Genomic DNA, 63,324 nt, shown 5'->3' on the forward strand with positions numbered 1-63,324 from the left:
ATAGAAAATTCTAGATTGGGTCCTAAAATTTTAAAAATGACAGAAAGGGTCAATAACTCAATCTGTATTCTCTACACAAATTTAGGTAACATCTAAATCCTTACAGTGATTCCTTAAATCACTGTAGTTAATACAAATGAGGGCAAAGTTGTCAATTCCTCTTGATTTTGCAAATGACAGATTAGGTCACTAATCCTTTTTGTCATTTTCAAAATTCCAAGACCCAATCTGAAATTTTCTATATTCCAAAGGCTTTTTTTTGGGATTTTCCCTAAAATCTAAGCATGAACGATCATATCAAAATAAAATATATTACTTCTCCAGTCCTTGATATAGGACATAATTATTAAGTTGATTTTGATCCTAAATATAAGACATATTCATCTTATTTATCAGTTTTTCATAAATTACCCCTATTGATACTCCCTCAAGCATAATCAATTAAAAGAGAGAGGGAAAATAGGGCTAAGGTGCGCCCAGCACCCTGAACTATTTACCCAGGTGCGTCCAGTGGCCTAAAGTAATTTTGGATGCATCAAGTGTCCTAAACTAATTAAAATGGTGTATCCATATCCCAGGCTAGCAGAAATGTTATGTTTAACTGTTACTTTCCTGACTCAGCTTAAAGTTGACCCCAGAAATTCTAAATGGTAGACATGTGGACATTTGATATGTATTATTCTTACTCAAAATTGAATTTATTTCCTTCCTCTTCTTCTAAATAAATTGACTTTTGAGTAAGAATAATACACATCGGGTGCCCATGTGTTTACCACGTAGAATATCTGGGGTCAACTTTAAGCTGAGTCAAGAAAGTAACAGTTAAACATAACATTTCTGTTAGCCTGTAATATTGACACACCATTTTAATTAGTTTAGGACACTGGATGCACCCAAAATTACTTTAGGCCACTGAACGCACCTGGGTAAATAGTTCGGGGTGCTGGGCGCACCTTAACCCAGAGAAGATATTAAGAAAGGTTATTATGGTGTTTTAGAAAAAACATGTCATATCTCTTATAATTAATTAACTTACCTAACTTTTTTAATCTAACTAAATTAGTTAAATAGATCTTATATTAAGAATATGAATAACAAAAATGAAATAAAATAAAAATTTAGTTTGCTTAATGTTAGCCTTCAGTTCGTCGCGGATCATACCCAGACCCTAGGAACCGCGAAATTTCTCTTTGAGCATTGGATTCTCTTTTCAGTTTTCGTCATGAGTGTCAATACGCGGTGCTCGTGTTTAAGATGAAATTCACATGATTGAAATGTGACATCGATTGTCAAAGTTATAATATTTTATTTATTTATTTATAGCTCAAAAGCATTAATTTAAACATAATAATATTTTTTATAGTCAATCTTATTTAAAGCACTGTTTGATATAAAATGTGAGCACTTCTCCTAATACTACTACAACTTAGTCCAGTTGACTGACAGACTTCACACATAATAATATAAAAAATTTATTTATTTATAGATGATAAATATTGTGACTGAGTCAATACTAGGCCCTTTTTTTTTTGTGTCCTTTGCCTATTACGGCCCAGTTCAACTTTAGTTATTTTAAAATATAAAATATAATAATTGTAAAATACTATTCCCTTGTTCCTTATTACAAAAACATTTGATGCTTATGACATATTTTTATATATAAAGACACTTAAAAGTTGTCTCTACTTTTTTGTGTTGGTTTCCTATTTTACCCATATTTATTGTCTCCAACTCACACTCTCTCTCTCTCTCACTTCTATTTCTTTTAATAATTTAATTGTTCTCTCTCATGCTCTCTCTTTATTAACAAGGGCATTTGTGGAAAAAAATTATATTTTTTACATATTAATTGTTCTTAATTAATTTTAACTATTTTTTTATCAACATAATTTGATTATTCGTCTCTTATAATAAGAAACTGAGGGAGTAATACGGTAGTGCCGGCAAAAAAATAAAAAATGCTAATACGGTACTATCCAAATTGAAGATGACGATTTACACCCTCCGGTGCTTATCATTCACTCTAAGGTCGGAAAAGTCTCCATGTTTTCCTTGCGCAAGAAACACGTGCAGGAAATAAAAACTCATTTGATAAAAGCTAACAGTACACTACCGGGAAGAAAGTTACTATTTTTAGCAATTATTATTGTTTTAATAATACTATATTCTGAATTTTTTATTTCAAAGATAAGACCACATGGGGCTAGTTCCTCCTTAGAGCAATTAGATTCAAAGAACAGGCTCAGGGAATTGCGTGGCTCCCATATATTCTTCCCTCTCTCTCCTGCCTGCAATCGGTGCTTCTTCTTTCCTCGTAGTACCCCCTGTGAAATGAAAAGGGTTCTCAACAATCACAGAGATTACTGTTGTTAATCAGCTTCCACCGATTTTTCTCTCGAAAATCTTGTGGGTTTTCTGAAAAGGATGTCGAAATTCCCCGACCTTGCGGTGGATGGCCGGAGGCTCGGCAAGGCGCCGGAGAGGTCCAATTTCACTCAGTATTGTAACGTCTTGAGCCAGCTTTTGAAAGAGAAGCGAGGGTCTGGATCTTTAAGCATAGGGATGGCTGGAAAAATGGAATCTAGAGGTACTTCTACTGATCTCCCTTCGTTCAGTCCTCGTTTGGCTTCTGGGTTTTTGGTTTTGTTTTATTTAGCTTGTATTTGTGCCTTACCCAAGTGTCGGTGTTTTTATACTGAATTAGGGATGTGGGAAGTTCTGTTTTGGTTACAGTGATTTATGTGTGTGATAGATCATTTGACGCTAGAAAAGGAAAATTTTTTTTATGACTTGCTTGATCACTGGGAGAAGCCTCTGAAAGTGCCTTGGAAAATTTTTTTTTGAATGAGCTCCTGTTTGGTTTTTGGTTCTGAATACTCAGCAATTACGAAGGACTCCAAGAGAAACCTGGAAAATCCTGATGATACATTGGGATTAAATGCTTCAGCTATGGAATGTCTTCCGCAGTTCGTGGAAAACGCCTGCATCAAGAAGTCTGATTCGAGGTGTGTGAATTTCATCTCCTTACATGCTTTATTATAAGCAAGATAGATTGGGAAATGAAAGTTTTTCTTCCTGGGGAATAATTCACAATTCCATGATGACTCCTAAAAGCTTGAAGTCCCATGAACTTATTGAGATAATTCATGGTTTTTTACCATTTATGTAAAACGGGAATAAAGGCAATTTCTTGTATCCTTTTGCTTCGAAGGATAGTCAGATCTGGTGGCTCTGAACCTCCTTCAATTTTTCACTTCTCATTCTTGAAATGTTTTTATCTTCTTGAGTGTAGGTCAGACCCTGAACCGCAATTGACGATATTTTATGCCGGAAAAGTGCTAGTGTTTGATGCTTTTGCTCCTGAGAAGGCCACAGAGATCATGGAACTAGCCACCAAATTAAGCTCTCATAGTACTGTTTCAGACATTAACAAGAACCTCCCAAGTGCTTCCACTGCTAAAGAAAATAAGGATGGGGCCAACGGGCCTCAAAACAACACTGCTCAGGAACAGGCAGTCCCTAAACCTGGACCCGCACCTATTAAATCAGGTATGTTATCATATTTTTCCTTTTTTCATCTATTTGATATGTGATTGAAAGATCTGGATAATAAAATGAGAAGCCTATGAAGTTCATAAGCTGATTTATGGGTTAAAATTTTTCTCTGACAGATATGAGATACCCAAGAAGAGCATCGCTTCTGAAATTCCTTGAGAAGAGAAAAGAAAGGTAAGAGTGTGGTTATAAGAGATTCTTTGATTTGATCTGAAAAGATAAATTGAGTTACTTAAATATGAATGAACACGGGGCTTTCCTCTGAAGGATGTTGCTACGGAGAGCTTTTAACGAGCCCACTCTCTTAAAGAGTCAGAGCTCTCCATAGCAGCACCCTGCGAAGAAAGGCTTGGCCGTTTGAGAGATTAAGCTTTTTCACCATAAGATTTTTTTTTTGTTGGGAAAATAAGTTGTTCCAGTACCTTTGCTCATAGGGTTCTAATTGAAATATGATAGGTATATGATTTATGCAGACTAATCATATGATTTTCACTTCTCAACATCGCATGATAGAGCTATTTAAAGAATTTTTGTGCATCTCTTATAACTTTTAATACAGTTACCTGATAACTGATATTCCCTAGTTAAATTAAGGGCGATTCTCTTAGCGTGATTTTTTCTTTTTTTCCAGGTTTAAATTGTCAACCTTGTTTAAGGGAAACCCAGTCTCTATTACTGTTAGTATATTTATTTTTACCTTGCTAATGAATATCTCCAAACAAAGATAGAAATTTAGCGCTGGAAAAGTCTGTGTTTCACCTTGGAAGTTAAACTTTTCTTAACAGCAAGCGCTGGAAAAGTCTCAGCGTCTCACCTCCTTGGAAGTTAAACTTTTCTTAACAGCTTTTTTAAACACCAACTTAAGATTCTTTACTGTGCGGTACCATGCTATTCGCCCAAAAAAGTTCAAAACCCGGGGAATGAGAAGAAATATAGGTTAACTTAACTCTAGTTTTGAGTGCCCTGCACGGGAAGCGTGTCAAGTTTTTGTTTCACGATAAAGTATACTAAATATATTTACAACTCCGATTATCTGTTTATCTTTTGGAGTTTGAGTTTCCCCAAGAATTTGCTTGCTTGCTTGCTTAAGAGGTCTATCCCAAACTTATCTGTAATTGCTGGCACTACAGGGTGATTGCTAAAGGACCTTACCAGCTGAACAGTCCAAATAATCCAAAGCCGGATGGAAGCAGTTCGGGAGGAGACGCTGATCAGGGCCAGTCTTCCAAATCATTTGACCTTAACATGTAGAGTGCTTTAGCAGTTTAGTTCATCAAATTAGGTTATACAGGGCCTTCTCAGTTCTGACTATCAAAAGCTCCTATTTAACTATATCATCATCGTCGCTGTACCAAAAAATATATCGTCGTCGTCGTCATTTTGTGGTAGGGCCTTTCTGCAGATGTTTTTTGGGCCTTCATACATATTAAATACATACAGTATTTCTATCTGTATTTATCAATTGTATTATTTAGAATTTGGGTCCATTTATTGGGACCAAACCATCAGAAAAACGAGGTCCATCAATGAGATTTATTATTTTCAGATGTTCAACAGCATGATTAATTGATGATATCTGCTTTTGCGACTGCTTGACTGTTCTTTTTCTTATGATTGTTATCGATTCATTTATTTTCTCTGTTTGATGATGGTATAGCAAGAGCTTGCTTTTGTTTCTCCTTGCACAAAATGATTTGATGGGGAAGACACTCTGAAGTTCACGATTGCCCCCTGTAAAGGGCCTTCTATTTCCCAGATTTCAAGCATTTAGGACTAATAAGTCAGGCATCATACTTGTTGGCGAACTAATTTGTTCAATATTTTACCACCAACATTCTCCAAAAAAAATAAAAGAAAATATTGAAAAAAGAAATTATTCCATATTTTCAAGTGCTGGGATATCTAGATGGCACATGCTTGACTTTTACTTGGATAAGAGCATGGGTTTGAATTCTAATGCAAGTGTGAGAATTTCATGAATGGGCAAGGCTTGTTTAACTCATCAAAATATTTTTTTTATTTTTCCATTGCCATTCTAGAGTATGATTCTAAAATTATTTGTAGGTTTTATACCAGAAAATATTATCTGATGCTAAAAATATATTTTTTTGGGGCTAGGTTATGTAAAGTTTAGGGGAGTTGGATTCATCAATATTCATACACATCTCATTACTCAAAAAGTATTTATAGAAGTACTTGTAAATTATTCCTAAATAAAATTGTTAAATTAACAGTGATATTCAAACATACATTTTTTTGAGATATGAACTGACTCGTTGACAATTGCGTTAATTTTTGTTTTGAATAAATTAATGACTTACCCTTTACTTTCGTATCTTCTTATCTTAATATGTCTCACGTGCTTATGTTGGAAAGCACAGATTGGAATGTTGGTCAACTAATCCTTAATTATTATGAATATTTATTTTTCTATCTTTAACTTCACCACATAACTTCTACCACTTTTACTATGCATTACTCCTCTGATACTCCATTACCTCATCGCTATCCATTTAATTTTGTAACTCACCTCTACTTATATTCATGAGATTGATTATCCACCATTTGTCATTCAAGAACAAGTATAACTTATGTATAAGACTATGTCTATAAATAAGACGTATTATTTGTTTAGTGAGGGAAGTAAAAGGAATACAATAGTCCTATTATTTTCTTGTCTTCATTTTTCTCTACTCTATTTTTGTGTTCCATTTCATAAGATTAATTCTTTTATAGTATTTAAAAGACAAAGACGTGCCACCAGATTGGCCATCATTTTCCACTTGGAAAAAAAATTGAGGAATAAATTTAGACAACACCGCCGGGGTCCTGTGTTCACACCTCACATTAAACTTGTGGGGATTTTCTTTGATTGGATTTCACACATTCTTCCAACGAGCAAACGCAATTTATGACAACGAAATACCAAGCCCAACGGAGGAAAAAAGAAAATACATTTGTCCTTATACAAAAGAAACGGAAAAAAAAATACAACGATTAATATATTACCTCAAGTCCTTAATATAAAAGTTAGATAACTAATTTAAAGATATTAAAAAAATTAATCAAAGGATATTTTTGAAAACACATTATAAATTTGAGAGATAAAGTTGATTAAAATTTTATATTTAATTAGTAGCCCTTGCTATCATAAATTAATTTGTGGTACAATTTCTGTTTTAAAGTATCTTTTAAAGAGCAATTTTAAATTGTTATGAATTGTGGTGTAATGCCAAGCGGGAAAAACGCAGAGATATTATAAATTGCTCCGTATACATTATCTGAGATTACCGAATCTGCAAATTCCGCAAATTATATCTCAGCCTCTCTAATTCTACAGATTACATATAATACAATAATTATATTAAAAGGTATATTAAAATATTTAAATTTTTAAAAAATTATATATGAAAAATTTCTCTAGTTTTAAAATATACTCAATTTTTCTTTAGAATAAAATAGAAATAATAGAAGTTATCAAATTACTCCTAATGTTATTTTTCAAATTCATTCTAACTATTTCGAAAGCCTACATAAAAATATTTCAAAAATAAAGAATAAATTAAATAGTAAACAATAATGGTTTAAAATTTTGAAATTCAAAGGAATTTTTTTTTAAAGATTCCCTCATTTTTTTTGTGGAAACTAGGCGGATCTATTTGGTGTTTTTCATGGATGGTTTTAGAAATTTATATTCGCTCGGAAATAAGATGTACTTAGTTGGACTTTAGAAAGGATCGTGTCCATGTCTTATTCATGTATGGGTTCTGTTGTTCATTTTTCTTTCGGCCTATGGATTCTTTTGGACGTTGGTCCATGTGTCCGAGTACCGAGCCCATAACATTATTGGGCCGAGTCCCAAGAACAATTGATACTCCTCAGCGATTTTGTTGGGAAAAAAAAAGGCTCAATAATTTGTCTTGTCTAGAGCCCGTATGTTTTTGTTTTTTGTTTTCTTATTCTCAAGATAATTTTATAAAATTGTTTTTAAGAATAAGTTTTAGAAACAAAAAGCCAACAAAGTTTTTTAGAAAATAATTTTTAAAAAATCACATTTTAAAAAATATAAAAAAATTATACTTTGATAAGTGATAGTTATTATCGGTAGTAATAAGTAGTAGGTAGTAGAGGAAAAGAGAAGAAGATTTCTCTAATTTTTCAAAGCAAAAAAATAAAAAACACAAAAACATTAAAAAAATGTAAAAGTTGTTTTGATTTTTCAATTTTTAAAAATATATTATTGTTTTTTTGTTTTTTAAAATAATCAACTAAAAACAAATTGCCAAACAATTTTTTTATTTTTCTGTTTTTAAAAATAAATAATTTTTTTCAAAACAAGAAACTTATTTTTAAAAACAGAAAAAAACTTATTTAGTAATTTATTTTTATTTAATTATTTTAAAAATAAAAAATAATAACATGTTTTTAAAAACGGAAAAAAAAACAATTTTAACATGTTTTCTTATTTTTGTTTTTGTGTTTTTTATTTTTTGTTTTAAAAAATTAGAAAAGTTTTCTTCTCTACTCATCTATTATCTGCTATCTATTATTACCGGTGACAACTACCACTTGTCAAAATGTGATTTTTTTGAAATTATTTTCCAAACAAATTGTTTTATTTTTTGTTTCCAAAACTTCTTCGTAAAAATAAAATTATTTGGAGAACAGAAAAATAAAAAACGAAAACAAACACATCCTTATAAATTCTCAAAAATTCATGTTTCTTTCCGTTTTTGTCAAAAAATTTATATTTGTATCTAGAATTTAGGGTGAATATGAAGCAAAAAAGAAAATGAAATGAAATGCATAAAATAAAGTCGTGATTGGTTGTTGGAAAGCGAATCGCATTGTTGCGGTGATAATATCACTGCTCTGCGGAGCGAAAGCTCTTTATATATAGTCCTGGACATTGCCGCAGGTGATTCCTCTGGTTTTCGGAGGCCTCACCCTCATCTTTCATTTCATTATTTTCTCGAGGGTCAGACTCGGGACCCCCAAACCCTAATCATCTCACCCGACCTCGAACGCAAAACATCACCCAGAAAAAATGCAGAATCACAGGCTGAAGCAGCAGCAACAAGCTTTGATGCAGCAAGCTCTTCTTCAGCAACAGTCTCTGTACCACCCTGGCCTCCTAGCTCCTCCCCAGGTTTGAGCTCTTGCCTCTCTTGTTTTCTCCATTTCCTAATTTGCTTTGATCTCTGCTGCTTTTGTGTGGATTGTTTCTTTTCTTAATTTGCTATTCGAACTTTGCAGTCCTCTACGGGATTGGTTTTAGCACCTAGGGTTAAATGTGCTTGCTTGGGTTTGCTGTGCGAATGGTCTTTTGTAGTTGGATATGTTAATCAATGCTGCTTTTAGGAAATTAGATTTTGATAGGGTCACTTCTCTCTTCTTCTGTTTCCCCTTTTCTCTGTGAGTTTTTCATTTCGTGGCCGTTCTTGCTCTTGGCTGCTTCCGTCCTGATTGTAGTCGAATGCCCAATTTTGAAGTAACATCTTAGTGTTACGGACACGTCTCTGTAATGGTTGTGCGTGATTAAACACTGACTTGGCTGGGAGTATGTCACGGATTTTTTTTCTGTGAAAACGTTTCACCCTGATTTTTTTTCCAAGTTTTTGGGAACCTGCTTTATTCAAGCATACTAAAATATGTTAAAGGTCTGGAGACTTTAGTTCATTTTCAGTTTTTCACTGCTTATCTCTAGACATTCACCTGATTTTTTTTTTCCGAATTGTGTATTTTCTTGTTTTCCCTGCGGTGGTGGTTTGCAGCTTTCTAGTTTTAAATAAGTCAGCTGTTCTTATCTTGTTTAAGCTCCTGCTTCATCCTCCTCTCATCTATGTGAATGCTTCTAGATAACGTGCTCCGGATGGCAGGGCGTATGCTGCGCCGTTATTTGGTCTTGGAATTCTAAGTAGTGATACAGATTTAGAGAATCAAACTCATGCTTATGCCTTCTGGAAGTTCGTGATTTTATAGTTTGAAAGTGGCTTTTACCTAAGCTAAAGCCGAAAAAGAAATTGTAGATCATTACGCCTCTGTGTGTGTGTGTGTGTGTGTCTCTGTTTTTTTTCCATGAGAAAATGTTTTAAGAAAATTGAGGTGTGGAAGTTGTTTGTTATGACATGTTTCTGCAAGAGGACTCGCTGTCTTGGGTATGAAAAAAGGTTTAATTCTTCATTCAAGCTGTTAAAGATGAGTGCTTTGATGCTGGAAATGGGTTAAACGCCCAATTTCTTTCTTAACATGCTCAATCCTTCATGCTTGTAATAGATATTTATGATTTCTTTGTCGTCTGAGTTTCTTATTTTTGACTATTTGAGTATTGTTGTGAGGTAATTAGGTTTTGGTCCTCAGTTTAGCTCTTCCCAAAAATCTTGAGCATAAAAGTGTTTTATCCTGCTTAAATGGAAAAAGTGATCAAGATGAATAAATTTTTGGAAGAATTTCAAGCATGATTTGACCCTAGCATGCCTTTGTAGTTTGTCAAGAATTCTGGTTTGTTTGTAAGGTTTAAGTAAATCAATGCACGTGCAATTGTGACTGGTGAGCCGTGGTGTTCTTTTCTGCTGCCCAGGGAACTGTTTATACTTTGCGTAATTGGGATGGAACCTGTGTAGCAAAATTAGATGATTCTTTTTGACTTATTTTGAATAATTTAGTTGTTATTGGTTGGTGTGTTATGATTTGGCAATTATCCTAAGTCTCGAGATTTTTTTTTCCGTTCTTTCGTAGTGCTTTTAAATCAATTTTCTTTTCTATATTTAGGAAGCTCTGCATCTTTGCAAAAGCTTACTAGGAATTCAAGAAGAATTAAAGTTCAGTGCACTGGTCTTGTTTTCCTGTATTAGTTAGTTAATTAGCAATAAGATTTATTTATTTGTTAGGTTATATGATTTATCCCTACCCATTCATCCAATTTGATGTTGTACTACTGTACTTCTAGGTAGGCGACCAACTTTTTACTTTGAGGTTTCCCCTTTTTCCTTTTCTTTTCTTTTTCACATTTTCGTTTTGCAGATTGAACCAATTCCAAGTGGAAATCTGCCTCCTGGTTTTGATCCAAGTACTTGCCGCAGTGTGTGAGTGTTTGTCTTGACATTTTTCCCTTTTTCTTTTCTTTTATTTTGCCTGACTGCTTTATGCCTGAGGTGCAAACAAGCTTAGGTACCTGTTACTAGATTTTTATCTTTTATTTAATTTGATATCATGATTTGTATTAGAAGCATGTATTACTAATATTGATAAACTTGATATTTGCTAGTTTTCTTACCAAAATAGTAGTACATTGTACTGAAATGTGACTCTGTTATTTCTTGCTCTCCTGCCAAAGTTATCTACTTGTGCTCTGATTTCTTGTCTCTTTGTATATGTTTTCTTAATATTTTAGTTTCTTGATCTTTGAGAATATGCAGGTACGTTGGGAATATACATACACAGGTAACTGAACCACTTCTCCAAGAAGTTTTTGCAAGTACTGGCCCAGTTGAAGGTTGTAAACTTATCAGAAAGGAGAAGGTAGGTTTTGCATATGTATCTGGTTATGTTTTGTTTGGTTCATTTAGAGTATCGTCTGAGTTCAAGTTTTTCTTTGATGGCTTGGCATCTTTTATGCAGTCTTCCTATGGATTCATCCATTACTTTGATCGAAGATCAGCTGCTCTTGCCATATTAACTCTCAATGGAAGGCACTTGTGAGTATGACTCTTTACAGTTCTGTGTTAATTTGGTTTGGGTTTCTGATAAAATTTTAATGTTGCTTCGCAGATTTGGGCAGCCCATCAAAGTTAACTGGGCATATGCTAGCGGTCAGAGAGAGGATACATCAGGTTGACAAATAGTTCCATGTTGTTTATGCTTATATATATATCGTAATGGACTTTGATCCTCTAGAAACTTTAAACTCGGTTATTTATGATATTTTTGTTTTGATTTGCAGGTCATTACAACATATTTGTTGGTGATCTCAGCCCTGAGGTCACTGATGCTACATTGTTTGCTTGCTTTTCTGTTTACCCCAGTTGTTCGTAAGCTTCATTGCACTTTATAAATTCTTGTTTATTTTATATGCAAGAAATTGGAGCAGTGTCCGCTCAAAATTGTCGCATTTTCATTTTGTTCTGGATTAGGCAATACTCTTTCTGGTCTTATGTATGGGATGTTTTTCATGAATTACTTAGGATTAAGAAAATTAGTTAATTTAGTTATTTATATATAATGTGTCAAATATTTGTGCTACTCTTCCTTATTTGTACCCAACATTTAATGAGACGTGTTAACTAGGAATAGGTTTTACTGGAAAAATTTAGCACTTACTAAGAGTATTTTGGTTAAAGATACATTTAATGCAAGAGACAGAATGAATGGGTTCTTATATAAAGGGTCAAAGCAAAGTATTTACAACAATCCTACAATGAAATAATGTTGTGGTTGATCTCTTAGCATGGATTACCAAAGTTCATCTTTTGTATGATTCTAGAGATGCAAGGGTAATGTGGGATCAGAAGACTGGGCGTTCTAGGGGGTTTGGTTTTGTTTCATTTCGTAATCAACAGGTACACTTTCTATTGTAGAACCTTTTCCCAAAGTTTCTCTGTAGTTTAAAGGTTCTCTTAACTGTTATTCTGACACACACACTCTCTCTCTCTTCCTATAAAAAGGATGCTCAAAGCGCAATAAATGATTTGACTGGTAAGTTCCTTCACCTTCATGCTTCTTTGTCTTCGGAAATCTTTATTCCAATTCCAATTTTAACATAAGATGAAGTGTGAGTGGGCGTTAATATGTGATAATTTAATTCGAAGTTAAAATAAGATTGTAGCTTCAAGAAATGATGCATCGTGGATGTCATTTGTGGAATACTAGAAAGTGGGGTGGCTGTCTGTGTGTTGGTCTTTATTTGAACGGTTAAAAGATCAGTGCAGGATGGAAAAATTGTATTTCAGTTATTTTACAACTGCTTCATATTTTCAGTACTCTTGATTCTGTGAGAGAGTAGGGCTATTTGTTTCTTGTTTTTAAAGCAGTGCTACAAAGACACATTATATAGGGGATCCCGGGTCTTTTTTGTCTAATTGTTTCTGACTTCCATTGTTATTTGGTTTTACTTATAATGGCTATAAGATAATGTGAGTTTGATATATAAAATATTATATGTTATTTTATCACCGCTGTATATTCTAATGCGCCCCTGATTCTGTAAGGGCCTAGTATTTACTTGTTTCGTGCTTCTAAATGCAGCTTTTAAACATATTTCTGTTCACTTCTTTTAAATGTAAAGATTAAAACGAAATCAGATAGACCATTGTTGTCTCTACCGTCCTGTGCTTCCTGTCTTCTCAAATAGCAATGTTGTTTTGCTTTTGTCTTTTCAGGCAAGTGGCTTGGTAGTAGGCAAATTCGCTGCAACTGGGCAACAAAAGGTGCTGGTTCCAATGAAGACAAGCAAAACTCTGACACTAAAAGTGTAGTTGAACTAACAAATGGCTCATCAGGTGAGTAAATTTTACCTCGATGTTTCTGAAAGAGCAAGTGCATTAGTTAATCTTTAATCTCAATTTTCCCGTCTTTTCCAATTGCTATTGATGGTATAGGATGGGTAACATTTTACTTTGCTTGTGCAGAAGATGGTAAAGAGACAACTAACAGTGATGCTCCAGAGAACAATCCTCAATATACTACTGTTTATGTGGGCAATCTTGCTCCGGAGGCAAGGAACCCTCTGTATCACTTGTTGCATTCACCCCTACCGTCCCCTCCCCAAAAACAAAGGGGGAGAAGTTGTGTTTATTTTTCTTATTGTTTTTCTCTCTTTCTCCTTTTCAACATTTAGCTCAAGGGTATAGTGTATATTACTATTGTTCCCATTTTTTTTTAAAAAACAAGTAGATTCTGTTGACTTTTGATCTGCATCTTTGAATCCTTTAGAAGCTGCTCCTGCTGCTGCTGATTAGCACAATTTTGGTGTTTATGCAGGTTGCCCAGCTTGATCTCCATCGCCACTTCCATGCTCTTGGGGCAGGAGTGATAGAGGAGGTTCGTGTCCAAAGGGATAAAGGGTTTGGATTTGTGAGGTATAGTACTCATGCCGAAGCAGCTCTGGCTATTCAGCTGGGAAATACCCAGTCTATTCTCTGCGGCAAACTAATTAAGGTAGGATTGCCAGATTTTGTTGCAGTTTCTAGTCTTGACTCCGGTTAATCAGAGTGACTTTTGTCAAAATCAACGTTTACTTCGGTTTTCGTTTCCTTGGATGCTCATTACGTAAGCTACACATTTCATTTTGAACCAATCGCCAATTATGTTTCAATACAGTGCTCCTGGGGCAGCAAGCCCACTCCACCAGGAACCGCATCAAATCCTCTGCCCCCACCTGCAGCTGCCACTCTGCCAGGCCTCTCTGCAACTGATCTTCTGGCATATGAGAGACAGTTGGCGATGAGCAAGATGGGTGGTGTACATGCTCTTATGCATCCCCAAGGACAGCACCCTCTTAAACAGGCGGCAATTGGAGGAAGCCAGGCAATATATGATGGTGGGTTTCAGAATGTTGCTGCTGCCCAACAAATGATGTACTACCAGTAATATAAAGGCTTCTCATTCCACTATGGTTTAATGCTATCTCTATCCAACCATGTGCACTTCGATCCGTGTGTAATGCTATCTAGGGAGCACGCTCTTCTGTCCTTTTTTTCTCCTTTCTTCCTTTTCTCCGCGTCTTTCTGTGGTGGGGTGGTTACCCCCACCATATTAGATGTGTTCAACATTTGTACGGCTTGTATCATGTATGCGGTTTTCTCTATGTAGCAGTGATGAGTGGTATATGATTTTTAGAGGGTATGGCCGTTCAGTTATTTTTATTTGAGCCCATTATTTCTTCTCTATTCCTTTTGGTGTCTTCACGGACACAGCATGTATGTAACATTGTGCGATGGTTTTATCCTAATGCCATCACTTGTCAAGGGGCTCTTATATCTAGTGAAGTCTTTGGCTCAAGTTGTTCTCACTTGCCCTTTTCTTATTACCATGACTTGAAGTGGGCTTAGTGGCTGTCAATAAATAAAATTACGAGACGAAATGTCTTTGGGAGAAATTGCATGAAACATCCACTTGTCGCGTATGGGCCCGTGTTCTTCTTGCTGTTAGCGAATGATGTTATGCTTCAGAATTCGCGTCCCAAAAGCTACTGGTTTCTTTTCGTCGGAGGATCTTTGACTGAAATTGTTTCTCCTTTCGTTCTAAATTGAGAGCAGACTAATGTGGCGAATTGAGAGCTGTGCATGCTAGGCTTCATAGTGGTAGTTGACAAAAATGCTAAACAATTCTTGAGTTGTCAATAATACGTGCATTATTACACTTGCATATCCATTTTAGTTATGGCTGAGCATTTAAACTCCTATTAATCGAGCCAACCCATGGAGGTGCCCAAGAAATATCGTAATCTTATTCACCGACTAACACTTGCAGCTGTTGCAGCTCGCAAGACGTTACGAGTGCCGTTCAAAATTGCGCCCGTTGTCAGTATTAGAAATCTCTAGATGCCATTAACTCTTAAATTCTGCCTCCCCACGATGTATTTCAGAAGATATCATACAAACGCAGACAGCCCCTAGAGTTCTTATAGATTTTTCTCGGCCAATAAAGTTTTCACGAGTTTACAGTCATAATGATACAGAACTCTCAACTAAAATAAATGTAGAAAGAAAGAATTGAAAATTCCGCAGGCAACTGATGGTGGTGACATGCCAGCATTGGTAAACTATAACAATTCTACGGTCATCATTTCATTGAAGAAGAAATCTTAACCATGGCAGAATGATTAGTTAATCCTTTTCCAACCTTGAAATATACTTGTCATAGAACTGACCAGCTCGCTCAAGGTCTCCAAGCTCAGTATAACAATCAGCAATTGCGCCATATGCTTCAGTGTTTCCAGAGTCCTCTCCTTCTCTTTCAGAGATGTCTAACACCATGGAATGGTATTTAATTGCTTCTCGGTACTTGCCCTGCCTTTGCAGTGAGGCTCCTGTAAAAAGCAAGGGTCGTAGTTGTAAGCTCCAAGTAATAATACAAAAGTACCTATAGATTTTCATTTTAGTCTAAGCGCGCACGCACACACACATATAGGGCCAAAACCAAGTAATACGGTGTTCGATCCTTTTCACTCATTTTTTTAACCTAGAATTAAGCCCAGCTAAAGATATGGTAGACCAATCTTCTGTTAATATTCTACGGCCACAAAGCCTTCTGACTAAAAGAGTGTGTTTATATAACTGCTTGTGGGCTTTCACTTTAAAACTAAAGCTCTTCAATATAAATTGCACTCTTAAGAGTAAAGTGCGGCAGTTCCTATTCGTGATACATTCAAAGGAACATATTCTCACTCATCCGTGAATTGTTACTAATTTGATTGTGTGGTATACCAATATAAGTCGTCAAATTTTTCCACTTTTTATAGAACATTCTCTTAAGGCCCAAGCCTTTTCACCAGACAGACAATTAGCATCTCAAAGAAAACACAAATAAGGAAATAGTGAAGATAACAAACCTAAACCTCTAGCAGCTTTTTTCTCCTCGACAGGATCCTTCAAATTCTGGGACATCTCAAGAGCCATCTTAAATTCTAGAGATGCTCTGTCAGGCTCCTGATTCCTTAGAAAGTTCTTCCCAGTTTTCAATTTGGAAATCAGCTCCTCCTTTCTTGGGTCCACAATAACTTCATTTTCAAGTATCCTACCACCAACGGGAGCATAACTCAGGCTAGGAGCATAAGACTCAATTTTGGCTTGCTTTCTCAAAGCTGCATTGATCTGCCGTAGTTGATCATTCAGCCTCTTCAATTCCCCTCTCCGTTGCCTAGCAAGCAGCCCTGTTGTAAGATCAATAAACTCAGCGAAAGAACTGTATATTACATATCTTTAAATGTCTATATTGAACATATATACTGGCATTTGTCAGGAAGCAAGAATAGTTTTAACTTGTGAATTGGGACATACAAATCAGAATCAGATATATAAAGACATACTCCAACTTGGATTTAATTTCCTTTAAAATTTCTTCCAACTCAAATTTCTATCACAAGAGAAAATCCTTCTGCAGATATCCAGTGAATTTGATACATGATAAACAAAAATAAGCTTTCAAGAGGCATATCCCATCATCATGCTATGCGTGGCCGCATCTTGAGCTTTGATGACGGCTTCCCAGGGCTCAAAATTGGCAATTGTGGAGAAAATTACTGATACAGCAATCATTGCATTAGCTGATTCACCAAAGAGATAACTAATCAACCATCCTACTAAATTATAAAAAATAGCTAAGCCTTCTCAGTACGGGACATACCTGAAATAGTGATAATGAATTTTATATTATCTTACCTCCAACAGTGGCCCCAATGAGTGCTACTGACAGCAGTAAGGGCATATCGAAAGCTGAGTTATTAGCTTCACATGTTTCTGCCAGAGCTTTACATGGGGTGGAGAACATTAAAATATTGTCGGCAAGAAATACCATTGCTGGAAACATTAGGTTTTTGTCTTCCTATGGAAGAAATAACTTTGATCAGATGTCATAGGATGCCCAACGTAATGATTTACCAAGACGGGTCTAAATAAAATAGGAAGGGAAAATGCTGAAAATAAAACAAATTTGGAGAACTTGCACCTTCAATTGAACAGTGTGCATATTCCTAAATTTCCAGAAAACATTTAGAGTATATGGTAAATAAACACGATCATGAATTTATTTATCACAATAAATATGTACAAAACAGCATCCAAATTGGACCCCTTGAAATGGAAGTTGTTCGAAGAGGGTATATCAAACTCCGAATAAAAATGCTTACAAAAGAACTGCAGAACGCATTGGTAAGAATAATAGGTATATGAAAATTGACACCATAGGATAGGGCAAACAGAAGACGTGCTTTAACTCACCATCTTACCTGACACTTTGAGCAGGACAGCAATGGCTGAGTTTCAGAAGACTTAGCAACTGTAACTTTCATGAATGGCACAAACTTATCCACTTTCAGCCAAAGAGAAACAAATCTCCCTGATTCAAGGGAAGAAGTATAATTCTATAAGACAGTGACTTAATTTTTCACCTTTAGATTCGTTCTTTCGATAAACTTAGTGAGAATGTCAGTTTGAGGATAAAGAGTAGGCCTATGATAAAGAATGATATTGGAAACAACATGTAAGAGAACATGCACTCATAATGCGGAAGCTAATTATACCTAGCGATGCAGTGTAACCAAATTGACCAATAACAAAAGTCAGGAACTGATATCTAAAACCGGAACTCAACCAAATACAGTTTAATCCTCTTGAAATCATGAAACTAAACATTTTCCAGTAGGGAAGACTAAGAAACACGGCTAATCTGGGTTCACAACAAAATCTCAAATAGACAATTCCAATTTTAACAAGAAAAAAAAAAGAAGTCTTCTATATTTCACAAAATGAAGAAGTAAAAGGAGCAACACTAAGAATCGTCTCTCCCTTTTTCCTTTACAGTGTCGTCTCCTTAGACAAAAGTTAATCACCGCCATTCAAGAAATAATAAACAACATATCATGAAGGACGACTAGGGGGGAATATAGAACAAACCAAAGCAACTTGGAATGTATTCAAGTTCATAATCGAAACCATGGCTTAAAAACAGAATTGCCGCTGAACATGCGAAGAAACTAAACGCGAAGCAGAGACGTTGCAGGGAAGATAAGATAACCATCTCCGATCAGGAGCACTGACCAGGAACGAGGCCCATGTTGCCTGAAAACTGGTCGAGAAGCGGAGGTTGCCGGAAGTGAGGACGAGAAAGGAAGCAGGAACAACGGAGCACGACCGCCATTTGTGTGCTGGTACCGAGAACAAACGTTGGGAAATTGATTTCTATTGCTGTGTGCTGAGCTTGATGATTCAACGAGCATCAGCAGTACGCTGTATTTACAGATAACAATAAGGTCGCCCTTCCCTCACTGAATAAATAACATTTGATGCCATTTTTGGTTAGGAAATATTACATCCTAATTAATTAAGGCCAAAATCTTAAAACGGTTATATTAGTACAAATTTTACTCATAAATCCAACAAATTTTAAGACATTGTACTAAGACGAAATTAAATCTTAATTCATATTTTCACCAAAAAAAATCTTAATTAATATGATGGATTATCTGAAATTTAATATTGCTATAGTACTCTATAAAGTTTAAAAGAAAAAACTTAGGAGGGTAAAAAAAAAGAAGGAGAAAACTCAGAGTTCAGTATATTTTTTAAGAATAAATTTAAAAATAGCTTACAGTTAAATGAAATTTGATCATTAGAACTAGGAAGCTTGTATTTTATTTTTTTTGTTTTTGATGAAATTTGATCATTAGCCATTAGTACATGAAAATGGCAAAACGGCGCGCAGGTTTTTGACTGTACTAAGGTTTGGCACTTTGCACTTCGGAGTGTGTCTGCAGCGCGGCGGAATGACCGGCGTTTGAGCCGTTTTGACTAGCCTCCGAGTCGGAACCCACATCATCTGTCAACCACCACTTCCCGCGCTCTTTAGGGTTTATCGGCCACGGTTCCCATACGCTTCTCGACGACGCCTCCATGGACGTTGAAATGGAAACTTCGCCGAGCTACTTCGATCCTCAAGACCTCACCATCAGGGAGGATTTTCGCAGATACAGGCAAGATCTCATTGCTCATGTTTCTGCTTTCCTTATTTGCGCTCTTTGTTTCTGCTCTTCTGAGCTCCCATTTTCGTAGGGATTATTCCGCATTGTTGAGTGATTCCGTCATTGGTAATATTAGGTCTATATCTGACAGTTGAGCTCTGATATATTTTGATTGCTCAGCAGCATTGTGGGCGTGCTTGCTTGTTTTAGTTTTGGAAGGGAGAATCTTGAGTGTTGTACATTGATGGTTCTGGGCGTGACAAGATGATTATTAAATTACCACTGCCATATTGGCGTTTCACGCGGTATTTTTATAATTCTGCCGATAGTGGTGTTGGAAGAACTCAGCGGGATGATTGAGTTTGGGGGTGGAGGGATGACGAACTCATTTAATGACTTCTTTTGAAATGAAGCACTGAAATTCCCGTACATGTGATGTAGTGACTGTCTTCAATCTACTTGTGAACGTGATGGTGGAGTGTACTGTATATTACAAGGAGGTGGAATATGGGAGACGACCTAGTATTTAGTGCCGGGGGATAGAAACTTAGTAATATTCCTGATTAATTCAACTTGTATAATATTGACTCTAGAGAATTTTTTTGACAAGCGTTTTGTAAATTTATCTAAACTTTTCTCTAATGCAACTAATGCAGGAAAAGGCACTCACCTTCCAGCACTTCAACCCCACCAGTAAACTCAGCTTCGAAATCCTTTCAAGCTGGCCTTCTATATGATGGCCAAAACATCCATAGTCCCACTAATGCAGCACTTCTCCTTGAAAATATTAAACAAGAGGCTGAAAGTCTTGACGCTGGTTATCCAGAAGTTTCACCTGGAAAGACACCGTTTTCCACCAAAAGAAGTTTTCCTGCTGATACTTATGGAGGCCCTGATGTGGATTCTGGTTTGACTCTATACGCCACTCGCTGAAGGCTTGTAAGCAAGAGGGTGACTCATTGGGAGATGGTGCAGAAACAATATTTACATTATTTGCATCTCTGCTTGATTCATCTCTTCAAGGTGCCGTGAGTATATCTTCTAGTACAATTCTTATGTGTCTTTCTTCTATTTCTGTTTGGTCTGCTAAAATGAAATTCTTTGAAGCTCGAAATTTGACGTCACACAGGCATATATTACACTTTCCCGAAGCTTCTGGAGAATTATGTTAGAATCATTTAGGAACAAGAAACATTATTGTCCTTGCTTTAGGATAGGGTGATTTGCTTGCTTTCACTTTTGTGTTCATATCCCCTTAGTTTTAGAGTATTACCTTTTTAAATTCAGGAGTCTTTATTGTACTGATGTAATCATTGACCTCCTTTTGTTCTGCTTTCTGTTGTATTTGGCAAGATATTATATTCTTCCTCGTTGTGCTTTCCCTTTGTCTTTGGTAATAAAATATTTCATTGGAGGAAAGAGAAACATAGCCATTTCTGCAATTTTTTGATCATACAGGTTGTCCATACCATAATCATGGTGGAGTTCTAGACCTCTTGAGCTCTTGTTGTGAGATGCTATGCTTGTGTGCATATCTTTTCAGATTTACCAAAAGAAAGAAGATTGGTTTTATTTTAATTTCATGGTGTATAATTTTACTGGATTGATGTCCTAATCTGATACGTGTATGATCATGTGCTTTTGTGCATCTGTTTCTCATTTACCAAAAGAAAAATGATGTTTTACTCACGGTGAATATTTTTACAGGATTGATGTCTTTTCCTGATCTGATATTAAAGTTTGAGAAGGCATGTAGAAGTGTTTCTGAGTCTATCAGGTTTGTGCTCAACTATTCAGCATGTGTCAAAAAAACCTTTCTGATGCAAGCGTTTGCATGCATAAGTTTTAAGTGATGTTACATTTATCATATGATTGCCGTGTGGTTTGTCTTTTGAAATTTCTGTTGTTTGTCTTAAGAGTCCAGAGATATATAATAGTCCTTTGTTGAAGTACGAGATTGATTGAAGCTAAATACCTATACATACACGTCTGTGTTGGAGGGAGGGTATGATCCTGAGTAGCGGATTCCTTAGGGTTATTTGGAGCCTTTGCTGTATATTGATGGTTTTGTAAGGAGAAAATTGTTTGAGATTTTGGGAAGCAGTGTTTCTCTGGGCAATTCGTTTCTTTCCCCTGAGAAATTATTTTTGTTGTTTAAGAGAAAAGGCAACTAGACCTGGCCTTATATGTGTATATATTTCTTGGAACTACAATCAGAAGTGGAGGCATTGTTGTTTATCCATTAGATAACTACTCTGTTAGTGATATGATTGTGATTTCTGTAGGTATGGTTTGAATATAAGGCATCGAGTTGTTGAGGATAAATTGATGAGGCAGAAAGCTCAGCTCCTGCTTGATGAGGCTGCAACCTGGTCTCTTCTGTGGTACCTTTATGGGAAAGGAAATATATCTCTATCCTTAAATCTCTATACTTCTGAAAAGAAATAATGTATATGGCTTAGAATCTGCCATGATGTAATTTTTTTTATTGATGTTTTATTTGTTAGACTTCATATATTCAGTTGGGTAATTCTCTTTTTGGCTTTTGAGAAGGAAGATCCAAGGAGAGTAGGATCTTAAGTTTTTAAGCCGTGATCTTTCTCATTTCATACCTCCCAGTCTGAAGTTTCTTTTTTCTCTTCTTTTAAAGATGAATTTATAAAGTGAGAATCATAATTATTCCTTCCAGTTAACTGGTTCACAGTATGTGCTTTTCTTTAAGGAATTTCCTGATTTTATCCTAGAAATTTATCCAGGAAAAATGGTTATTCCTTTAACTACTCTGAAATCTTATGGAAGCCTCTATACCTTTTTTGATGTGATGAACTGTGTTTGATGCCACGTAATTTAACCTGGAAATTGCCATAAGTTAGGTTTATATTAGAGTTTCATCTGGAGTAAATCACTTTATCCATATTCTTGCTATAGATTCTACTTTAATATATCAAAAAAGATTTGAACTGAGCTAGGTCTGCTGCACAACTCCCTCTTTTCATGCTATCGTTCTGTGAAACACGGACACTTCAACAGAAGACCCATGCTTGTGTCTGATACATATTGAAGACTCATAAAATGCAATGCAATACCGGAAGAGTTATGTCACTGTAGATTAAAATTGGAGACTTTAAATTTTGTTGTGTTATTATGTTATTGTCAGTGTCTACTTTATAGCTGCCATGTTCTCTTTTGGTTTGCAACGCTTGCTGTCTTTATCTCTTGAGCAATTAATCTGATGGTTCTTTTTCTTTTGCAGTGACTGAAGAACTACCTAAAGAGCTAGTAATGGTAGTGCATTTGATCCTCTTTTAATTGGTCAAAGTAAAAGCCCTATTCTCATAGCTTACTTTCCAGCTTACTCAGGTTGATTGACTTATCCCAGGTGCCAGGAACGTCTCATTTAGTGGCTTGTGAGTTTGTTGCAGAGGACCATACTGCACAGTTATGCCTCCGGATAGTCCAGTGGCTCGAAGGTTTAGCTTCTAAAGCACTTGACTTGGAAGCCAAGGTAGTCTTACTATTTTATTGCATGGAATGATGGCAAATTGACCTGTTCTCAAGAAGTATGCTAAACACGTGAAGCAAACTTTGTTAGACGATGGCCTGGGGACCTACATATCTAAAAAGTGACTCCCTTAAAGACTATAGAATAATATATGATCAAGCTTTAACAGTTGTGCAAACAAAATTCTTGAGATCAGACAGGGTTTTGGGTGTTGAATTTTGAGTATCTTGGGGATGTATTGGGTTTGGTGATTTGGTCCTTTGCAGCGTTTCTTGTTACTCAACCCACAGTCCTACATGCTTTTTCCTGAGTAATTACATAACAAACTAAACTTTTAAGATGAGGTCAATTATTAATCATGCTTGAAAAAAGTAACACGTAGTCCATAAAAAATGTGAAGACCAAATAAGGCATCTCCCCTACATTATACAATACAAGAACCATGATTACCTTATTTAGTTTTAATATGTTGATCTGTTGCTTGTAAATTGTAATACTAGGGGAATGGCCATTGGACCCTCATATTTTAGGACCTACTGCTGCCTCAGTTTTGAAAGAATTGGGAAATGTATAAAAAGGAAGTTAAAGTGGGTATATGTTTTGCTTGAAGTATATTCCCCTGTTACACAGTCATTTTTTATTACGTCAGCTCACCTGTTTCCATATTCTTGCCCTGGGAAATTTAATTACTTTGCTTAATGTGCATAACAACACCACGTTAACTGCAGGTTTGTGGATCTCATGTTGGTACTTACCTCCCCAATTCTGGAATTTGGCATCACACTCAGCGTTACCTAAAGAAAGGAACATCTGACGTGAACATTGTTCATCACTTGGATTTTGATGCTCCAACTCGTGAAAATGCAAATCTTTTAATTGAGGACAAGGTATTTGCAGTTACTCGATTGACATTTCTTTTAGCCTATCCTTGAAATGTTATCTCTTGGTTATGTCAGTGATCTATAATAGTAAATTACTTTTTATTGTGCATTTATCTTTGAAATAATTGAAGTTTTGTTTTGCATAATCATAATCAGGATTGGGAACATTGCACTCCAATGTCACAAATTTGTATTATAAAATACGGTTGTGCAACTGTGCTGGCTTATTACTCTTCTCTATTTTTGTGATGTGCTATGAAGCTTGGTCTGATAGAAGTGTCTAACAATTGTAACATACATGAAAACTTCATTCTTTGTTATTTAGGTGGACATGATGTACTTTTAGTAGCTGGTTTGTATCAGCTCTGCTGATAACTCATAGGTAACTTGTGGAAGTTTGGGTTGTATCTATGGTTGTCGTATGTAAGGCTCTTTTTTAGTGGGTAAGGTTGTGCATTTAACATATTGGTCCAGATCAGCCTATATCTTTTCCTTATAAATCTTATTTCTAGTTTTTACACCATCCGAAATTGGATAAATTCCTCTGTTTTTGTTGTCAAATTAAGACTCCACTATGGTTATGTCCTTCATTTTGACTAAATTACTTGATGGTCTTGATTATATGGAGCTGCTATCTGGTTCAACAACCTCTTTGACCCTTGCAAAATCATTCCTGGGCATTTTGACTAAATTATTTAGTGAGTGGTTTTTTTGAATCTTAGAGATATTTATCAAAATCATTCCTAGGCGTTTCCCTTATATTTTAAGGGTTGGGAACAAAATAGTCAATGAATGATATTGAAAAAGGCAAGTGGGATGTGTATGCACATGGCTGTATATGCTCTACATTTTCTACAATTGTTTATTTCTGTGTAGAAACAAGATGAATCTCTTTTAGAAGATGTGTGGACTCTTTTAAGGGCTGGAAGACTTGAAGAGGCATGTGAGCTTTGCCGGTCTGCTGGACAGGTGAACATAACTCTGTAGATGATTAGTTGGTGGGCTACGAAGTCTATGCTTTCTACTAACTAGCAGTTTGTCTTAATATTGTTGCAGTCATGGAGGGCCGCTAGTTTATGCCCTTTTGGAGGTTTGCAGCAATTTCCTTCAGTTGATGCTCTAGTGAAGAATGGTAAAAATAGAACTCTGCAAGCCATTGAATTGGAAAGTGGGATTGGTCATCAATGGCAGCTTTGGAAATGGGCATCATATTGTGCATCAGAGGTAGGGTTGTATGTTCAACTCTGCCTTCAATCTTCTTCATGTTAGTTTGATTATGTTTCTCTTGTTACCATATTCATAGGCAAATTCCCGTGTTTTTTGAGTAAATGTCTTGTGAAAGAAAATTGAACGTGTTATAACTCAGAAGTTCCTCTGAATGGTTTATATATTTCTCTGACTCACTTCTTCCTCTGCGAGGTTCTTGGTTAAATTGCTTTTATGTGATAGGTTCATCCTGTAAAGCTGCACTGCTTCCCTTGACTATTTCTTTCCTATTTTTGATTTTTTCCTTCTCTTCTGAGATTCGTGGGTTTTTGACAAACGGATGAGGTTGTTTCAGTATATATTGGCGTTTCATAACCTTTTCTGAATTAAAAAACATAAATTTACGTTTCATATTTCTTCTAACAGAAAATAGCAGAGCTTGGTGGGAAATATGAAGCAGCAGTATATGCAATCCATTGTAGCAATCTAAAGCAGATGCTTCCCCTCTGCACAGATTGGGAGGTCTGTATTTTTTCCTTCATTTACATAAACTTTTCATTTGTTGATGCGAAACTCGACAGTTGCTTCTGGATGTGTACATATTCAAAGACGTACTTTGTGTTTACATTCAACTGCTTATGTTAAACAAAATCATATGGACACATACACTAGTCAAGGGTTTTTTGTATAGAGGATTGCAGTAATCTGTTGAAGACATTCTATGGCAACTACTTAACTAGGTGCCCTTCTGCATTTTGCAGTTTGGATATATAGCTATAACTGTTCACAGTAGAAAACCATTTTTTACCGTTACATTTCTATCAAAGTTTATCATAATAAATTAGAGTTAATACTTGTTCATATTAATGTTGATTGAAGATGAGCCTTGAATGAGTCCCGCATCCAATAGTTGCAAGAAAAATAAAGAATATATGAGTTGTGGCAAGCCTAGCCAAGTAGCTTTAGCAATTTTAATGAAATGGACAAGTCTAAGCACAAGCCCATCATGGATACCGAATTGATCGTGGTGATGGATGCGGCTTTACTTTGGGCCTATACAAAATTCACATGATATTGGCAGTTGAACTGATCCCGTAATGATCCTGCTTGGATGTGGGGTTAAACACCGACAGCTGGGGTCAACATCTGCAGCACCATCACAGCTGCTGTTGCAGAACATGACACAGCTTCTGATTTGATTACACTACACCACCTGGATCGTCACACATATTTCCATCATTCGTCGAGCGTTCTTCTGTATGTCTGAAGCAAAGGTGACTGGCGGCATGGTTCAACTCGATCCTAGCAACACCAAGCATGCAGTATGGGAGGCAGAGAGCAGTATGATCTAGTCATGGCTCATCAATTCAATGACTATCAGTAGTCCATCTTAGACTCTGACAACATTGCCAATAAACTACACGTTATCTTGTGTAAAATTTTCTTGAGGCTTTTCCGATACTATAGTTGCAGAGATGATTGTTAGCTAAGCTTTCAATGCAGTCATCATTGTTCTGAACATAGTTTTGAACTAACACAACAACTGCGATCCTGTAGAGAGAACCTTAAATTATGAGCATTGATTGGTTGAAGAACCTAATTTATGGTCTACCTTGTTAGGAAATTGCAAGATTTATTACGTGCATCCTGATAAATTCCTACTAATCATGATGCCTTTTTCATGGTACCTTGCCCTTTTCTTTCCTCTTAATGCTGGCCCTTAGCTACTAGTTTGTCAATGGGTGCATGTGCACTATGCAAGAATTGTACAGTTGGAACTACTTTTGTTAGTTTTGTTATACCTAATACATTTGAAGGACTTATTTTTTGTGATGCTAAGCTGTTAAACCACTATATATCTTATGTTTCTGTGAGGGTGTTTTTTTGGCTGATTTCTTTATTTAGGCTGCTATACATAACATTGCGGTTTGAGTGTTATGTGCTGCATACAGCTGTTAATCTTCTAGGATTTAAATGGTATTGTAAATTATCTTGGGAAATTTTTATGCATATAGTATCTTAAATAATAGCGAATTTGTATTATTAGAAGGTCTTACTAATAACAATCTGATGTATTTCTGCAAGTTGTATGTGTACTGCTTGTTTCTTCCCTTTTATTCTCTCCGACTGACATTTATGGAGTTGATCAATGGTTCTATTGTAGTTTTTCCACTCATTGAGTAAAAGGAAGGAGAGTCATTGATCATTTCTGTCCAATAATCTTAAGTTGTATGGTGTTAATTATTGATGCCCATCTAATTTGTTAAAGAGGTTTTGGCAGAGAATTATGGAGTCGGCTGCCGCAAATTTGGTTGGCTAATATGGATTTTGGTTCATACAAAATATCTAAGTGTTTGGTTGAGTGGCAGCGGGCTTTTAAATTAGATATTTTGAAGTGTTTGATTGCCTGCACGTGTAGTAGTGATGGAAAGTTACTGGTCATGGTCTGTTTGTTTTCCTCAGATCAATTAAATTAGCTACTGATCCCTGCCTCTTCCAATCACTTAAGCTATTGTTGTTTTGATTCATTGTGTAAACTCAACTTTTGCAGTCAGCATGCTGGGCAATGGCAAAGTCTTGGCTAGATGTACAAGTGGACTTGGAAGTCAAACGTTCACAGGCAGGGGGAGAAGATCAACTAAAAGCTTTCGTAGATGTAATTGAGGAAAGTCCTGGACATGCTGATAGTTCCCTTGAGCCTGCAGATGCACCTGAAAACTGGCCATTTCATGTTTTAAATCAGCAACCACGTCAAGTTTCTTCTCTTCTTCAGAAGCTTCATTCAGGGTAGCTGCTGAAAACTTATCGCAATTTTAAAATCTTTGATATATAAATTTTTAATGTTTTCTCCATCTGTTTAGGGAAATGGTCCATGAAACTGTTACTCGACAATGCAAGGAGCAACAACGACAAATTGAGGTATCCTTATGGAATAGATAATCCTCCTCCCTTAGGCTGTAGGAATCTTTTGTTGTCTGGCATGTACACCAAGCGCCCTGCTCCTAGCATTTGGCTTTCCTATCTGTATGGCTTGATGTCTGACATGCACATCTGTTTTGGGTGATTGATAAGATTGGAGACTGTATTTGATTATAAGTGGGTCTTGTATGCCTACTATATGAAATTGGAGGACCAACTCTGGACTACGGGATCTTGCTAAAGGGTCATATATTTATATTAGGCTGTATGTTTCTGATTATTTTTCTGAAAACAGTACAAAAATGTGTATTGAAGATATTCTCATTGCTTTATGACTTGTGTAAATATTAGTATTCAGAAACAGGAATGTAATTTGTTTTTTTCCCTCTCGGATAGAAGACAATGTTGAAAAAGAATATGATACAAAGAAATGAAAGGAGAAAAAATAATATATTTTTTTCTCGCTCTCTTGTATTTTTATTTACTGATTTCCTAAACTGTACTTTGCTGGATAGATGATTTTAATGGTAGGGGATATACCACGTCTGCTGGACCTTATGTGGTCATGGATAGCACCTTCAGATGATGATCAGAACGCTTATAGGTAAATTCTGTTACATTCATTTCCCTTCAAAATTTGTATATGTCTATAGATGAAACTGGTTAGAATTCTTTGAATGATCTAGAAATAGTATATTTTTTCTATAATGAATTTGAATTTATCCTCAAATAGGACATTGCACTGAACCATTCGAAAATAGACCTTGCAGTAAACTTAGATACATTTTTTATTAATATTGTTGAATTTTGTACGGGCCTGAAGGAAGTAAAACCTGGTGGAATGGAGGTGTGAATGGGAACAGTTGATCAAGATCCTTTATTCTTTCGTACAGGCCTCATGCAGATCCTCAAATAATTCGATTTGGTGCACATCTAGTGCTTGTGCTAAGACATTTACTTGCTGAGGAAATGGAAATGAAGGATGCCTTTAGAGACAAAATTCTAAGTGTTGGTGATCTTATTCTGAACATGTAAGCTCCCCCCCCCCCTTTGGTGTCAATTACTAACGTTGTTGTCTTAGCATAAGGCTTAGAGTGAATGTGATCAATATAATTTTTTCTTATGATACGAGGACTGAAAAAACTTGTTCAAAATGTGATCAGCGACTTTTATTTTAGTCTTTCATCATAATCTTTCCTTGCTGATCAGTCAAACTTGTGATATTTGAACATTGCATACCCATTCCCTGATTAAAAAAGGATTATCTGAAATTAGGGCCAATTTGATTATCTATTCCAGCGATGATTTTGAAAAGGTATAGCTGTTTCGATGTCTTTTCGATGTCTTTTGTTGTAATTTTATAATGTTTTGGTTGTATTGGTAATGCAAGGTCCAAGCCGTTCTCAGCTTGAGGGGGGTGTTGGAAATCACGTTTAACATGTGATATATTTAGACTTTGATGTCTTTATTTATTTCTTCACTTTTATGTTTTGATGCCTTCATTAATTTCCTATGATTGCTAGTTAACGGATCATGATTCTTGGACATCTAGTTGTCAGTTTCTTCATTAGAACCTTGTGAGTTTTGCTGGTTTGGAGGTTGAAATCTGATGTTACTTTTTCCTTAGATAACTACCAGCGTGATGAGTCTTTGTAAAGTCTTGTGTTTTAATTTATAACGCATTTTGCAGAATTTGTAGAGCAATTAATATTTTTTTTTACTTAAAATACCCCTTAGGATACAAATAGTTAATGATTCGGAGTAAACATTAAGAAGGTCAAATGCAAGTAAAAAAGGGCAGATTTTTGGAGGCAATTTGAGACAGCAACTAATAAACAGATTTCCATGGTGGGCCTTATTTGGTTAAAGTTGCATGGTTTGAACTTTGTTTGGCTCCAGTGTCTATCTATTATCTAAAATGTGAAAATTTATCATGCTGGTTTTTTAATAATCAATGAAGATGGCCTATCTTTCTTTAGAGGATTGCCTAAGTTTTCCGTCTCACTGTATGACTTCCTAGTCTTTAGTGAGATGATTTGTACTTTGTAGCATATGATGGAAACTGAATAATTCTCTGGTGAATGAAGATTTGCTTCACTACATTATAGTTGACTCATTAAATTTCAGGTATGCTATGTTTCTGTTTTCAAAGCAACATGAGGAGTTAGTTGGCATATATGCTTCTCAGCTTGCACGTCACCGATGTATTGATCTTTTTGTACATATGATGGAACTAAGACTGAACAGCAGGTCTCCTGAATTCTCCCTTTACATTTATTTTTCTTGTTTGTATTTTGCAATAATCCTGTTGTTGCATGGAAGGACAGCATGCATCCAGCATTTTATACTTGTACTATGTTTATAGCACCAATACTTCCTAAATTTTAGTATAATATATAACACCTGTGGTGCTTTCCTTTGCAGTGTACATGTCAAATACAAGATATTCCTTTCTGCTATGGAGTATTTACCATTTTCTACTGCGGATGATTCTAAGGGTAGTTTTGAGGATATTATTGAGAGGTATTTACGTCTTGTGTTTTATTCAGAATTAATTCAAGATAAATGATCTGTAAACTATTTATATTCAAATTCATTTTTTTTAATAGCTTCATTATAATTTCTTTGAAACAGAATTTTGTTGAGATCCCGAGAGATCAAAGTTGGAAAATATGACGAGTTATCAGGTGTGGCTGAACAGCACAGGTTGCAGAGTCTTCAAAAGGCTAAGGTCATCCAGTGGCTTTGCTTTACACCACCATCAACAATCACTAATGTTAAAGAAGTTAGTGACAAGCTTCTTCTCCGAGCATTGGTACATAGGTATGTGGTGCATTTCATTGCTTCCCTATCTTCCTGTATTTTCTTTTAAACAGTTTGCTAATGATGAAATTTTGAGGGCTATCGACTTCCACTCCCTCCCCCCCCCCCCCCCAAAAAAAAAAATACCCTTATTATTGTATAAATATTTCTCACTCCTTCTCGGTAGAAATAATGCATAGTCATATTCTGTCTGTCTTTTTCTTATACATGATATTTTTAGTTCCTAGGTTCTTACAACTTGATCTGACCAGTCTTCTTGGGAACTGTTCGTGCAGAGTCTTTATGCCTTTGCATTTATGCTATTGCTGATTTGTTCCTTTGTCATCTTTGATTTTTAATTTTCTTTCCTGTAATTTCTTTTTCCTTGTAGCAATATACTCTTTAGGGAGTTTGCACTGATTTCTATGTGGAGAGTTCCGGCAATGCCCATAGGTGCCCACACAGTACTTAGTTTTCTTGCTGAACCCTTGAAACAGCATTCAGAAACTCTCGATGAGGATTATAATGTTTCTGACGATCTAAGAGAGTTCCAAGACTGGGTATGATTGAATTACTCTTATTTTGGTTGTTTAAGCGTAATCACATTATTCTAGGTGGACAGCTGCATAACATATGTATATTATGCATTTAATTAGAGTGAGTATTACTCCTGCGATGCAACCTATCGCAATTGGCTCAAAAATGAATTGGAGAACGCGGAAATTCCTGTACATGAACTCTCACTGGAGGAAAAGCAAAGGACCATATCAACTGCTAAGGAAACATTGAATGCATCTCTTTCACTGCTAGAAAGTGAGTTTGTTTGACCATCTCGTTATGGAAAGACCATTCTCTGAGGAACATGTCAGAATATTATAATATTTAGTCATGAATTCCTTTTCCTGCACTTTTGAGTTTTGTTAGGACGTTGACATTTTATTTATGGGTACACAAGTAATTCACCTTGTCTATGCAGGAAAAGAAACACCTTGGTTGGTATCTATTTCTGATCATATCTATGAGTCAGCTGAACCTGTTTATCTTCAACTTCATGCCACTGCAATGCTCTGCCTGCCATCTGGAGAATGTTTGTGTCCAGATGCCACTGTCTGTACCACGTTAATGAGTGCCCTCTATTCTTCAGCAGGTCAGGAGGTTGTCTTAAGCCGCCAATTAATGGTATGTTCATTCTTGATTGGATAATTATTTCGCTAATAAGCACATGTATCACTTATATCCATTAATGTTTGGGGCTTAACTATACCTAGTACATGTGGTTTCACAAGTATATATGTCAGCCTTTGGTTAGAAGCCTGAACCTGTCCCTTTTGAGTTACCAATCAAGGTGTTAAGATAAACTCAATATTTGTCAACAATTCCAAACAAATAATCAAAAAAAGGAAGTTGCTGCCCTATGTTTGGGTCCAATTGTAAAGTATGGGAGTCCAGTCCCACGTTGCAAGCATGGGATTCTAAGAGATTGGAGGCTATATTATTTTGATGATTCTTGTGTCTACTGTTTAACTAAGATCTACGAGTCTCATGATGGTTGCATTTCAAGCTATACAGCCCTCAATCTTGTAAATTTATTTCAAACAAGCCTCGCTTTAAATAGGCTTACCAAAGCATTCTCTCTTGTAATTTTTACAGAGACCTGTTGTAGTCACAAATAATTTTAACTGGTCAGCATATGTACTAGTAACAATTTTGTGATGCATACAGTCTTTTCACGTTTTTGTGTTCTGGTTTGCCTGCACATGTTTCGTAGGTGAACGTCTCTATATCATCAAGGGACAATTATTGCATTGAGGTTGTTCTTCGTTGCTTAGCAGTAGCTGGCGATGGGCTAGGGCCTCATGAACTTAATGATGGTGGTCTTCTTGGCGCCACTATAGCTGCTGGCTTCAAAGGTACGGTTGATGTACAGTTGAACTATTTGGTAGACAAGAGGTGTTCATTTTTGAGCTGGAGTTACTATGCGAGATCTGTATGGCAAATGAGTAGAATAATTACTAAATGAAGTGATTTTTCTGTTGCAGGTGAGCTTCCTCGCTTTCAAGCTGGAGTTACGATGGAGATATCTCGATTGGATGCTTGGTATTCTGACAAAGATGGCTCTTTGGAATGCCCAGCAACTTATATTGTGAAGGGCCTTTGTCGGAGGTGCTGTATTCCCGAAGTCACTCTTCGTTGCTTGCAAGTAAGTCCAAGTGTGGCGTTGACCTCTATTAATCCCTCAACTACGGTTTGCATTTTGACCACTCCATGTGTGGCATTGACCTCTAACCTCCCTGTCGCCAATGCTTACCGTCCTCTTCACGTTTTCAGGTTTGTGTTTCTCTTGCGGGAGCAGGAGTCCTGCCAGATTGCCATGACAAGCTGATTGAACTTGTTGGCAGTTCAGAAACTGGTTTCCTCCGGTTGTTCAGTCAGCAACAGTTGCAGGTAAGCCAATTGATTGCTTGTCGAGTGCAAACGAGTATCTGTTATCATTTGTTTTACACCTTTCTCGTTCATCTGCAAGTAAATTTCTGTTGTCATTTATTTTGCTCCTTTCTCGTTCGTCCACAAATAAATTCTCATTACGAGGTTTTACTAGCTTGCTTTATATTCATCTTATACTTGGCTTCACTATGGTGTGAAAGCATGTTAAATCTACACAAAATTTCACCACCAATTGATAACATGCAATTTCTACCTTTCACGCAGGAGTTCTTATTGTTTGAGAGGGAATACTCGATCCACAAAATGGAACTCGAACAGGAGTGATTTTTGCCCATTGCGCAGAACTGAAATCCCGTGCCTCTTCTACACTAAAATTTAGGAAGGGGGGAGGCGCTCCTGATTTTATCTATGCAGTTCTTTATTCTGTTACCCCTCCCTCATTCATTTTTATATAATTCTATCACCCTTTGTACATAATGTTGTCTTGTACAATTTTGATCGAATTTTAATGCCTGCGGCTTCCCCATAATGCTTCATTAATGGATATAGATTATCAATAACATGTACACTTAAAAATACATAGGATATCCGGCCTTCATATATGAAGATTACAATCAGACAGAAGCCACGTGAATTTCAAGTCTAAAACTGGTTACTTATGAATTCTGTGCTTGAAAATTTGCAAGCCACTAGTTTTCTACGTTCATTGAACCTACAAGTCGAGCCTAATTCAGCAAATGAGGATATTGCACGTTGACTTGCAAACGCTGAGGTCGAGAAATTAATTTGGGTAGTTCCGCCCACACTGAGTTGTTCTTGTAACAGGATCATCTTTTTCTACATCGAAACTGACACGAAGCGTGGAAATCACAAATCGCATATAGGGTTTCCAACCCTGGGAAATCATGGGCCAAAAACTAAATGTCGTGTGCTATCTGTGCTGGATCACCAGAGCTTAGTTTTGACCCAGAAAAGTACGAACACAACTCCAAAAACGATAGCGACAGGGGCCCACTTTCGGATCAGAGCCTACAAGTAAGATTTAGAATTCAATTTTGGATTCACAATAATAATCAAAATAAAACTTCTTTTTATGGATATTATAAAATCACTTTTAAAAAACTAACTTAAATACCCCACACTAACAGAAGCATAGCAATATTTATTTATGTAGATAAAAAAGGAAATAATAAGTGTAAAACTGATAAACCTGCACAACTTATTAGTACAAGTATTCTTTAGAAAAAATGACGAAAAATACTCGTTAAATTGAAAAAAAACAAAAAACAAATAGGTTATAATGACTATTATTGTGACGTTTCGTTTTGACGGGTATTTTTTTCATCATTTTCCCTATCCTTTTATCAGCGTCTAACCACCAGGTTCATGCAAACAAAGTAAAATCATGGTATCAAACTTTAGACTGTCTTGAATCTGAGGGCGCAGCTAATCCCCAATAAAAAAGAGAATTCTATCCGACCACTAAAAGCTACAGGTTATCAAATCGCACCTTTTTTTGGGGCAAAAATCGCACAACTAAACTTAAAATAGTGGCCCCTGGCACATGTGAAAGGAAACGCCCGGGAAATATTTTAAAAGAAAAGAACACATTTGTAAATTTACAAGGTTAAACTTTTTTCTTTTTTCTTCCTTTTTTTTGGGGGGGGGGGGGGAGCTCACCTACCTAGATTGCTTAAAAGAGTCATAACCAAAGAGGAAAGGGTCATCAGATGGGGAAAATGATATTTCGGTAATGACCACAACATTAAAAAGATGTGTAATTTATCCTAGTTTCGAGAGAAACTTTGTAAAAACGTATTTGCAATCACGGCAACATATTTCAAAGACATCCGAAATCATACCTCAAAAATGCATCACCCATGCCAAACGAACAAGGACTAGATTGCTAAAATAATGAATCGTCAGATATCATGTGCATGGCACAGTGAACGGAGAAGGACGAACCTGTCTATTTAAATCTTTAGCCTTGTCAGCATATATGCGAGATTCTGATGTTAGGCGACTGGACATTTGGCTGACCTCTGCAGGTTTGAAATTAAAAGAAAAAAAAATCAATAATACAGCCTTCAGTTGAATATTATAATAATCCCTAAAATGTAATACCGAATACGAACTTCTGACTTGTGAACGTGGCAGCAAATTGCAAACAAGTCAAGAAAAAAAATCCAATACTAACATCATAAATGATCATCCCTCTAATTATTAAAACCTGGGTTGGTCTTAATAAGAACAACCAACCAAAGCAAACAAATACATGCCAATCACTAATATCCAAAAATAAAGTTTAGCAATAAATCACAAAGACCAAATCTTGACTTCAAAATGCATGCTCAATTTTTAAGTTTGATGTCAGATATATTTGAAAGAGTTCATAGGAAAAACCCAGCTACAGTCAAACGATACATGTCAATGGACTTAATTTTCATATTCTATAGGAATTTATGAGGTTTAACAAACTAAAAACTTGGATGTTGCAGTCGAAGGATCCAAGCAATCAATAGAAAATATGCAATAACCAAAAGAAAATAAAAAGAATATCTTACGGTCCAACTGTTCACCAACACCAAGAACTTCCTGCACATTTCGAGTCATTATCTGATGGACTTCATAGAGTTCATCATTCAACTTTGCAATATTGCGCTGAGTATGGGTATCCTGGTACAGCTTCTTTGTTTTCTGTATAAATGTATCTTTTTAACATTTAAAAAATAAAAAAAAATTAAGCATCAGAGGGGGAAAAAAAACTACTATGAGCAGAATATGATAGAATCTAATGCACAAGTCAAAGTAAAAGATTTATACTTACCAAACTTAATAAAGGCGTAAGGTCTGGCGGCTGTTTCAATTTGAGACCCATTAACTCGCTCAAACTCATTGCTGAGCTCTTCAAGATATTGGAAAGCCAGTTTCTTAGGGTAAGCACGGTCACACATTGTCAAATAACAGACACGTCCTTCAACAAGATAACTAATAATCTGTCAAGGCCAATCCAGGTTATGAAAACTGATCCAAATCATGTTAATGCTAAATATAATAATAAAAAAAAATTATAGGAAGTCATGAAGCAAATTTCTTCGCGGTAAGGTCGTGGAGTGTCATGATAGTATCCCATTTTGCATAAGCACACCACAAGTAAAAGCAGCAAATAAATAGTAGGGAACAGGAAAGTGTTAGCTTAACAAAAAGAAGAGAAGATAGGAAAGATATTGCCAGTGGATAGGACATAAGGCAACATGGAGAACAGAAAAACTGTCAATATTTCAAACAAAAACTCTGAGAACCAAAGATTCTCACAGTTCATATTGCTTGTCATTGTCTCCAAGGTTACTGCCACTGAAACAATTCGGCCATCATACTCACCTATATGCACTTCAGAATATAATAGCTTAACACATATGAACATAAGAATATTGAGGAATTCAGATGAACACAAGGATACTGGAAAATATATGGGCCTGTTTCGACTGACATCCTGGATGGTTCATTCTGTCTTCGGGAGAGATTTTTAAACAAAGCCTTAACCTGCTGTTTGTAAAATTCAGCATCTTTGATATCACGACTGTCATCTAGTCCCTCCACTAGAGGAAGACCATCAATTACACGAGCAATCATAGTCAATTTCACCATCCTTCACAGTTATTAACGTCCGTTTGCAATTGCAGACTTATCAACTGAAGCAAACCTACCTGTAGTAGCAAACCAAAAACCGTGGCAAACAAAGCTTAGTCGAAATCAGGACCTTGAGAAAAATTAGATGCATATAAACTAACTGTTCTTACGTACTAGTACCGTAGAAGCTCATTCTTTTGCAATTATCTCAACAAAATGCAATTTTTTAGCAGTTTGATCAATCAAAACCGGGGCCTTGAGAAAAATTAGAAGCATGATGAGAAGTAACATTTCTTACGTACTTGTGCCAAAGAACCTTCATGCAAGACTTTTTCTAGCAATTTTCTCAATCATGATCCAAGTTTTTTAGCAGTTTGATCAGTCACTATTGGCAATCAAATAGGACCAGGTTCAAATGTACTAATCAAAATTCAATCTTCAAAACCAGAATTTCAATTTCAGTTAACCCTGTAATTAGTAAGATTGAGAGGGAACAAGAGAACCACGAACAACTCTCGAAGGTACCTATGATACAGAAACAGTTTTGCCCATTGTGATTTTAAAAATGCTTAGGCCATAGTAGCCTCTTCCTTTCGTAGAACTCCAGAAAAAATAAAACCAGCCGGATCCTCTATTGGGCTAAAAAACGATTGAATTGATAACATTAGAATAAAACACAACCTTCTTGTTTTGTTTATAATGAAATAATTCTAAATAACAAGTGTTTACATGATGATAGCAAACTGCAATTCGAACTCGCATCGACCTAAGCATGCCTATTTCACCAAGATCCCTTTCGCCATAGAGCATAAACTTTTAAAGTATGTCCAGCAAATCTATAATCTAAAATATTTTGAAACAACCCAACTATTTTCCGAAACTCAGGAACTAATGCAACGAACTCGGTCCTTGGTCACCATCCATGCCCACTAACAAAATAAGACACACGTCAGAAATCACGCAGGCATGAATCGTATGATACAGCTAACATCGCCAATATCTCGTTACGACATTATCGTTAACTTATTTGATGTAAAAGATCTGAAAGATTGGGATTAAAGTGTTAAGGTTATGAAAGAATGGGAAGTCAGAATCAAGAGGGCTGTGAAACCAAGGAAGAACCCACATTACTCAGATCTTGTCCATCTAAGTCATCGAAGTTAGCTGTAAGGACTACGTGGAGAGAGGTTGGGCTCATAATCTTTTGGCTTTTAATGCATGGCCGAATTCTCACACGAAGTATTCGTTATGTCTCGAATACAATAAAGAATCCCCGATTTCATCACTTTCAGGCGTTTTCCTGAACAACGAAACTGAAATATTGAAGGTTTACTGGAACTGAAAGCAGAGAGGGAGATGCCATGATTATAACATCGGAGGCAATTGATAGGAAGGGCCAATCAGATGAAGGGCGACACGAGAAGTTCTAAGGAGAGAAAGAGGCTAACCGGAACAGATAAGTAGAATGACAATAAAATGATGGCGGCCGGAGCTGCCGTAGCTATAGCGGGTGTCGGATTCGCTCAACTGGTGCAGCCGGTGCCGATCGAATTAATTGACAAACAAGAAACCGCGGGACGGAGGGAGGCAGGTAGGGAGAGGGAGTATACCAGTCAAGCAAAGATCTCCCGGACTGGGAGATGGCGAACAGTATGACAAAACTGCCACCGAATTTTTGAAGAAAATATATGAATATTGAATTATTAATTGTCCAATATTTCCTAAATTTTGAAAATGGTATGAGAGAACACCCCTACTTTCTAGACATAAAAACATATAATGTTGAATTTAGGGACATTGGGCAATTAAACGGCCATTTAATTTATAAACAACTTTTCCTTTTATTTTTTAATTTAAATCCCAAGCATAACATTTTTTGGGTATTTAGATGAAGATAAGCTATTTTCTTCTAAATATGTGTTCCTTAATTGTCTTCTGAAAATCAATAAAACAACATTACCATAATACTCCTCCGGTTTTAAATATAAAACCCTTATATACACTAGTATAATAGTAATATAAAACCCTTGTACACACTAGTATAATGGTCTTATATTTAGGACTAGAAGAGTAACATGTTGATACCGGACGTGTTATATCTTTGGCATCTATCAATTAAATTTCACATCATGTTAACCAATCTTCTATTAATTTTCTTAAATTGTGCCTTTTTTAATAAAAAGCATAAAACGAAAAAGAAAGTAGATGAAAAAAAAAAATGAATGTATTATTCTGCCTGATTGCGCAGCCCTCGGCATTATAAAGGAATACCATCCATATTATAACAGATATAAAAGGTCAGTTTTTGCATGCTGTTCTTTATTTGAACTTCAACTCGAAAGTAGAAATGCCTTGTTATTCTTCTGCATAAATGGCATTATAAATCAGTATATTACATTGCATTTTCAAGAGGAGCTATTTTGATGCACTTCCATTAGCAATCTTATAATTTAAGTATGAAACAGAATAATTTAGAGTTCTTAAATAGTAGTTCTAGAATCAAGCTCGGTTCTCCAATGCTGATGCAGCAGAGTCAACATGAACAAGCAAGCAAGAATAAACTTTCTGCTTCAATCTTTCAATAGTTTCTGCAAGCCCTTCACTCTCTGGGCTAAAATTGATTCTTAGTTTGTCCAACCATTCATTTGCGCGCTTAAGATGAGACAATGTGAGAGCAATATGATTAGCTTCTTCTACATGTCTCCCTGCAATTTCCTTACTGTCCTTTCCCTTTTTCTCTTGGGAACCCATGGAAAACCCAGAATCCAACGTCTTCTCCAGGAATTTCAAAAACCATGATCTTGTTTCATTTGAGAGGATTTCTCTAATATCTTTTACTTCTTTGAGACCATCCCCTTTGGCCCATTCGAGTTTATCTGTCTCGTTTAGTTTGCTTGCTGCTTGTTTCAGAGACTTCGATGATGTCCCAGCCAGGAAGCCTGTCTTTTTACCAGGTTTGCCTGGTTCTGCAGAGGATAGATTTTTGCACGATTGAAGTGATTTATCTTTTAATGGAGATGTAAGGTTTGGTTGGTCCATGAGTTGTTGCAGAGAAAAGAACTTGTTCATTGTGAGATGAGGATTCTCTGATGCTGCAGAAGAGCAGAGATTGGCGAACATACTGAAAAGAGAGAGACTAAGGAAATAAGTGAAGACAAAATCAATAGTGAATTTACTTCTTTCTTTTCCGAAGCATTTTTTTGTTGTTGCTGATTCTATAAAACTATGAGCCCGTTTGGAATAGCTTATAAGTTGTTTTTCAATAGTAATTTACAGAATACGAGGCAAGTATGTGAGAGAAGTTTTGTCTACGTGAAACGTGCTTATAGGGGACTTTTACCGCTCTGCCAAACGGACCTATATCATGTTTCAGAAGTTAGTCAGGAAAAATTTTTATTACCTGAGGCACTTGACAAGGTTTGCTGCTGAAGATGCTTCTTTTTGAGCCTCTACCGCAACCTGAGAGGCCAAGTGTTTCCTCTTAAGCATTTCCTTGAAGAATGACAATAAGGTAAGCAAGGGGAAATAAGTTTATATAATTATTAAGGAAAACAAACCATGTCAGTATGCAAATGGTGCAGAAATTTTGAATAGCAAGTTTTACAAAACAGAACAGAAAGAAAATGCCAACAAGGTGACAGTATACATGACACCAACATCCGTTTTCTCAAATTGAGTCTGATATCTTGTGCTTGTTAGATGTTTGGTGTCAAGTTCTTTAAATAAAATTGTAATACTTAATATGTTCAACATATCAAAATCTCATGCAGATCTGTTAAACATGGTATAATGTAAAGTACCTTTCCAGGCTTCAAAAGGTTGGGAGGCAAATAGGACCATGAAATTGTCTCCGTCATGTAGCTTTTATCTTTACTGCGAGACAAAAGGTTATGGTTCAAATTTTCCTGTTTGTAAGAACTGCGTTTTGTAGAAGCTGTGCTCTTAGAAGGTGTCAAATCAATCTCCTGAATGCTAGGTTTAGCGACCTCTTGCTTTGGAGAAGTTGCTTCGAGTCTATTATGAGTTGGAGTCACTGAGATTACCTGTGATGCTAAAACCAATCATTGTCAGTATCAAACTTGGATTACTTTCTAGACCTCAAACTCAATCAATAGGCTCCAAAATACTACTATATAATATTGTGGCTTGAAAGTTGAAAACTTGAAATTTAAGCCAATATTCATACCTGATCTTTAACCTCTTGCTTTGCTTTTGTGGATCCGACCTTCTTAGTGCTAGCTCCACCACCGTTCTCTAAATCATTTCCTCTGCTCCCTCCATTGTTATCTGCTCCATTAACCTTTGAATTTGATGTTAAAACACCTTGCATGTACCTGGATGCAACAGCAGCCTTCTCTTCTTTAATAACAATCTTCTGTCTTGGACTTGGATTCTCTTTGGCTTCCATTAAATCCATTGATTTTGAAGGATAATTAACTCCTTCACCTTCAGATTGTAGAGGACCCTCTGTTTGATCCAACATCTGCATCAAATCCTTAGGGTTTCCTTCAAAAGGGTGTCTTCCAGGAATAGGCCTAACCCCAACAAGAACAGGGACTGGTGTCCCACTCTCCATTTTGTCCACATAGAAGTACTGCCCAAGTTGCAACTTGTTGTTCAAGATAAGCTCATTGTCTTGCTTTGAGAGTGAGACATAGGTTGAATGAGAAGAGTCTGAAACTTTAATGAAGAAACCTTGGTTAGGCCATAGCTCAGACCCAGTTAGTGCAGGTACAATGCTTATCACCTGCAGAAGAACCGATCTGTATTCGCCTCTAACTTTTACATCAGAGTTCCTACTTTGAAGAAGCTTCAGTAACACTCCAGGGGTGAGAGATGCCATTTTTCTTCTTCCCCTTCAAAATTTTTTGATGTATATTATATATCCTTCGGGGTGTTACCAATGGCAAAAAGCTACATATCCTTTGAGAGTTGGATAGGAATCATAGAGGAATAGATCTACAAACACTTTGGCCGAGACAGTTCGACCCTAAGCAGACAGATTGCGGGGACATGAAACTGAACCAGAGATATCTTCTGGTAAAGAATAAAAAAATGGGACAGAAAGAACTGGGTAACCAGATTATTACACAGAATCTATAGATCAAAAAAAGAATATAAGTTACCTGAGAATGGGATGTGATAGATTCTGAGCAGAAATGACACCCGCTTGAAAGTTTCCAGATAGAATGAATCTGATTGCTTCAGCAGTGGCTTATCCAAGAACATGTTCTAAAGGTTTTGCATGCGGAGCACGTAATCATCAAATCTCTTGGCTTGAAAGCCAAGGGACAATAATGGCTTACAGGCGTGAGAAATGGGAAGCACTTTGTGGGAGACACGAAATGAAAAACCAGAGCCTTCTATCAGAAAAAGTTAAGCCAAACGTCACCAGTAATTCAATGATTATTACTAATATAGTCTTTTATATTAACTGTGGGGTTCCAATTTGGTCAGGTTTCGTTATAAGTTAGAGGCAATGTAACCATTAAGAAAGGTTAAGGGTATTATAGTGTCCACATCTTAGAGAGACGTGATTATAAGGCCATTCCATCTTGACCTTGATTTTCTTTCACAAGTAAATGAAATGAACGTGAAATGAACCAAGACTGAGCAGAATTTAACTTAAAAAGGCACAATCATTTTGCTTCAACTTTAAAAGTCTTACCACACAGAATTACCAAAGAAGAATTTTCACTAGTTTTTAAGAGTACAAGTTGACATCGTCAAGTAGGCACTATCACCCCCTTAATTAATTGCCTAACCAACAATTTGATTTATTTCGGACCTTTGTCCTTTTCTTTTGTGTTTTTTAATGTGGATGAGTATTGGGTTGGTAATATATTACATCATCATTTAATAATATGTCATAATGCTAAAAGAGTTTTGTTGTTAAATTTTTATGTTATTAATCGTGGGTTGATCAGAGTGTTTTTAGTTGTCACAATAAATTGAAATTTTCACAAACATCTTATGCATTGATATTTTAGGCCATAATACCTTATTTAATATACTAAAATAATATAAAATAGTAGTGACTTATCATGAGGCTCAAATTTAAATATGGCTGGACACATTTCATCCTACGTCGTACGGATTGAACTATTTGTTATTTATGAATAGTTTTATTCTTTAATAATAGTCAAATAATTTACTTTTCATAGAAATAATTCATTTTTAGATGAAATCTAAAACATCCATTTTTTTAAGAAACACATAAGATTGAGGATTAAAATCCTGCTACCTATGTATTTATTAATAAGCAATTTATTCGTACTTCTGTAAACATTATACACCTCGATTTTAATAAGCTTTAGATTCAGTTCGCCCAAACTTGTCTTCAAAACAAACCCATATATTTTCTTAATTACAATTCACGATAAGTTGGGATGCTTTTAAGTTTTAGTGAAACCTTGGAACTCATTCTAAACAGTTTCTGGAAAATATATATTTCTCATGCTAGCAAAATGGAATCCTTCTCATCTAATGGTAAAAAATTTAATTAGTAACAAAACTCCTTCTCGTCACCGTCCTTCGAAACAGAATATAACAACTACCAAAAGTGGGCTTTATCTATTATCCCAAGATCATTTCAAGTTTCTTAATTGTTGTTTGATCAGATGGTTTTAGGACCTGTTTGGAACAACTTATAAGTAGCTTATAAATAGTTTTTTAATAGTGCTTTACGAAATATGTGAGAGAAGTTTTGTCTCGCCTTATATGAAACATGCACTATGATCCCAAACAGGCATTTAGTTGTTACGATAAATAGAAATTTTCAAAACCATCTAGGCATTGATATTTTACACCATAATATCTTACTCTTTGCTAAAAAAATATAAAATATTAGTAACTTATCATGAGTCTCAATTTTTTTTTGGGTGCTATGAGTCCCAGATTTAAGCATAACTGCACATATTTTATCCTATGTCGTACGGATTGCAGTATTAGCTATTTATGAATATGTTATTCTTCATTAATTTTATATTTTATATTGATAATAATAGTCAAATCATTTACTTATCATAGAAATAATTTATTTTTAGATGAAATCTAAAACATCAATGTTTTAAAATAAAAAATACTAAACTTTCAAAATTAAAATAATGTTTAATTCTCTAAATTTAAGCGTAACTGTTTAAATAAGAAATAAAGATTACAAAAGAAAGTTGTGTTTTTTTCAGAACACATAATATCACCGATTTAAATCCCATTGTCAAAATATAAAAACTTTGTTAGCAAACAATTTGTAAGTATTTTTATAAAATACTATATACCCAGATTCCAAGCTTTTCTTCGAAACAAACCCATATAATTTTTTTAATTACAATTCACGATAAGTTGGCATGCTTCAAGTTTTATCTGGGAGAAACCTTGGAACTTATTCTAAACAGTGTCTGGAATATATATATATTTTTTTGGGCCTGACAGAATATATATTTCTCATACTAACAAATGGAATCCTTCTCAATTTCTCATCTATTGGTTAAAAAAAAAAAAAAAACCCTCTCGTCACCGTTCTTCCAAACAGAATATAACAACTTCTACCAAAAGTTAGCTTTATCTACTATCCAATTTCTTTTTCATCCCAAGTCACAATTCCTTCAGCCACGCTCAAAAACCTGATATGCTTTACAAGTTATAAAAGAGATGAGACTGTTCATTTCCCCTCTTTGTACACAGTAAGCTTCTTTTCAAAACCTGAGAATATCCAAATCCTCAGACACAACAATATTGCAACACGTTTCAGACTATGGGTTTGAGCACGAACGAAGCTAGCATACAAGGGACTGCTAGCTTCATCAAGCAGTAACACCTTCGATCTCTTCAAAATGGCTCTTGCCATTGCAATCACTTGTTTTTGCCCCCTGATAACTGGACCCCACTCTCACCCACCTAGTGTCAAAGAGAAGTTTAGGATTCCAAAGGGTTGGCAAGTTAAATTCTTTCTTCAAATTGTCCTATCTGAAATGTTTAGGGCCACAATTTATTATTTTATTCTCTGCACGTGTCAAACGGAATGACTTGAGTCATAATTGAAAATCAAACAGAACTATCTTTCTGTCATTACTGTACCTGAGTGTCATAGCCTAGTGGTGGGCTAGAGATAGAGCTGTGCACATCAGCAGCAATGCAAGCATTAATTGCCTCTTCCCCAGTGGAATTTCCCCTCCCCATCATCACCTTTTCAAGTATGGTTGTGGCAAAAAAAATTGGCTCCTGGCCTACCATTCCAATTTGATCTCTTCTTAGCTATTTGACTTGAAAGGTTCTCAAATCATTACCATGGAAAGTTATTACCCCTGAAAAGACATTTGAAGGCTGTTAGAAGGAGAAAGAAGAATTTCCTTGAAGTCACTTTCCTATTTCCTTATTGATGACTTTAATATTTTATTCAAATTACTTTCATCCATCAAATACAAATACAAAAGGCATATATCACAGCAAGTGACCTTTTAACATCCGCCTGCATGAATCATTTTATTTTGAGTGAAAATGAAGAATTCTTACCTTCAATGGGATCATAAAACCTCTCTATGAGAGCGAAGACAGTCCATTCGCCTGCTCCACTGGGGCCAACCAAAGCTAGGGTTCTTGCAGAAGAAACAACTAAATTAAGGGATTGAAGGATGAAAGCATCAGGATGAGATGGATATGCAAAGCTGACGTTCTTGAACTCAATTATTCCATTAAGACTGGCAAGCTTCTTTCCTTCAGAGCTGGATGGATCAATCTCAGGAATTCTCTCTATCATTCCAAATACACGACTTGCTGCAACAATGCCTAGTGCAAATTGTGCAAAATATGAAAGTGCCAGTGCCAAGCCTCTGCCAATTTCAGAAACTAGTGTCATTCTTGTGCTATTTAGAGCATAATTACAGATAAAAGAATAATCATTTCGCTATGAAACTCTGGGATAGCTATACAGAAACCGTTAAATGTGCTAATCTGATAAAGACCACCATTGCAATTTTTGGCATACCAGTAAGCTCTTAAAGGGAAACAAAATCTCGTTTCCAAATCCAAGTATAATGTACTAGCTTAGAAAGAGAGGGGCAAGAAGATAGAATACCTTCTTCCAATATTAACATCAAAGAAACAAGAAATGGCTGCACCACCATCAATCTCATTTCTGGCAACTAAGAGGGAGCCATACCAGAAAGCCATTGCCCAGGTTGAGTAGGTTATTAAATAGATTAAGTCCCATGCCTCCACCCTTGGCAAATCGTATCCTTGCCCCAGATGCCTTCGATTTTTGCAGTACTTCTCTGTATTTTGAAGCCGTTTGGGTTTCTGCAACAAAAGTAAACACTGTCCTTATCGATCTTATGGTCTGCTCTGCTATGCCTCCTGCTTTCCTATGTGAAGCCTGTGTCCCACAAAACATTAGAAGTAGCATGAACAAAAACCTAACGCACTGTACCAGGTCAAAGGTCTAAGGGCATGCATATGATTTTCCTTCTTTGATTTTGCATGAAATATCTTCTTTTTTTTTTTTTCATATTCTCCCCAGTTTTTCCTTTCTCCATGTTTTCTTCATAGTTATTATGAAAGGAGTCTGTGAAGGTATGGTTGGTTTTACTTCCTCTGTTGCCGTATGACCTCCATAAACAGCTTTGTAGGCCATGGCAGTGAAAAGAGTGAGAGGAGTGACTGAGAAAACCACCAGAGAGACGTTCCATGACCTTAGAAACCCAACTGTGTACCCACAAATGAATGTAAATGCGTGATGAATGAAGTGAGCCATCTGCAGTCCCCCCAAAAAAAAAAGCTTAATGATTTTTTTAAATACTTCAAGATATGAAATTTTTAATCTCAACAAACACACGAACGATTTTCAGGTTTCTTCTTCGTTGCCTATATACGTAGAAATTATCATATATAAACCGGAAATAAGGTTACTCATACCATGATGCCTCCTTGACAGAATCTCAGAGAACAACTCAGCGTCGTTACAAAAGAAACGGACAATATATTGATCGAATTGGAAGAGCACCGAAATAGTATTAGGAACTCTTGGTTCCTGAGTAGGTCACTCCATTTTTTGGGCCAGCTGCGTTGCGTATCAGATTGCTATGGCCTCTTTATGCAGTCTCATGCCGCAAATCTACTTTCAGGAAATCTGTAAATAAATTATTGGGTTAATTAATCCGCAAGTCCTTATAGTTTCAACGAATTTTGAATCAGGTCCCTATAATTTTTTTTCTTTTTATTAGATCCTTATACTTTTACCTTTTTTTAATTAGGTCCTTGTATTTATTTTTCTTTTAATTAAGTCCTTATAATTTCATTAAATTTTTAATCAGGTCCATGTAGTTTTAATTTTTATTTATTAATTAAATATAAGCTTAATTAAATAGATTAATAATGAAATATAAAATATTAATAAGTAAATTAAATTAATAATTATGTAATAAAAAATAATAGAATTAATTAATTCAGGAAATTTTTTTAGAACAATTAATTTTTTTGCTGAAAAAATTAAAATCATTATAATAATTCAATATCGTTAGAATATTATTGTTTATAAACTAATATTAAATAATATATACTATTTTATGTTTATATAATAGTACTATTAGAATTCATAAAATAAAGAATAAAAAATTCAGGGACTTAATTAAAAATAAATGAACTTATAAGGACTTGATAAAAAGAAAAAAAATACAAGGACCTAATTAAAAACAAGTGAAAGTATAAGAATCTGATAAAAAGAAAAAAAACTATAAGGACCTAATTCAAAATTCGTTGAAACTATAAGGACTTGCGGATTAATTATCCCTAAATTATTCTAGCATTGGGTTAATTAATCCTTTGTAAAAATGGATTCCATGCAGGCCGTACTCATCACTTCTTTGGACTGTCCAGATTAGGTTAGAGGGGTCCATGTTTATTTTCTTTTTTAAAAAAAGTATGCCAGTGCAAAACAAGCTTTCTTTTGCATGAACGGTTACGTTCCTATGCTGACCCCGCTCCTTCCTCTAGCGGTGTGTTAGCTGTCGTGGGCGCTAGCCTCTCCTAGTTGTTATCAAGGAAAAAACAAAACCTCATACTCTAGGTGTTCATTTTTATATTTTAACTATTTATTTTTTAAGATGTGGAATCTAAAATATAATCGAGATAATTTAACTATCATTTTCAAATTATATTTGAAGTTTTCAAATTTCATCTCTGCAGGTTAGTATCGATGCGATGAACTTCGAACCCGTGATCTTTCCAAATTTGTATAATTAACTTCTGGACATGAAAGCTCAATGAAATATTTAATATTTTTTAAAAAGGATTATAGTTCTTGGCTAACGTTAAAATTTTTTGAAGTAAATATTTCAGCACTCTTTTTTTTAATTTACTGTACTCGTTTTCCACATTTTTAATGCTTAAATTTTTGTGTTTTCAAATTTTTTTTAGGACAATTTTTCTACCCATTGATTTAATTTCAGTTATTCAACTTTTACCTTGCTTTTATTTTATTAAATTTAAATACACATGCATACATATATGTCAATGCCAAACTCAAACCTAAGACTTCATTTAAGAGCGTCAGGGAGTGCTGTCATTCAAACAACTTATCGATGAAGTTTTCAATTCAATTACAATTAGATTAAGAAAGTTAGGTAAGTTAGTTAATTATAAAAAAAATGACATGTTTTTTCTAAAATACCATAATCATCTTTCTTAATTCCTTTTTTACTTGATTATGATTGATGGAGTATCTATAAGGATAATTTAGAAAAAAAATTGATAATTAGGAGAAATAAGTCTTATATTTAGGACTAAAATCAACTTAACGATTAGATCCTATATTAAAGACCAAAGAAGTATTATTTTTTTATTGAAAAAATATGCCTGTGCAAAACAAGCTTTCTTTTGCATGAACGGTTACGTTCCAAAGCTGGCCCCGCTCCTGCTTCTAGCGGTGTGTTAGCTGTCGTGAGAGCTAGTCTCTCCTAGTTGTTATCAAGGAAAAGGAAAAACCTCATACTCTAGGTGTTCATTTTTATATTTTGATTATTTATTTTTTAAGATGTGGAAACTAAAATATAATAGAGATAATTTAACTATCATTTTTAAATTATATTTGAAGTTTTCAAAATTCATCTCTTTTTATCCATGCGATGAACTTTGAACCCGTGATCTTTCCAAATTTGTATAATTAACTTCTGGACATGAAAGCTCAATGAAATATTTAATATTTTTTAAAAAGGATTATAGTTCTTGGCTAATGTTAAAATTTTTCTAAGTAAATATTTCAGCACTCTTTTTTTAATTTACTGTACTCGTTTCCACATTTTTAATGCTTAAATTTTTGTGTTTTCAAATTTTTTGAGGACAATTTTTCAGCCCATTGATTTAATTTCAGTTATTCAAGTTTTAATTTGCTTTTATTTTATTAAATTTAAATACACATGTATACAAATATGTTGATGCCAGACTCAGACTCAAAACTTCATTTAAGAGTGACAGGTAGCGTTGTCATTCAAGCAACTTGTTAGACGAAGTTTTCAATTCAATTACTCAACATTAATTTTGGCCAAAAAAAAAAATTACTCAACATTAAAATAAACAAAAAACATGATGAATGTGCACAATGAACCTGCTGGGACTAAACCTTAAAAAACAAAATAGGAAAAGCGTAAAAATTGAAAGTCAAATCTGCGGGATAAATTGAGGAAAATCATATGATCTTTGAGTAAGTGGATACAAATTAAGGATGGTAATAAACAGATTAAAAACGAGATACGTCAGTGACCTGATTTGATGAAAGTTAAGATTAAGTAAATAATTGGGAAGAATCAATGCTAAATGCATGCACACTGACTAAAAAAACATGGGTAAACGGTCTCTTTTTATCTTCTTTTCATGCATGCCTTCTTTTGGATAATTAAGAAATGTATAATTAAATTCTGTGGTCACTAAATGAGATTATAAAGACTTCTGCAATTGCAATGATTGCGTTTTTGAAATTGTGCGCTTTTCTCTTTATTTGTTCAATCTTAGTTCTATTTTTTCTCTTTCGAGGGTGGAAAAACGCAGATTCTACAATGCTCAGGCAACTTTAAGGATTCGGTGAGAATAATAATACTACTTCCAGTCCTAATTATAAAGCTAGTTAACTAATTTGAGAAGATTAAAGAAAGAAATTAAGTTAGTTATTTGTAATAAATATGTGTTGTCTTTCTTAAAATATCCTTGCTAATTAAGTGTGTTAGCTATAACTACCATTGTTAGGAGAACTATCTTGAAAAAAATGTATAACTATGAGAGATAAAGCGGATTGGGGTCTTATATTTAGGACAAAAATAAAAGCCAAACAAGATCTTATATTAAGGACCGGAGGTAGTATTACAGAACAGAATTCTCACAACTACCAAGTCTAGTATATGAGACATTGCCAAACTACAGAAATTAAGGCCTCCTGTTAGTTAAGTAGGTTTTACTTAGTTTCTCATATAAGCCACTTCACTGAATGCTTGAAGCATATATAATTTTTGTTTTTTCCAGATACGCTCTTCATTGGAATATAGAAGTAGAATTTTTCACCTCGTTTGAAGAGGAAAAAAAGAGCTTTCCATTGTCCTTGATTATTTTACTTCTCACACAATCTTTCTCTCTCTTTCTATATCAATTGAAGGATGTTTTTAAAAGTTTTTATATATTTTTGGAAATTATGATATTTTAAATTGTATTTAATGGATTTCACTAATTAGTATGCACAATTATACCAAAAAAATGTTTTAATTTAAATGAAATTACTTAATAGCTGCGCATGCACTTGTTTTAATTAGATGCTGCTGCATATCTTTCTTCACCTCTATGGTCATTTCAGCGTGAGAGGCACAAATTAAAATGAATGATGAATTAGTTGTTCTATGAAGACTCGCAGTAATTATGCAGTAGAGATAAAATTATTACTTATACTGCTGCTGAATGAATTAGCATGGCGTGTGGATAAGGACTAATTATATTCAAATTATTATTAATATATATGGGAGTTAGTGGGTATATGAGTATTTATTAAGAAAAATTACAATGAGGTCAAAAAAAGAAAAATATAATTACAAGTAAGTCCTAATTATAAATGAGCAGTTTTGATTGACTATTCTGAAACTTATTATTGTAAGCTACTCCTCTTGTCCTATTTATAAGACATTTTCAGTATGTTTCACACAAAACAAGAAAAACCTTCAATTTTATTGATTCTCATTTAAAATTTAATAACTTTTCAACTTTATCCCTATTTAATATACATTATACCTCATGTAAGCAAATTCACCACAATTATAAATGAGGGATAAAATCGTACGTCCATACAAAAAATTTCTCTCAGTGCCCTATAAACAAGACCGAAAAATGTCTTCTCTCTCTGTCCTATAAATAGGACCAGCTAGAGTATTATATTTTGAAACTTGTTATTGCAAGCTATCATATTGTAACTGAGACTCTTTAATAATTATATTTCTTTCTTGGATTTCATAACAATTCTTCCCGTTTATTATTATAGTATATGAGAGAGAAAGGAGGAAAGAAAGCAAGGAGGGAATAGAATAATAAGGGTGGGGTTCGTTTGTAGGGCAACCCAATATCCCATTCAGTGTGCCGAAGCGAAGCACAATTTAATGAGATTCAGAGTCACACCCCCTCATGCATTTGCATTCACATCCTCCAACCCCCACCATATTTTTCTTCCTCGCCAAATCACGACCTTCCATCCAATAACCTTTTTAATCATCTTAGTAAACTAGCTATATATATGTATGTACGTAAATATTCTGTTATTTTGATGGTTTTTTTTTTTATAAATAGCCTGGATGATGACATGACAGTGTTCCAACACTGAACATGTTTGGTTGTGACTTGGGATAATAATAGGCAACGTCGCTTTAATTAAAGGTCAAAACGATTGGGAAGGAATTAACCTGATTTATGCACGTGGCCTTCATTTTACACCATCCATCTATATATACTGTTCGTATGCTTAAGTAGTATTATGACAGCACACGCGTACGTGCCACTCGCTAATTGGTACCAGCGGACAATCATCATTCGCTGATTTCCTCAAAGTTTTTTCCCTCTAAATTCAGTATATTCAATTTACGTATTGCTTTAATATATCTTATGAATCTCAGATCAAAGAAAAGCTTACTTAAGAACTGTGACTTACAATAAATTAAAGGGTTCCCACTTAGTAAGCTAATTAGTTTTCTTCTTGAAATAAACTCTCTTATTATAGCTAGATTTATGCTCATGTATATATGATATCAGTTCTTTTATTAAAAAGCCAGCACTATAAAGCGAATTAACCACAGAATCTTAACCAACGAGGAAAATTCAGTGCAGCGATTGAAGGGGTAAACTCTTTCTTTGAGATTTATGGCCATGACGATATACAAATTCAACATGCATGTTATTCTATAATATCTTCGATTTTAGGCAAGGTCTTGCAGTTCAATAATGCTAAACATCTTCTTTAAGAGAGTGTTTGGATTAGTTTTTTAAAAGTAATTTTACGATGTATGAGATAAGTACATGAAAAGAATTTTGATATAAAGTATTTTTAAATGTTACCAAACTATCCCTAAATCTTTAAGTACAAGGTTATTCCCCCGCCAACCCTCAATATAATGGTTGTCTGAGTCATAACGGGGGGGAAAAAAAACCAATGTTTAATTTTAGTAATCCTTTGTGCTTCCCTTTTCACCCATTATTGGAAGAAAACAATGTACAGTGCTTATTTAAAGAGGGGGGAAAATCTGACATTAGTTCATGGATACCATGAAAGGTAAATTAACATACATGGACTTCAATTAACAAGTAAACGCCCGATGCTTTCCGAGGAAGTTAAATGGATGAGTGTCCACTTACACTTACACTGAATTGCAATATGCTATGTGAACTAGGTATCCTGAATCAAGCCATCTTTTTGCATTGGCAGCCAATATCCTAAACTAGGCCATCTTTTAGGCATAACAATGAACTCAGACTAATTCGAATCGAAGCATGACAAAAATCATTAAGGTTGGCGTCCCTGGCTCCTAAGATGCTGCGTTCCCACATCTCGAACTCGAGACCCGTGGTTAAGCTAGAATAGTCCAAGCTAGCTGATCTAATCATCAGGATTGTGACATACAAGTTTTAAGTCAAGGCTTTGGTTGGTCTGTTTTTATTTAGAGTTTTGAAATTGGTGGCCTTAATCAACGAACATACGTCCATCTCGTTATATATAAAACATAATTGTTATTCTTTTAATTTCAACTGGTCCCTATTCTGTCTCCTGTCTTGGTTGATTCTTCATGAATTAATTGGTCCTTTTTTGGGGGTTAGGTATAATTGCTTTCTATGTTACAATTAACAACCAAAACCATTATTTTATGAGGGTGCTTGATATTTTTTGCCACGGTATCAAGCATTATTCATTAGGTTCGTGTATGTGATCCATTTTCGTGTTAACTGAAGCAGAAACCTTGGTTTAATATGATCATGGTTAATTATTTACTGAATTAGCTAGAGGTTGGTAGAGTAAGCTAACCCAACTTTGATTATTGGCAGAGTTAATCAATTAGCAGCCTTGATAGATTATTATATACACACAGATTACCTCTGGTCCTTAATATAAGAGTTAGTTGACTAATTTGAATATATTAAGAAAGTTTGTTAAGTTAGTTATTTTTAATAAATAGGTGTTGTTTTTCTAGAATACTCTTGCTAATAATATGTATTAGCTAGAACTACAATTTGATAAAATCTTTAATATATGTAACTATTAAAAAGTCTACTTTTAAAAAAATTGATTAAATATGATAAACAAAGTAGATTGAGGTCTTATATTTATGACCAAATTAAAATCAAACTAGCTCTTATATTAAAAACCGGAGGTAGTATATGATAAACGACAACGGAAGATATATCCATGTACTTGTACTCATTATTCGCTTCCAAATTCACTGGATAGATCTCCTTCCTCTCAAAAAGCAGACAAAAAGCCTCTTTAGTATTATGATATTCAACGATTCAATGAACTCAAAGCACTTCATTAATTCATCAACTTTCCACTTTATCTTTTGTTTAGCATCTAATAGACTTCTTTAGACTAATCTTGACTGATTAATTTATGTGTCTCCTTTTTCCAAATTCATCTAGTTCATGGGGTAAGAGTGGGCTTAAGGTGAAAAGATAATTAATGGTAAGAATGACGCGCGCGCGTGTGAATAAATGCTAAGCCTTTTAAAAAAAAAAAAAAAAGGTTCCAAATTGGATGATACGAGTTCAAAAGCTATCAGGCAAGAATTTCTTGCCTCAAAATAATTAGATGCCAAACCATCTCAATCACAATCTGTTTTAAATTTGGTATTCATGAATGGATTAACAAGAGGAATCGATGATCAAAGAAAAGACTACATGCTGCCAGACAAAGTATGCATACGTGGCACTTCTCCAAACTTTAACAACCTTGTCATGTTTTCTGGGTTTTGAGCTCGAAATATTGGAATGGGAACTAATTCGAAGCGCGCGCGCGCGCGCACATATATGGATTAACGTCTTGATCTGTAAATTAAGTGCATGCATCTCTCTCCCAGTATTTTTGGTTGAAATTATAAATATATAGCTACATTCTGTTTGAAATTTCATGATCTGTCATTATCGACTCTAGAAAAGTTGCTTAACATTGGTTTCGCATACACGCACGCAGGAATTTTGGATCACCTTTCAATTCTGTATTTTAGTATTCCTTCGGTCCTTAATATAAGATCTATTTAACTAATTTGATTAGATTAAGAAAGTTAGATAAGTTAGTTAATTATAAAAAATATGACATGTTTTTTCCAAAACACCATAATCATCTTTCTTAATATCTTTACTCCTTCACTTATTTAATTATGGTTGAGAGAGTACTCATAGAGGTCATTTAAGAAAAATTGATAAATATGATAAATAGGTCTTATATTTAGAACCAAAATCAACTCAACAACTAGGTCTTATATTAAGAATTGGAATAGTATTTAATTAATTTTATTTTCTCCCATATATAATTATTTTAATGCATTTGCTTCTCTATTTATACGTTTTTTTTCCTTTGGGAGAGTGGAACAGCTTGAGTTTAAAATTGCCCTTGGAAACTTTGGCTTATTCCACATTGTCCTCGCCACATACCAGACTTTGACGTGAATTAAAGTATTATATCCAATTCTCAGATTCATTGAACAAGGCATGAAAACCTTCGTCTTTGGAGATATACCTATTTTAAATCAATTTGGGTGTAGCATCATATAATGCTTTTTTTTAATTAATCGTTGTGACTACCTAGCTATCGTATTCGACAAAACTTATTGTCCTCTATGATGCTGGAATTGAGGAGAAAAATCCACCAAAGTTATTGCTAGTTGGTGCTCAAACTGTCAAACATGTAAATAATATTATCCAAGTTGAGGGAACTAGAATATTTTCTTAAAAAAATAGCACACAAAAAAACCACCGAAATAGAAAAATTATAAATAAGGACCCATGATAATATTAGTATGGGTTTTGATAATAATTTTTGTAAACCATTCTCTGTGTGCAATTTTATTATTTCGGAGGTCTTTTTTTGCCATTTTTTCTATTTTCTTTCTAATTTTAAATAACTTATACTGTATGTGATTTTTTTAAAAATAAATAGCAATTGTCTAGAATTTAATTTAGATGTTTTAGATGTGATATTTTAAAAAATTAATATTTCTTTTTTACAATAATAAATTCCCAATTACTTGAATCATGGATGAAAGCTTAGTCAGAAATGTTTTCTCATTTGTCATTATTTCTTGTTATTTTTAATTCATAAAAACCTCCTTTGTCCTCCTTTCACTTGTGTTAATTATATAACTCAGGGATCAGTTAATTAAGTCAGGTAAATTAACAGTTCATTAATTGATGGATATTATGGGTTCGAATTAAAAAAACAACAACAAAAAACTCCCATTTTGTGATCTAAATTCAAAATATTGTCCGGATCCATTACTTCTCAAGAAATTAACCAAGGTGACAGATTTGACCTATGAAAATAACTCCCATATTCACTGCGCTGTATTTTATTCCCTGGTATTATGCCATGTCAGAATCAGGGCGCCCTGATTTTGAAATGTCTTTCACGAGAAAGAGACTGAGAATAAGAACAAAAATAAAAATTAGAATGAGTTTTGACCAAAGAAAACGGTGATGTTTAATATGTCATCGAAACAGATGAGTTTTAATTTGTTTGTATTTCTATTTTGTTGACTGAAATTAATAAAAGAACAGAAAAGAAAATACGTACGGATCAATTAATATTATTTCCTGTCCTAGATATAAAAAAATGGTTAAAAATTTAATTTGATCCTAAATATAAGACTTTAATCTACTTGATCTCTCATGTTTATTCTTTTTTTTTTTAGAATAGTCCCAATGACAACTAAACATGTTAAAGTATTTTCATTCTAATACACATGATAATAAAGGTATTTTAGAGGGAAGACATACACTACCCATTTATCACAAATAAGTAATTTAACTAATTTTTTTAATTATTCACAAATTAGTTATCTAATCTTTATGTTAAAGAGTAGACCAAAGTAGTACATAGCAATAGCTACAATATGATACATATATATATATATGGAAATTTCACAAATTATCATAAAAATACTCCTTCAATTCTTAATGCAAGACATAATAAACTAATTTAAGTGATTAGGATGTTGTTAAATTAATTAATATGATATGTTTCTTTAAAACACCTTAATCCCCTCCCTTTGCCCCTACTTGGTAATTGTTGAAGAAATATGGTTAATTGGAAAAAAAAATTAATAAACATGCGAAACATGTCCTATATATAGGGCTAACTTTAACTCTCAAATTAGGTTCTATATTAATAATAAAAAAAGTGTTACTTTTAAATTTACAAATTTACAAAAAGGATTAGCTATCAATAATAAAACAATGTTATTTCTTGATTTAATACTATGGAAGCAGCATTACAGTTGTTGAATTAAAAAACTCCTAATAAAAAAGAATATTTTAATCGTTTCAAACCATTGTTTTGCTGGAAAAAAAAACATGAAATATGAAATAATAATATGAAAATAGGCGTATAAAAGTAACTTCACGTCCCATTCCCAAGAATTCCGTCCAAAATTTGACGCGATAAAATAAGTTACTGGGTGGAATGAAATAAATTCACAGTGCATTCCCTTCCAACCAAACATGATAGTCATGGTCTCATGGAATATGGTTTTCGATTTCCATTCCACACATCTGATCTCCCCTCCATGGCATTGCTATGAACTAAACAGGGTATAATTGCTCCATGGAAAAAGTACCAGTAAAACAGAAAGTGTGCAGGCGGCGTTGCTTACAAGGGAAACCAAATTAAATAAAGAAGTCAAGCGATCAGAAGATGTAGGGACAAGAAAGGCTATATTAACACTTAAGGAGGAACACTGTGGAAATGAGGGACAGGATACTGATAATGAAAAATTCCAAAAAGAGAAAAGAGGGCCTCATTAATCTCTCTCTATCAAAAAAGGAAGAAAAAGAGAAAGAGGAGTGAATGGTAATTATAGGTAAAGGTGAAGAAGGTGCAGGTCATATGCATGATCCTGCCCTGCACAAGCAATGGATGATTATAAACACAAGCATAGTAACTGTAGATTTTTCATGGAAGATACATCTCACTTGGTTGAACCCAGACATTATGTCTTGGCCTCTGACACTGACCCATGGCCCCACCACTCCTTCTTATTCTCCAATCAACTCCTCTCTCTCTCTAAAACTCTCTTCTGTCTGCTACATATATCCCCTCACATTGCTCCGCCATCTGAGGCGGTCGCATATTAATTTCCTAGTCTGATCCAAACCTCGTATGCATATCTGTGGTTCCATGTTGATGATATTGAAGGTAGGGGCACAGGACAAGGATAAGAGTGTGAAGGTAGGAGATAGTTGCATGTTAAGGTACTCAGTCATGGTTTTGGCTTTTCTGACTCTCTCTATTCTGTTGCTGCCTCTGGTGTTGCCTCCTCTTCCTCCTCCTCCTTTGCTCCTTCTCTTTCTCCCTCTTCTCATGTTGTTCCTTCTCTTCCTCCTTGCTTTCTCTCCCTCCAACCTTCCCAACATGGCTTTCGTTTCTCCTACCTGACATTTAATGTCATCCGATCCAAAGACTCCAAATAAATAAATAATTATAAGCACTTTGCTGCGCAAAGTGGATGTTAATCTGAGTAGTCTTTCTTGTTTAATGTCTCTTTTGTAGATCTTCCGTTGTGAAATATATGGGATGTGCAGAGTTTTGTTTTGTTTTGGTTGATGCTGATGCTGCGCGAGTTTGCTTTTGCATATCGCATTCTTTTCTTATGCTATTCATTTCAAAGCGATGATGCATAATCTAACGATATGTATATAGTACGGCTGGTAGTATATATACACACATATATATTCGAACAAAAGGAAAGAATTTATCTGAGTTTTCTGATGAAAAGGGGTTGAATTTATCGACGTTAAGTAGAAGATCGGCAGATACAATTTGCCCAGACGCCAAGAAGAAATTAATTAAACCCAGATTGGAAATTCCTTGAATATATATGATGTCTTCAGTCTCAAACATAAGGAATTGCACGCAGTGCTTCGGGGTGCTTCGTTTCGCAGACATTATTCTCTTACAGTTCGAATTTGAGTCTTGTAGTGCGGATTACATATGTTTTATTGATTTCTTCTCTGAGATGAACAACCTAATGTTAATATGTGATACTGTGGAAGAAAGAGATCGACGTGGTCAAGATGTTACCGTGAGATAACGAAACGTCGACTTGGATGAATTGGAGAGTAAAGCAAGCACAATTGTGCTGGAGGACGGAGCTTTGAATGATGATAGTGTTGAGAAAACTGATCTCCATCGGTTAGTCGTAAAAGGAGGCATAAAGTTCAAACGTTGTTGTTCAAAACGGAAACAACATGTTGGGGACTTAGTCAGATCCCTTGTATATATTCACATCTTCTATATTTCTTACGTTTTGACTTTTGACTCAGGCCTCAACGCAGACACTGAATTGAATAAGGTCAGATTATTGCGCAATATTTCAAAAATGAAACGAATTTTCGCGTCAAAACTTGGACTCCAATGAATCTAGCTATAAGATAAGTATGAAATGGAAGATACGTTGTGAAGTGGTAGACGAGGAAGAAAGCAAGTAGTTTCGGAAAGTAGAACATAGAAATGCCAAAAAGGCGAAAAGAATTAAATAATAACGTGGGGAGAAGGAATCTTTGCCTATCCGTTTCAGTGTACTTGCCCCTTACCCAGAAGAGTAACGTAGAGAAAGCTTCATTTCCAATATATGTAGACCCTGAAAAATAATTATAGTAATAGAGAGAATTTGCATTACGCTTTGCTTTTCTTTTCTTGAAGGAAGAAGATATAGATATATATATATATATGTATATATATATATCCTTCCACTTTTGCTAAATCAGATTCAATTTAATTAATTATTTATTACTTGATTTACCAGAAGATTGAAAGTCTGTATGCAACTGATTTGCTCTGCAGTGTCAAATGGAATGAGCAAAATTAGCTATCAGATTAATTCGATCATGCGTATGAATCAATCATTACAGTTTATTTCATCCGATCGATCCGAGACAGTACAATGTTGTTTGCTGATGAATCTTGCGTGTAACGACACAATCCTGCGTAGGTAAATGATATATGATGTCTTGCCTCTCTCAGGCAAATCATTTAATGTTCAATCTATTAATAATGCTTATTCGTCCAAATTTGAGACGTATTCAGAGATTACATTATATTGTCAAGTTAATTGCTATGTGATGTAAAAAGGAAAAAGAGCAAGTGAGGAACATAATGACAATAATTAAATGCACGGGATATGCACGACACATATAAATGCGCTGTTATGCATGTACAATTTGCTATGAATAGGGGTGTTTGCCAGCTACAATCTGCGCTGGTGATTGCTGTAAAGTATAAACCATATCTACCACGGCCGACTAGTTAAATTATACTAGCATTTATTCAATTCAACTATACTCCCTTTGGTCGATTATACAATACAAGACATTGGTTTAAGAATAGTACCTCACTAGTTGGTTGCCTAACCATGACAAACTCCTCAATATGGCTACTCAAAACGGGAGATGATTCTAGGAAAAGCATGTGGCAAAGTATCTGAAAATTAAATGTACTCCGGCGGTGCAAGAATTTTTGTGGCTGTCTTGTAAGAATCGGTTGCTAACTAATGAAACTCGTTACCGTAGAGGCATGGCTCCTTCAGCAGCGTGTAGTATTTGCATGCATAATTGTGAAAGTGTCTTACACACTCTTCGAGATTGCAGTGTTGCGTCCGACGTCTGGAGTAGAATGCTTTCTAGTCACTTGCACGGTTCGTTCGTTCTTTGCACGGCAGGATATTAGTGCTTGGATTCTCTGGAACGCTAAACAAACTTTCCAGGTATGCCAAGTGCCATGGAAAGTCTGGTTTGGTTTGGCTTGGCTTGTAGACTGATTCGGTTAGCCAGGAACGTACATGTGTTTGAACAGAAACGTGAAGACGCTATTACTATCACTTGCAACTCCATGCATGATATCACCAGTGCTCATCTCTGCGTCAAAAATGGCGATGTCTTGTCTAAGAACTGCTTTCAAATATTTTCTTCTTATTCTCTGAGCAGATCTTTCCCCCACCAACCTCCAGCATGTGATCTCTGCATATTTACGCGTCAGTGAAATGTTTAAGACCCTTAAAAAATGCTTCAATAAAACTAGGATTCAAATCTTTTCAAGTTCATTTTGCCTAAAACTTGAAGAAACAAACAGAATTTTTAAAAAAGAAAACTTAATGATTCATATAGTATGATTTAAAGCGAAAGAATTACTTATTAATTTTATCTTCATTTCCTTGCCTAGGTATGCTCCTACTAAAGCCACTGCTGCTAACCCGACTATATATATGCACACCTGAAAATGATAATTAGAAGACAGATATTAAAAATTAATAGAAGAAATAATTATAATTAATTGTGCTGGTATCTCAGGGTTATACACGAAAAAAACAAAAAGAGAAAATAATTATCTTTAGGAAAATATTTTTTGTTTCAAGCTTTCAGGGGTGTTAATTAACAATGACATGAAATTATCTGCAGGTAACTGCATAATTTTGAGAAGAAAGGATTGGTTGACGTTTCCAATTTCATTTATGCAAGGATGAGAATAATACCCCATTTGTCTCTAGTTTCTGGTTGAACGACGCCGTTTCGAACGGGTGATTTGACGCGAACAGCTAAAGTGTTCCCAGCATCATCAAGCAAGAGTTCGAATGACATCAGTATCCTATTTGTCGTTTAATCATGTTTATGACTTCATTCCATTTTTTATCTTTTCTAATTTCCAAACTATATCTTAATTATATCTGCAATTTTCCCATATGTAGTTACTTTTAATTTAATCTCTACATATATATTCATCGTTATTCAACAAATTAAAAAACCCAAATTTTACAACATCCTCTAAACTTGAACTTTACATGATACTGAAAAAATTAATTTTTAAATTTTTAACTCGCTTATAATTCAATCTTTTAAGTTTGATTTGCAATTAGTTCCTATACTTGTGTTTTATTAAGTGAAAACAAGCATCAAATGTCATGATTTAATTGATAGAGATCATCACTAACATTTTTTTTTTCAGTGGAAGAGATCACAAACATTTATTCTAATGATAATCAAATGATTGACAAAGAATTGGTTTAAGATGGTTGGCAAATTGAATTGATGAAATTTAACTGAATAGAAATTAGTAGACTCGAAGTATTCCCAATGATCTTTGATAGCTAAACATTCTCCAATTGCAATTAAGTCCACCTTCAACTTTGATCTCTTGGACGGCATAGCATGCAAGTAAAAGAGGCTAGCAGAGAAACCATAAGTCGCACAAAATTGTGGTAGTTTGGATTGTAAATGAAGCACATTCCATTTTACTAATTTGGATGGAGTTCTAAAACGTCAATGGGTACTTCTAAATTAATCAGCATTCATTCTGAAGTGACTTGTGTAATTAAATATACTTTATTGAAAGTCAATCTTCTTTGACTTGTGCCCTCTAGAGAAGCATCCATTTTCATGTAACTAAAGTTCTGCAATTTGCTTTGTGATCCTCGTTGCGTCGACTCCAAGTACATTATTGATTTCCCTCCTACACAAGCTAAAAACTTTTGAGGTTTAGTCATGTGATTAATAAGGAAAAATCAAGATTAAGTTTCTTTATTTACATTAACACAAAAGGTTTTAGGAAAAATTAGTAAAAAAATCCATGTTTAAAATTTTAATTGGCCAGAAAGACCTGGTTTGTGCAAGTGTAAGTATGATCAGTGAGTGCAACATATGATCCCCTGTGTGCAATTTGCACACAGTGGATGATATGTTGTACTCACGGATCATACTTGTACTTGCACAATTTTAAATTTTTCTGGCCAATTAAAATTTTAAACAGAGATTTTTTACCAATTTTTTCAAGGTTTTAAGCTTCATTATCATCAACCCATCTCCCCCATACATGAAATTTTGAGGCCAAGAAATAAACTAAAGTCTTGTGTGCTTTAATGCAAGCATATTTCATAGTTCAGCTTTTGGCCCATATGTAGGATAGGCTAAAAGCTCGTCCAAACAGACAATAAATTCCGAAACATGCTTATGGGCTAAATTATTTGCTTTTCTACCACTAAAATGTGAAATCAAACAGACCCTAATCAAACAAGAAACATTGAACAGGGTAAAACTTAATCCACGAGCTGAAGTGGAATCTAATGCGCGTGAGGGAGAGCAGTGAGATCGAGAATAAAGGGTTGCTTTAACAGTTGAAATTTTGGGAGACTTGGATACTTGCATGTACAATTCATAATTGTCAGGAAAAAACAGAAATAAACACTTTTGTAATGTTATACCGTAATCTTGTATTGCATTTGTCTTCTCACATAATGAAGTTAAATTATTAAAGTTCAACTTTGAGTTGTGCTGACTCAAAAGATGTGCTTCTCTTTTGGTCGAATATGCTTATTGAGTCTTGACCACGCTATACTTCGGCTTTTACGGTTAAGACAGTATCTTAGATTAGGCATGATGATACTCGGTTTCTTTAAACTTTCTCATATATTGCGGTAGGCATGATGATACTTGGTTTCTTTAAACTTTCTTCTATGATGTTAAATATTATATATAATCCTTAATATAAAAATTAGTTTGACTTTTAATTTGATCCTAAATCTAAAATCACAATCTATTTTTTCATATTTATTTATTTATTTTTAAAATATTATTTATAATAGTTACACATGTTAAAATGCCCTTGTTAATACATATAATTAGAAAAGATAATACATATTTATTACAAATAATTAATTTAACTAATTTTTTTAACCTATTTAAATTAATAAACTAACTCATTAAGAAATTAGTGAGACAAAAATCAGACCACATGCCAAGTAGAAAAAACATAGTACATTTGAGACGTCAGCACCAGAGGCAGAGTTTGGATCCAGTCCGCATGTCAGAGTTTGTCAGTATTTATGTTATCATTCATATTTTTCAAAAATTATAAAATTTAAATAATGTTATAATATTTTGAATATCAAAGCTATTATTTAAAAAATGAGTGGTAAGGTTAGAGATTTTTTTTTTTATCTAGGGCTTAA

At 34.9% G+C, this 63,324-nt stretch overlaps 6 protein-coding genes across 24 annotated transcripts; 3 read left to right on the forward strand and 3 right to left on the reverse strand.

Annotated features, from left to right (window-relative positions):
- Positions 1 to 2,212: 2,212 nt before the first annotated feature.
- LOC114721558 (protein TIFY 10A) lies at positions 2,213 to 5,121 on the forward strand. Its single transcript, XM_028907393.1, has 5 exons — positions 2,213 to 2,587; positions 2,882 to 3,005; positions 3,293 to 3,549; positions 3,672 to 3,729; positions 4,686 to 5,121. The coding sequence occupies exons 1-5, from the start codon at positions 2,425 to 2,427 to the stop codon at positions 4,804 to 4,806; spliced, it is 723 nt and encodes a 240-aa protein (XP_028763226.1). The 5' UTR covers positions 2,213 to 2,424; the 3' UTR covers positions 4,807 to 5,121.
- Positions 5,122 to 8,495: 3,374 nt separating this feature from the next.
- Positions 8,496 to 14,553, forward strand: LOC114721573 (oligouridylate-binding protein 1B). 4 transcript variants are annotated; one of them, XM_028907413.1, is made up of 12 exons: positions 8,496 to 8,704; positions 10,579 to 10,640; positions 10,974 to 11,076; positions 11,176 to 11,252; positions 11,326 to 11,387; positions 11,498 to 11,585; positions 12,038 to 12,113; positions 12,219 to 12,249; positions 12,933 to 13,052; positions 13,182 to 13,267; positions 13,534 to 13,710; positions 13,873 to 14,553. In XM_028907413.1, the coding sequence occupies exons 1-12, from the start codon at positions 8,603 to 8,605 to the stop codon at positions 14,140 to 14,142; spliced, it is 1,254 nt and encodes a 417-aa protein (XP_028763246.1). In that variant the 5' UTR covers positions 8,496 to 8,602; the 3' UTR covers positions 14,143 to 14,553. The 4 variants fall into 4 exon arrangements, with proteins under 4 accessions (XP_028763246.1, XP_028763247.1, XP_028763244.1 ...); XM_028907414.1 differs by having other exon boundaries at positions 13,185 to 13,267; XM_028907411.1 differs by having other exon boundaries at positions 10,974 to 11,252.
- A 590-nt stretch (positions 14,554 to 15,143) lies between these two features.
- LOC114721574 (protein FLUORESCENT IN BLUE LIGHT, chloroplastic-like) lies at positions 15,144 to 18,505 on the reverse strand. 2 transcript variants are annotated; one of them, XM_028907416.1, is made up of 5 exons: positions 18,289 to 18,505; positions 17,501 to 17,610; positions 16,935 to 17,097; positions 16,106 to 16,426; positions 15,144 to 15,583 (listed from the first exon to the last, which is right to left on the reverse strand). In XM_028907416.1, exons 1-5 carry the CDS (start codon positions 18,488 to 18,490, stop codon positions 15,381 to 15,383), a joined length of 999 nt encoding a protein of 332 aa, XP_028763249.1. In that variant the 5' UTR covers positions 18,491 to 18,505; the 3' UTR covers positions 15,144 to 15,380. The 2 variants fall into 2 exon arrangements, with proteins under 2 accessions (XP_028763249.1, XP_028763250.1); XM_028907417.1 differs by having other exon boundaries at positions 18,312 to 18,489.
- A 468-nt stretch (positions 18,506 to 18,973) lies between these two features.
- On the forward strand, positions 18,974 to 33,546 carry LOC114721577 (nuclear pore complex protein NUP107). Its single transcript, XM_028907432.1, is given in 25 exon segments — positions 18,974 to 19,243; positions 19,888 to 20,158; positions 20,161 to 20,254; positions 20,939 to 21,008; positions 21,517 to 21,632; positions 22,485 to 22,516; positions 22,611 to 22,736; positions 23,462 to 23,620; positions 24,491 to 24,583; positions 24,671 to 24,838; positions 25,247 to 25,342; positions 27,372 to 27,607; positions 27,682 to 27,739; positions 28,255 to 28,343; positions 28,633 to 28,770; positions 29,867 to 29,989; positions 30,164 to 30,262; positions 30,374 to 30,562; positions 30,933 to 31,101; positions 31,198 to 31,354; positions 31,518 to 31,720; positions 32,310 to 32,451; positions 32,581 to 32,741; positions 32,870 to 32,986; positions 33,251 to 33,546. Coding segments are annotated over 25 exon segments (3,246 nt in total). The 5' UTR covers positions 18,974 to 19,163; the 3' UTR covers positions 33,311 to 33,546.
- On the reverse strand, positions 33,519 to 38,275 carry LOC114721575 (25.3 kDa vesicle transport protein). 13 transcript variants are annotated; one of them, XM_028907424.1, is made up of 8 exons: positions 38,065 to 38,275; positions 37,743 to 37,916; positions 37,480 to 37,545; positions 36,447 to 36,692; positions 35,814 to 35,974; positions 35,551 to 35,697; positions 34,952 to 35,028; positions 33,519 to 34,015 (listed from the first exon to the last, which is right to left on the reverse strand). In XM_028907424.1, exons 4-8 carry the CDS (start codon positions 36,632 to 36,634, stop codon positions 33,932 to 33,934), a joined length of 657 nt encoding a protein of 218 aa, XP_028763257.1. In that variant the 5' UTR covers positions 36,635 to 36,692; positions 37,480 to 37,545; positions 37,743 to 37,916; positions 38,065 to 38,275; the 3' UTR covers positions 33,519 to 33,931. The 13 variants fall into 13 exon arrangements, with proteins under 13 accessions (XP_028763257.1, XP_028763255.1, XP_028763260.1 ...); XM_028907422.1 differs by having other exon boundaries at positions 37,743 to 37,954; XM_028907427.1 differs by lacking the exon at positions 37,743 to 37,916.
- A 678-nt stretch (positions 38,276 to 38,953) lies between these two features.
- On the reverse strand, positions 38,954 to 41,935 carry LOC114721560 (uncharacterized). 3 transcript variants are annotated; one of them, XM_028907397.1, is made up of 5 exons: positions 41,743 to 41,935; positions 40,803 to 41,472; positions 40,417 to 40,659; positions 40,017 to 40,108; positions 38,954 to 39,737 (listed from the first exon to the last, which is right to left on the reverse strand). In XM_028907397.1, exons 2-5 carry the CDS (start codon positions 41,457 to 41,459, stop codon positions 39,116 to 39,118), a joined length of 1,614 nt encoding a protein of 537 aa, XP_028763230.1. In that variant the 5' UTR covers positions 41,460 to 41,472; positions 41,743 to 41,935; the 3' UTR covers positions 38,954 to 39,115. The 3 variants fall into 3 exon arrangements, with proteins under 3 accessions (XP_028763230.1, XP_028763228.1, XP_028763229.1); XM_028907395.1 differs by having other exon boundaries at positions 40,803 to 41,530; XM_028907396.1 differs by having other exon boundaries at positions 40,803 to 41,653.
- Positions 41,936 to 63,324: the final 21,389 nt, after the last annotated feature.

Source organism: Neltuma alba, unplaced genomic scaffold (genome assembly GCF_004799145.2).
Source record: "Neltuma alba isolate B1F8T4 unplaced genomic scaffold, ASM479914v2 tig00012046_pilon, whole genome shotgun sequence".
In the NCBI taxonomy this organism is placed as follows: Eukaryota; Viridiplantae; Streptophyta; class Magnoliopsida; order Fabales; family Fabaceae; genus Neltuma; species Neltuma alba.

Coding starts and splice junctions, on each gene's coding strand:
- LOC114721560 (XM_028907397.1), bottom strand. CDS start 41,459: ATGGCATCTCTCACCCCTGGAGTGTTACTGAAGCTTCTTCAAAGTAGG. Junction 40,109..40,416: donor ACCTTTTGAAGCCTGGAAAG/GTACTTTACATT, acceptor TCATTCTTCAAG/GAAATGCTTAAGAGGAAACA. Junction 39,738..40,016: donor AACCTTGTCAAGTGCCTCAG/GTAATAAAAATT, acceptor CTCTCTTTTCAG/TATGTTCGCCAATCTCTGCT.
- LOC114721575 (XM_028907430.1), bottom strand. CDS start 36,634: ATGGTGAAATTGACTATGATTGCTCGTGTAATTGATGGTCTTCCTCTA. Junction 35,975..36,446: donor ACAGGCCCATATATTTTCCA/GTATCCTTGTGT, acceptor ACAGATTATTAG/TTATCTTGTTGAAGGACGTG. Junction 34,016..34,951: donor CTAAAGATTTAAATAGACAG/GTTCGTCCTTCT, acceptor TCTTACTTGTAG/GCTCTGATCCGAAAGTGGGC.
- LOC114721574 (XM_028907416.1), bottom strand. CDS start 18,490: ATGCTCGTTGAATCATCAAGCTCAGCACACAGCAATAGAAATCAATTT. Junction 17,611..18,288: donor AGTGCTCCTGATCGGAGATG/GTTATCTTATCT, acceptor CCCTTGAATCAG/GGAGATTTGTTTCTCTTTGG. Junction 15,584..16,105: donor AAAAGCTGCTAGAGGTTTAG/GTTTGTTATCTT, acceptor TGCTTTTTACAG/GAGCCTCACTGCAAAGGCAG.
- LOC114721558 (XM_028907393.1), top strand. CDS start 2,425: ATGTCGAAATTCCCCGACCTTGCGGTGGATGGCCGGAGGCTCGGCAAG. Junction 3,550..3,671: donor ACCCGCACCTATTAAATCAG/GTATGTTATCAT, acceptor TTTCTCTGACAG/ATATGAGATACCCAAGAAGA. Junction 3,730..4,685: donor CTTGAGAAGAGAAAAGAAAG/GTAAGAGTGTGG, acceptor CTGGCACTACAG/GGTGATTGCTAAAGGACCTT.
- LOC114721573 (XM_028907411.1), top strand. CDS start 8,603: ATGCAGAATCACAGGCTGAAGCAGCAGCAACAAGCTTTGATGCAGCAA. Junction 10,641..10,973: donor CCAAGTACTTGCCGCAGTGT/GTGAGTGTTTGT, acceptor GAGAATATGCAG/GTACGTTGGGAATATACATA. Junction 13,711..13,872: donor TCTGCGGCAAACTAATTAAG/GTAGGATTGCCA, acceptor GTTTCAATACAG/TGCTCCTGGGGCAGCAAGCC.